Here is a 72,089-nt window from a genome sequence, read left to right on the forward strand (position 1 = left end):
GAAAAATTACTCCATCGGCGACAGGGAGCTGCTAGCCATGAAGTTGGCTTTTTCTGAATGGAGACATCTCCTGGAGGGAGCCCGGTTTCCCTTTCTGGTATATACGGACCATAAAAACCTGGTCTATCTACAGACGGCCCAACGCCTGAATTCCCGTCAGGCCAGGTGGTCGCTCTTCTTCTCACGATTCCGCTTCACCCTCCACTACCTCTCTGGAGAGAAGAACGTCCGTGCGGATGCTCTCTCACGTTCAGTGGTCTCAGCGGAGGAGGGAGAGGCTGAGCCTCGGTTAATTTTCCCGCCGGAGAGTTTTACGACCGTGGCTCCAGTTGCGCTCGAGTCGGTACCACCGGGCAAGACCTTGGTGCCTCCTCAGCTACGGCCGGAGGTCCTCGCCTGGGCACATGCCTCCAGAGTGGGTGGCCATTTTGGTAAAAAACGGACCACCGAACTCCTGGCAAGGTCATATTGGTGGCCACATATGGCTCGAGATGTCAAGGAGTACGTGCAGGCATGTGTTTCGTGTGCTCGGAACAGACCCTCTAGACAGAGGCCGGCGGGGCTGTTGTTTCCCCTGCCAGTGGCGGATAGACCATGGGAGATGGTTGGCATGGACTTCATAGTTGGCCTGCCCAAGTCTGGTGGCAGTACGGTCATCTGGGTGGTCACCGACCATTTTTCCAAAATGGTGCATCTGGTGCCACTCGCACGCCTGCCTTCCGCTCGAGGTCTGGCCACTTTGTTCATTAAACACGTATTCCGTCTACATGGCATGCCGGACAAAATCGTGAGTGACCGTGGTCCCCAGTTTGCGTCTCGGTTTTGGAGGGAGCTCTGCGGTTTACTCAGCATCGAGCTAAATCTATCCTCCGCTTACCATCCCGAGACGAATGGCTTGGTCGAGAGAGCCAATCAGACCTTGGTCACCTATTTACGACATTTTGTCTCTGCCAGGCAGGATGACTGGGCATCCTTGCTACCTTGGGCAGAATTTGCCCTAAACAATGCGGTGGCTGATTCCACTGGTCAGACGCCCTTTCTCCTAAACTATGGCCAACATCCACGTGTCCCTGTCCCGATGCCAGTGTCCTCCACTGACTCCAGGGTGGCAGACTGGGCAGTGGAGGCCCGGGACATTTGGGATCGCACTCAGGATGCTATCCGGGCATCTAAAGAAAGGATGAGGGCGTCCGCCGACATGCATCGGCGGCCTGCGCCAAGCTTCTCCCCTGGCGACATGGTATGGCTCTCCACCCGAAACATTAAACTGCGGGTTGAGTCTCCCAAGTTCGCACCGCGATACATTGGACCATTCAAGGTCCTCGAGCGACTTAGCTCGGTGGTCTACCGCCTGGCTCTACCTCCACATTTGGCCATTTCGGACGTGTTCCATGTGTCCCTCCTCAAACCAGTTCACATGGTCCGGTTTTCTGAGTCATCTGCCGGGTCATCAGACTTATCGTCTGATGAGTTTGAGGTTAACGCCATCGTGGGGCGCAGGTTTGTCCGTGGCAAAAAATTTTATTTGGTGGACTGGAAGGGTCATGGGCCCGAGGCTCGGACCTGGGAGCCGGTGGAAAATATTCACGCACAGCTCCTGATCGCGGCCTTTGAGCGCAGTGAGGCTCAGAGAGGGGGGGCCTTGGGAGGGGGGGTAATGTTAGGCGTCGGATTCCTGGCACTGCACAGCGGGAATCCAGAGCCAGACATCCTGCGGTCTCCCATTCTCCTCCGACCGCTCGGACTCCTGCTCAGCAATCTCGGCGAACCAGGCATTCCCCGCAGACTCGTTCTGTGAGCCTGGATGTTGCTGCCACCTCTGGTGCAGCAATGATAACGCAACCTGCTTTGCAGGGAACTGCTCTAGAGGCTAAGTCCTCGCGCCGTGCGACTGGGCATGCCCGTAACTTGTCCTCTCAGTGGAGAGCAGGGGTCACATGTGAAGGTCCTATGTCGGATCTGATTGGTCCTTCCTATAGTACTGGAAGGTCCCGGAAGCGCATGGCTATAAAAAGCCTGCATGGCGGCTCGGCCATGCGCTAGTGTAGCATATTATGCTGTGTGTGTATGGTGATGGATGCATGGACTGGTGTCTGACTTATTATGAAACCCCTTCCCTCGGATATTACGAATGGTGACAGTATGTTGGGTTAGTCAGCTCCAGATTGTGGCAGGCTACACGCCACTGAGCCTTCCTCACCTACACTAGCGTCCGTCGGTGCCCGGCTCCTCCGGCATCGTCGCTTAGCGGCTTCAGTTACGGCCGCGCTGCAGTAGTAGCAGCTTTTGGTGTTCGCGGCTGCGACGCCACACGCCGGCTGACCTGTGCAGCTAACAGGTTCAGCCTTTACGTCTAAGTTCATACTTTGGCGTCTCTGTGACTAAACAGAGTCCGCTCTCAGGCTCTCGGGTGACGTTAACCCGAGCGCTGTATCGCACTTCTAGCGTATCTGCCATTGTCCAGCAGCGGTCTTGTCATCTACCGCACGGTGGACCCCGGGCGGCGAACGCGCCTTCCATTATTTATATCTGGTGCGTTCCGCCGACCCTAACATTCCCTTTATATGCCTTATAGAATCATCACTTAAAGGACTAAGGGATGAGGTTTCTCAGGAGGAGGAGTATGATGAGACACTTGCACCAACCAGGCAATCTTCATCGGCCCGGTTGGTACAAAGCTCTGTGGGTGCCTCACAAAGGTCCAGGCAGGACACAGCAAGCGAGGAGGATGAGGAGGACTATGAGGATGAGCCAGAGGAGGAAAGTACACAGCGCTCTACTAGTAGTCACCAGATAGAGCGTGGATGGGGTGATGCAGAGCAGCCAGAGCACATTCCTCCAGCTGGTGACAGCGATGCATGGCCAGTTGGTAGCCTTCAGCACATGAGTGACTTCATGCTGCAGTGACTGAGAAACGACCCACGCGTGGCTCGTATTCTCCACACAAATGACTACTGGGTGGCCACCCTCTTAGATCCACGTTACCAGGACAGCCTTCAAAGCCTAATTACACCGTTGAACCGGGCGCGTAAAATGCATGAGTACCAAGACGCACTGGTTAATTCACTCATGTACTCTTTTCCACCGCATAGCAGTGATGCGCATGCACTAGCAGGCACCTCAGTGCGTCCTGGGCCCAGCGGAATCCGTTCAGAAGCCTGTAGCAGAAGCAGTACATCTGCTACTGACAGGTTCAGTATACCCAACCTGTTCCAATGGTTTCTGAACCCACAAACAGTTCGGGCACCATCAGCACAGACAGTGCAACGCACTAGGAGGCAACGTTACCGTGACATGGTGGCACAATACCTCTCCACCCCTGTCAGTGTGCTTCAGGATGGATCTGCCCCCTTCAAGTTTTGGGTCTCCAAGTTGGATACAAGGCCCGAGCTTAGCCAGTATGCCTTGGAGGTCCTGGCTTGTCCTGGTGCCAGTGTGATTTCTGAACGCGTCTTTAGTGCAGCTGGCAATATACTAACAGAGCAAGGTACCAGACTATCCACTGCAAATGTGGACCGGCTTACATTCGTAAAAATGAACCAGGCCTGGATTTCTGGTGACTTTTGCTGCCCTGGGCCAGAGTAGACAGGTTACATGCATGGTTGGTAGCAGTATGCATGCTCTGTCATGTGCCTATGTTGCACACAGCGTCATCTGTTATGCCCGTTCTCTGGCCTCTTCTACCAACATCGAGCACCTGGTTCTGTGACTGACTCTTTCACCTCATACTACTTTCCATGGGCTCTAGTACCGCCAGCTAGTGCCCATTTCCGTGACTGCTGATTTCACAGCATGTCGTGTTTCTGGGCTCTAGTACCGCCAGCTAGTGCCCATTTCTGTGACTGCCACTTTCACAGCATGCCGTGTTTCTGGGCTCTAGTACCGCCAGCAAGTGCCTATTTCCGTGACTGCTGATTTCACAGCATGCCATGTTTCTGGGCTCTAGTACCGCCAGCTAGTGCCCATTTCTGTGACTGCCACTTTCACAGCATGCCGTGTTTCTGGGCTCTAGTACCGCCAGCTAGTGCCCATTTCCGTGACTGCTGATTTCACAGCATGTCGTGTTTCTGGGCTCTAGTACTGCCAGCTAGTGCCCATTTCTGTGACTGCCACTTTCACAGCATGCCGTGTTTCTGGGCTCTAGTACCGCCAGCAAGTGCCTATTTCCGTGACTGCTGATTTCACAGCATGCCATGTTTCTGGGCTCTAGTACCGCCAGCTAGTGCCCATTTCTGTGACTGCCACTTTCACAGCATGCCGTGTTTCTGGGCTCTAGTACCGCCAGCAAGTGCCTATTTCCGTGACTGCTGATTTCACAGCATGCCATGTTTCTGGGCTCTAGTACCGCCAGCTAGTGCCCATTTCTGTGACTGCCACTTTCACAGCATGCCGTGTTTCTGGGCTCTAGTACCACCAGCAAGTGCCCATTTCCGTGACTGCTTATTTCACAGCATGCCGTGTTTCTGGGCTCTAGTACCGCCAGCTAGTGCCCATTTCCGTGACTGCCACTTTCACAGCATGCCATGTTTCTTGGCTCTAGTACCGGCAGCTAGTGCCCATTTCCGTGACTGCCACTTTCACAGCATGCTATGTTTCTGGGCAACAGTACCGCCAGCTGTACCTCGTTAGACCAAAGTGGAAAAAAAGGACGACAGATGCCAAACACCTATAGGCAGAAGCACAAGAGGCGGGATACAGCCATGCCGGCTGTTTCCTGGCAGTGAAGTGCGGACACAGGTACCTCCCCCGAGGGGTAAACTGAGTTCCAGCATCGCCAGCTGGTTCTCGGGAGTGCCCAAGGGCACAGGTACCTCCTGCTCCAAACCGTGTTTCGACAACGCTCGCCGTTACACGGTTGTGTCCACCACACTGTTCCATGCCCTTGCCGTACATCATTCCAGCTCAGTTTGCTGTTATCCGTGGTGTCGGCAGTGTAGGAGCCCCCTACGTGGACTCCGGGACCTTGCGCTCAAGGCTGGTCTCGACAGTGCCAGTAGGCCCTGCTCCTCCCCTGCTGTCACTGCGGAGTAAAGAAAACTGTGTCCGGGTTGCGGGGGCAAATGTGGCTCTTGCACCTTCTGCCGAGAAGACATTGCTCCGGTAGAAGACCCAAGACAGGAAGACAGATGCAGAAGACCCAAGACAGGAAGACAGATGCAGAAGACTCAAGACAAGAAGACAGATGGAGATGTCCCCGGACTCCTGTCTTTTTGCTCTTGAACTTGCGTCTTTGTGGGGGGGTTTTGGGCTTCTCGGCAGTGCTTTTGGCTTATGTCACTACTACATTGTGGTATCTGGGCTACAGTAATGTCAGCTGTTGCCCAGTACAGCCACTGGCACTTTTACCTTCTGCTGCTTATCTGGGTTTCAGTAACGTCAGCTGGTTCTCAGTAGAGTCAATGGCTTAGGTCCCTCCTTTGTGGTATCCGAATTCCAGTAACGTCTGCTGGTCCTTGGTAGTGCATTCTGGCACAGGTACCTCCTGCTTAGTTAACAGGCTCCGGTAACGTCAGCTGGTGCCCGTTAGTTCCATTGGCTCTTATGCTGATTTCTGCTGCCTATACGGTTCCAGACTCACCAGCTGGTTCTCTCAAGTTCCTGTGCCTACTGTTACTTCTGTGTATTTCCTCTGGGTTTGGGACATTCTGCGACCAGCCAATAGCAGAATAACTATAGACAGAGGTTTAGGAAGCAGTAGGAGCAGATGTACATGAACCAAAAGCAGAATATCAATATGCAGAATTACTGAATAACAGTCATATAATCAGCAGAAGAAGACTAAGCATGGTTTAAAGGGAGTGTATCCGTTCCTCCACGTGGTGCTCCTGGAAACTCCCTGCAAAGCAAGGTGAGCTGAACGCGGACACATGTCAGTCAAAGGGCATATTGACACCACCACCGACAGTTTTAATTTAATAATGTAAAATCACTAACCCTAACTATCCCTAACCCCTAACCCTTAACCCTTACCACTAACCCTACTAACCCTAAACCTAACCCTGCTAACCATAAGCGTAACCATAACCCTAACCCTACTAACAATAACCCCTAACCCTAAACCTACTAACCATAAGCATAACCCTAAACCCTAACCCTACTAACCCTAACCCCTAACCCTACTAACTATAAGCATAACCTTAACCGTAAACCCTGACTCTACTAACCCTAACTAACCCTAACTTCTTACCCTAACCCTACTAACCCTAAACCCTAACCCCTAACCATAACCCTACTAATCCTAACCCCTAACCCTACTAACCATTACCATAACCCCTAACCCTAACCCTAATAACCCTAACCCTACTAACATAAGCATAACCCTAACTAACCCTAACCCCTAACCCTTACCCTACTAACCCTAACCCTTACCCTACTAACCATAACCCTAACTAACCCTAACCCCTAACCCTACTAACCCTAACCCTACTAACCCTAACCCTTACCCTACTAACCATAAACCCTAACCCTACCCCAACTAATCCTAACCCAAAGAAAAAACATTGCTGTTAAGAAGATGGCGACCAGCTTTCCTGCTACAGCTTTCGCTCTGTGCATTTTTCTAGCGATTTTTTTTGCTCCTCTGCCTCTGCAAACTCCTTCTCTATTATCCTGAGGTGTTTCCCCTCCATTTTATCCATTATATAGCACTGTAGTGGTCATTTTGTAATTCCGATTTTTTTCTCCCATTGACTTGCATTGATATTGGAAATCGGAAATTCCAATATCCGATATTTTCCAATATCGGAAATCGGAATTCCGATACGATATTGGGCAATATCGCTCATCCCTAATCATAATACATTGAGCTTAATTGCTTATAAAGTGGCATGTGCATATATTTATAATTATGTCTCATCCCACCAACATCCATGATTAACAATTATTCGCTCTGTAAACAGCGTCTCAGATGTATAAATGCACATGTCAATATTAGACTAAACATAGAGAGAATACTCCCAACTGTGCATACGCCCACCCAAGTTGAAGCTTAGTGCGCCATATAGTTGTGCATACACAGAGTGCGCATGTCCGCACCTGCGCAATTGAGATATTGAAGAGAGCAAACACCATTTTACTGTAGTATAGCACTTCCTTACCCATAAGTTCGTATTTACAGTAAAGTTATAAATATATCCATAATTATGGGAGCATTGTTCAATGCCTAAAATCATAGTTATTTAAGTATATAATATGGAATTAATAAGGCATAGTCCCCCATAAGACAGGCATGGATCCCATAGGACTTGTCCATACCAGCCGCACCAAGCCATTGTTGTACTCCACCCCAGTGTATTCTTCTTTTTGCCATTCCCAATGTTTTGAGGCCTCCCCAAATAAAAAAAAAAAACCCTTTAAGTCATTTGCCTATCCACATTCTTTGCATCCTAAAAAAGTGCAGAGTATTACACAGCCTGTGTGCAGAGTGCCCCCACAGAACCTATTTTCAGAGTACCCCCTAAAAAAACCACAACAACAGTATTAGCTACCTCCTCTGTCTACACCACCAGGTCCACTTTGACCTCTGCCTCCTTAGTTCAAGACTATATATTTTTTCATTCTATTAAGTCATTTCCCTATCCACATTTGTTTTCAGGGCAATTGTCCTGCTCTTACCCCCGTTTAGCTTCCTTTTTCAGCCCTCTAGCCCTTACTATGACCATTTTACAGCACTGAAGTTTGGGTCCCTAATGGCTTCTGTTGGGTTCGGGGTCATGTTCAGATTCCGAACCAAACTTTAAACTACAGTTCTCGTAACCCAACCATCCACAGGTGCACTCATCCCTACTCACAATCTAAACTGCCTATCAGTATGTCTTTGGAGTCTAGGAAGAAACTAACGCAAACACAGGGCGAAGTTACAAATTTATTGCAGATGTTGTCTTCGGTGGAATTTGAACCCAAGACCCCAGTGTTGCAAGGTTACAGTGCTGAGCACTGAGCCACTGTGAACCTTCACTTTGTCGATTAGTGGTAACCCTCTTTCAGCCTCCCCCCTCCACACCCCCCATATTATTTATCTTCATACTTATCTTAAGTTCTTATCTTTATCTACTGTAACTTGGTTCTGCTTTTTTTTTAAGTTCTGCTTTTTTGTTGTTGAAACCTATTGGTGATTTTATTGCTCTTAGCCTGATAAGTAAGGGCTCTTAAGCCAAATTAATGCTTAATTTTTTTGCATTTTCCTTGATACATCATTGTACAACAAATGTATTATTGTTTGCGTGTATATACAAACGCTTTGTAACAATATTGACAGCGTGTGATATCACCAGTAGAGGCTACTAATAAGTTCTTGCAGAATTTCTGACAACTTTTGACAGTGTTAAAGGGGCTGTTCGGGACCTAACAATTGATGTCCTATCCACAGCTTAGGTCATCCATATGAGATTGGTGGGGGGTAAACAGCAGTACTCGATAGTCGTCAATAAGCAACGTATGAGGCTGCTTGTTTCCGTACAGAACATTGGTTGGTCCCTACTGCTGTCAGAGCAGTTTTCAGCTGATCTGTGGGGGTGATGGGTGTCAGTCCCTTATCAATCTCATATTGATAACTTACCCCTGAATAGGTAATCATAGGTCCTGGACAATCCCTTTAAGCACCTCACAAGCTGCAATTGTTGGTTCTGTGAAACGACACGTCGGGAATGCTGCATTCAATTTTTTTTTATGTTTTTAATTTTCAGAAATCATAAAACAGAATAAGTAAAGAGTCTGACATAAGATTTAATGGTATCATCAACAAACATTTAAAAAATGTTTTGCTACATACAATATAGAAACTTTGTACTGAAGCCACAGACAGTTACAAGTTACAAGTTGGAGCTGATAGTTTTCCAGTTTGCCTTCAGGTCAATACATTGCGTGTTTGGCTGCAGCTATATGATAAGATTGTCTTCATAAAAATGCTTCTTGGTGTCCGTTATCTCATTAAAATCGGCGTAACTTTCACTGGCAGATCCCGGCTCTTCTCCAGAAGAAACGTCGTTCCCTGATCCAGCATCTTCTTCGGAAGATGAAACGGATGCAATGTAAGACTCGACCTTCTTAGATCTAAAATAAAACATGGAACAATCACATGACTTTCATCTTTGGCTTACTTGTAACCAATGTAGCTGAAAAATAATGAAAAGGTAATTGCAAAAGTTGTTTTGAAGGGGAAGTGAAGCTTAGGAAAGTATTTGTTTTTGTGTGGCACATACAGAGCTATAACTGTCAGGATTCTCTGGTATTGCTGGCGAGAGCGGGCAGTCATGTGATCACAAGTATGTGATTTGCATATTTCCAGCCATATTCCATTCACATGTATTGAGCAAGGTCAAGACCGTCTACTCACACTGTGGCAGGTTGTGTGCAAACCGCATATTTGCATCACATGACTACACGCTCTTACCGACAATACCGTAGAATCCTAACAGTATGCGGTGTGCACGCTGTAAGGATTCAGAAGTCTACAGTCACACAGAGTGACTGCAGACTTTTATCAGAAGGCCCGACAACCCCTTTAGTGTTTCATTCATTCCACATATTTATTATTAAAGGTATTCCATCAATAAGGCGTGACATAATACTAAGACATGCCCTAACCTTATGATCAGTTGGACCTCTGCTGATCATATGCAAAAACAGATAAAAGCAACTACAGCTCTTCTCCTGTATGGCAGCATTTCCATTCACTCACTGTGCACTTACTAAGGTTGACATCTAGTTTAAAAAGTAAACCTAATGGGCAAAGAGGGGTGTAAGAAATAAAAAAAATATATATACACTTGCCTTTAAGATCAGCTCAGCTTCTTCGTACCACATTCCTCGCCATTCCCCTGACATTAATATCTGACGGGAGCACATGACCACTGCAGGCAGCTTTTACATTTGGTCCGAACAGGAAGAGAGAGGGAAAGCAGTAGCCCATCGGTAGGCGCTAATTACCTGGAGCAGTCACGTGATCCCCTCACCTATCCGTCCCCCGAATGTTGATGCAAGGAGACAAGTGAGTATAGTATTGAGTGCAGAGGAGCGGCTCCAGTCTAGGCTATTAGAGGGTTTTTTATTTTCTTATGCTACGGTGGGCCCATAAATTTATACTTTTAAAGTAGTTGTCAATGTGTTTAACTGAAACACAACCACATTGACAGAACATAGCAAGAGAATAAGTATATAAAACACTTGTACACAGTTATCCAACATTTTCTGAACTGCATTAGTGCCTCATATTAACATAAAACCCCTATACTTACCTCTTGGACTGGGGTTGCTCCTGTGATTTCAGCCCTGCGACTACCTGCGCTCACGTGATCCTGTTATGTCATGTGACTGTTGCAGACAATCAGCAGACAGTTTTCGACCTCAACCTTCATACTTCTATCTGATGGAACTGTTCCATCTGATGGAATTGTGAGAGCTGCAGCCAATCAGCGGCCACTGAGAGAGCTGCAGTGGTCTTGTGACATAATTTCACATGGCTGCTGGAAATTGCAGCGCCAACATTGCATTAGCAGGTAGGTACTGTATGTATATTTATTTTTTAGGTTATTTGCGGCACCTGTCATCAGGTTTTCACTACACCATCAGAGAACAGCATAATGTAAGGGAAGAATCCCTGATTTCAGCAATGTGTCTTTTGCTCGGCTCCTTGCTGACATTTTTATTAAATCAATTTAGATTTAGCAGTTCTCTGAATACTGAGCTCTGTATAACCCCACCCACACCACTGATTGGCAGCTGTTTGCCTAAGCACAGTGTACACAGGAAGCTGCCAATCAGGGGTGGAGGCGGGGTTATAATGAGCTCATGAATATAAACGACTACCTGGATACTTTACATTTCCTTCAGATTACTCTTCTCCGATATTCATCTTGATATCCATCATAATCCTCCGTTCGCTTTTACACAACTGTCTTTGTACATTTTCCAACCTCAGTAGTTTTTTTTATCATGAGTCACTTATCTCCATCATCTAACTGTCCTCTGTCACATATTACCCTTATCTCCTAACACAGTTACTTTACATAACTGTTTTTCTGTCTGTCTGTTACCACTGAGCAGGCATACGTGGCGGGGTATACAACTACAAACAGGTGCGTCTCACAAAATTAGAATATCATCAAAAAGTTCATTTATTTCAGTTCTTCAATACAAAAAGTGAAACTCCTATATTATATAGAGTCATTACAGAGTGATCTATTTCAAAACTGAATATGAGTCAACAGTGTGATGCAGCAGCAAAAAAGGAAAATGCAATTCTAGGATGTATTAACAGAAGCATACAGTCTAGATCACGTGAAGTCATAACACTGTGTCCAGTTTTGGGTGCCACATTTTAAAAAAGACATCAACAAACTGGAGCAAGTTCAGAAAAGAGCGACCAGAATGGTGACTGCTGTGCAAACCCTGTCTTTTAGGGTTTGTGCACACGCTGCGGATTCTGCTGCGGATCCGCAGCGGTTTTGGTCCTGTGAATCAGCAGCAGTTTCTGCTGCATTGTACAGTACCATTAAAATCAATGGAAAATGAAAACCGCAGTGCAGACGGTGCAGATTTTTTCCGCGCGGATTTGCTGCGGTTTCAAAACCGCAGGATGTCAATTCTTTGTGCGGATTCTGCTGCGGTTTGGCACCTGCTCCATGGCAGGTGTCAAACTGCAGGGGAACCCGCAGGCTAAACCGCAGAAAAACTGCAGATAAACCGCAGGTCTCTTGACCTGCGGATTTACCTGCGTTTTTTTACAAATCCGCAGGACAATCCGCAGCGTGTGCACACACCCTTATGAGGAAAGGTTGCAGGATTTGGGAATGTTTAACTTGCAGAAGAGGAGATTGAGAGGAGACTTAATAGCTGTCTACGAATATCTCAAGGGCTGTCACATTGTGGAAGGATCATCTTTATTCTCATTTGCACAAGGAAAGACTAGAAGCAATGGGATGAAACTGAATGGGAGGAGACACAGATTAGATATTAGAAAAAACTTTTTGACAGTTAGAGTGATCAATGAGTGGAACAGGCTGCCAGAGAGATGGTGAGTTCTCCTTCAATAGAAGTCTTCAAACAGAGGCTGGACAGACATCTGTCTGGGATGATTTAGCGAATCCTGCTTTGAGCAGGGGGTTGGACCAGATGGCCCAGGAGGTCCATTCTAACTCTACCATTCTATGATTCTATGATTCTAAGTGTTTATTTCTGTTAATGTTGATGATTATGACTTACAACCAATGAAAACCCAAAGTTATTATCTCAGTAAATTAGAATACTTTATAACACCAGCTTGAAAAAATGATTTTAATATCTGAAATGTTGGCCTACTGAAAAGTATATTCAGTAAATGCACTCAATACTTAGTTGGAGCTCCTTTGGCATCAATTACTACATCAATGTGGCGTGGCATGGAGGCGATCAGCCTGGGACACTGCTGAGGTGTTATGCAAGCCCAGGTTGCTTTGATAGCAGCCTTCAGCTCGTCTGCATTGTTGGGTCTGATGTCTCTCATCTTCCTCTTGACAATACCCCATAGATTCTCTATGGGGTTAGGGTCAGGCGAGTTTGCTGGCCAATCAAGCACAGTCATACTGTTGTTTTTAAACCAGATATTGGTACCTTTGGCAGTGTGGACAGGAGCCAAGTCCTGCTGGAGAATGAAATTTCCATCTTCAAAAAGCTTGTCGGGAAGCATGAAATGCTCTAAAATTTCCTGGTAGATGGCTGCACTGACTTTGGTCTTGATAAAACACAGTGGACCTACACCAGCAGATGACATGGCTCCCCAAGCATCACTGATTGTGGAAACTTACTGAACATATGTAAGGATTCCGGACTTTCCTTTGTGCCTGTTTGCCTTTATTCAAGATGGAGTCTGGTATCTCGCCCTGTCATGGAACTTCCTGTCTGTTTTGTGATTTATTTCTGGGTCGTGTGTTCCTCTTTGCCTGAGTATTTTGCTGCTGTTGGCTCCTGAGCCCCTACCTGTCTTCTGGTGGACTCCCTGCTGCTGCTTGTTACACAGAGCTCTGCCTCTCCACATTATGCTGCCTACAGTCCTCTGTGCATCTCCCTGATGCTGTCTGTGCTTAACTACTCAAAATGAGGAAATGGTTGCACTCAATCGCATTAAGGAATGTCAATGTGAAATACATGAAGTGTGAATAGAGTATTGGCTTTTGAAATTTAGGAAAAATACATGAGATACTTAGCACAAAATTTGGCCAAAAAATATTAGCCCATTCACCAACGTTTTCTGTTATTTGTATGCTAGCTTTCTGACTTAGCACTCCGCCCTTCACCATGCTGTGGTTTTAATTCCATCCAATCACATTTGGTTCCAACCTTCCTATAAATATAGGCTTTACCAAGTTATTAGCCAGAGTTAAGTGTTCACACTGGGCAGTTAGGTCAGGGACCCATTCGATCCATGAGATTACCTTGACGTTGACGAATGGGCTCACATTTTTTGGCCAAATTTTGTGCTAAGCATCTCATGTGTTTTTCCTAAATTTCAAAAGCCATTTTGCTATTCACACTTCATGTATTTCACAATGACATGCCTTAATGCAATTGAGTGCAACAATTTCCTCATTTTGAAATGTAAGCTGTTTTTTGGTATGCACTTGTTCAGACTAGTTATTGATGTGCTGACACTTTTCTGTTATTTGTGTGCTTAACTTCTGTCTGGACTTCTAGTGTGGAACTATTCACCTCTGGATCTGCTGTGGCCTGTAAAGAATCCTGACATCACCATCTCCTCTAGGCCTGCGTTTGCTGGACTTGTGAGGGACTTTCAGCCCAAAAAGGTACATATAGTGACCTTCTCCTGTTAATGCCACTCCTGTATAATGCTGGTCTTCTGCGTTTAAGTGCTGTGTGCATTTCCACCCATATGATTGCTGGACTTCTACACTTTAGTGCTGTGTGTGCGCTCATTCATAATATAGCTGGACTTCGTTATGAAACGCGGTGTGCATACTCTCATACTTCTGCTGGACTCCCACGTTTAGGCCTTGTGCCCACCTGCATCATATTACTGTTGGACTGGTTCATATTAGCGATCGCTCCCCGCTCTTCAGTTACACTGGACATTTCCATATTGTGCTGTGCATTCGTTACTGTTGCAGGAAGTGCTCTGTTAGTTTTTCTTTACTTGCATCATTCTATTTGTGCTATGTTTTTGTTACTATTGCAGGAAGTGCTCTGTTAGTTTTGCTTTACTTGCATCATTCTATTTGTGCTGTGTTTTCGTTACTATTGCAGGAAGTGCTCTGTAAGTTTTGCTTTACTTGCATCATTCTATTTGTGCTGTGTTTTCATTACTATTGCAGGAAATGCTCTGTTAGTTTTGTTTCTCTTGTTTATATACTCATTTGCATCAACATTGGTCTCAGTTTCGTATTATCCCATGCAATCAGATTCCGTAGTACCCATATAATTGTTAGAACATACATTTTAGTAGGCCAACATTTCGGATTTTAAAATCATTTTTCAAGCTGGTGTTATAAAGTATTCTAATTTTCTAAAATAATGACTTTTGGGTTTTCACTGGCTGCATCAATATTAACAGAAATAAACACTTGAAATAGATCATGTTACGGGTCTGCAACACAGGACTAGGGTAGAAGGGGGAAAACTGACCCTGCACTATGATTAGGCTGATACCCTACGATGGAGTGGGCGACCCATTTCTTGTGAATAGACCCACCGACGATCCTAGGTTAATCTCAAGCAAAGACCTATAGATGGGGGAAGGGGGTCCCTGAAAGATCTAAGGACTGGGCACAAAAATGGGTGACCTCCTAATAGATAGCACAGAGAAGGCTGCAGAAACCAACGGAATACAGAAACAAAGACTAGTGGAACCAGAGGTCCCAGCACTGAACACTGTTGTCCAGCAATACTAGGGGGCAGGTGTTGGGTAATAAAGAGTGCTACAATCACCTGACCCAAGACAAACCCAGCACCAGAGGAAAAAGACCAGTAGCCAGAACACCACAAGAAAATGGCGGATAGTTGCAAACTAAACAGATTCTAACAGATCACTCTGTAATGACTCTATATAATATATAAAATAAATTAACTTTTTGATGATATTCTAATTTTGTAAGAAGCACCTGTATATTCTTGAGAGTTCCAGTATTGAAACACAAGAGGTGAATTTTTTTAAAATATAAGAAAACAAAAAGGGAGCTAAGTGGTTAGGGGCATACGTGACCAGAAGCTTACTATCTGTGCCCTATGATACCCAGCACACTTACTTTCTTATATAACCAGGGTGTAGACCAGGATCAGTGCAAAGCATAATGCGGTCAGCAGAGTGTGACTATGGATGGTGCAGAGGTTCCAATTACATCTAAACTAATGCCTCCTTCACGTGTCCGTATTTCCGGTACGTGTGGCAACTGTTTTTCGCTGATACCTCATGTACCCGTTGTAATCTACGGTGCTGCATTCATGTCCACATGTTTGCACTGACCACATGTCCATGCAAACTACATGGAGACATATCCGTTTGTTACCAGCAGCACGGATGGGAAGGGCCAAGTCTGTGGGTCTGTATAAAACACATACAGCACATGGATGGCGTCCGTGTGCCATCTGTGTACAGTGCTATATGTGTTTAACCCCTTAAGGACCGGGGGTATTTTCATTTTTGCGTTTTCGTTTTTTGCTCCCCTTCTTACCAGAGCCATAACTTTTTTTATTTTTCTGTCAATATGGCCGTGTGAGGGCTTGTTTTTTTGTGGGACGAATTGTACTTTTGAACGACACTATTGGTTTTACCATGTCATGTACTACAAAACGGGAAAAAAATTCCAAAGTGCTGTGAAATTGCAAAAACAGTGCAATCCCACACTTGTTTTTTGCTTGGCTTTTTTGCGAGGTTCATTAAATGCTAAAACTGACCTGCCATTATGATTCTCCAGGTCATTACAAGTTCATAGACACCAAACATGTCTAGGTTCTTTTTTTATCTTAGTGGTGAAAAAAATTCCAAAATTTGTTACAAAAAAAGCCATTTTCCGAGATTCGTAGCGTCTCCATTTTTCGGGACCTGGCGTTGGGTGAGGGCTTATTTTTTGCGCACCGAGCTGACACTTTTAATGATACCACTTTTATGAAGATACGTTCTTTTGATCGCCTGTTATTGCATTTTAATGCAATGTCACAGCGACCAAAAAAACGTTTTTTTTTTCTCACTACGCCGTTTAGCGATCAAGTTAATCCTTTTTTTTATGGATAGATCGGGCGATTCTGAACGCGATGATATCTAATATGTGTATGTGCGACTTTTATTTAACTATGTAATTTTTAATGGGGCGAAAGGGGGGGTGATTTGAACTTTTATTTTTATTTTTTCCATATTTTTTAAAACTTTTTTTTACTTTTGGCATGCTTCAATAGCCTCCATAGGAGGCTAGAAGCTGCCATACTTGATTGGCTCTGCTACTTATAGGCAATGAGCAGATCGCCTATATGCAGCAGAATTACTGCATTGCTTTGAGCGCCGACCACCGGGTGGCGCTCATAGCAATGTGGCATCAACAACCAAAGAAGTCTCCAGGAGACCTCTGGTTGTTATGCCAACGCATCGCTGACCCCCGATCACATGACGGGGGTCGGCAATGCGCTCATTTCCGACCCGGCGGCCGGAAGGGCAGGTTAAACGTTGCTGTCAGCGTTTGGTAGTGGTGTTTAACGGGTTAATAGGCGCAGGTGGATCGCGATTCCACCTGCGCCTATTGCGGGCTCATGTCAGCTGTACAAAACAGCTGACATGTCCCGGTTTTGATGCGGGCTCAGCGCCGGAGCCCTCATCAAAGCAGGGGTGACGTCCAATGACGGCAGTGAGTATGAGCCCTTACCAATAGTTCTGTGTGCATGGATGGATGGTCAGCTTGTCTAAACGGGCTATTAAATGATCCATCGGCTCACATGTAGGCCATCAGCGGTCATTAAATGGTGGAAACTTACCCTTAGAGACTGGGGAGGTGAAACGGCTTAAATGATTGTATCTACTAAATGACATCATGACATAACCTTGTATTAGGACAGTGTGCTTATTTTCTCTGTGCTGTGATGTCACTGTAGTCCTTATCCATTGCCCCACTCCTGTGACTTCACTGGGAGCATTATCGCCATACTCTAACATCATTGTGTGCGTCATCCCTGCCCTGTGACTTCAGTGTGATAGTTATTCCTTTGCAGTTACTTCTCATTACCTATTAGCCCTGTGCTGTGACATCACTGCCTTTAGTATACCAGTGTTCATTTACACCATGTTTTGATATCACTGTGTCGATTATACCTGTCCTGCCACTTTACTGTGTCTAGTTTACAAGTACTGTGACTTTTCTCTGCGTGATATCCCCGTGGTGTGTGTGCATTATCCATATTCCATCTTCCTATTCTGACTTGGCTGACTCCTTAAGGAGATCACAAGATCACAATAAATGTTTCCTCCCAAACCTCCATCAAAGGCTTCTCATGCAGCCAATCAGTCTCCTACTTTGCACTGATAAGGGGAAATAACCCCGAAACATCTAAATAGCCAAAAGGAATCCTGAGGCGCCAGAAAATAATCCTTAAAAAGTTAAAATTCTATTCCATAGTATTAAAAAATCACAGCAAAAGGAAGCCAAGGCAGCATTTTGGCCATATCTGATTTTTCTCAAGCCTCAAATCATAGCTATATTTTGAAGCTTGAGGAAGGCCAAACATTGCCTTGTCTTTGTTTTGCTGTGATGTTTAACACTATGGAATGAATATCTAAGTCTTTAAGGTTTATCCTCAGTTGCCTCAGGATTTTTGGATATTCTACTGATTTGGGGCCCAGTGAGAAGTCCTGCCAAGTAAGCACAGAATTTATCAATGGGGCATGGGACTTAGACACGGATTAACTCCAAAACAGCTGTCTGCAAATGGAGTTCTTTCTCTTTGGCAGAAGATTCTGATTTGGCTTTATATCCCTGGCATGTGCCAAGATTCTTTAAAAGGGCAAATATTGACCTCTAGAACAGTTACCTCTAATAGGTGACAATGGAGACCCTGTACTTTCTCTTCGGAGATGTTATTTGTGTACAGGACGTACCATATTCATGGCCTTTAATTCTCTATGCAGACTTGGTGCTCTCCTCTAGGAGAAACTTTACTACCAATTGTCTGTGGTCTGTGACATTTCTGTGCAGTGTGTATGTAAATCGCCATGCAGATTTTCAGGACTGTAAGTATGAGGTGCAGAGAGAACTGAGCTAGGGTCTGATATGGCCCAATAGTTCCCTGCCACATAAGCGGATACCACTACTATAGATGGCATGTTAGGTCGGACGGCCCTGTTAGAGATTTTGTATTGGGGTTCCAAAATGCCAAGTCATTTATATGACTTGGTAAATAGATGTTTCCCACTCTTCACCTTTGACCGCCTAAAGCGCATGCCCACAATGTGTAAATGAGATACAAAGATACTTACATTATACCACGATCAATTACATTACTTTGTTGGGCTTGATCCAAAATATCATTTTCTTGAGCACAAGCAATGTCGTTGTCTCCTGGTATGCAGAGAATTTTTTGGTTTGTTTCTTTCTTCATAGGGAAACCTACAGATAATTTAACAATAGTGTCTGGTTAATACAAGAAAATTCATTTTTTAATGTTTGAAGCAAAGGAAATAATAAGCACACAGTCAGGATCACATCATGAGGAGTTTGTGATTATTGCATGAAAAAAGGATTGCTTTATTTATACACACCAGCTATAATTTTTTTTTATAACAGCATCAAACGTCCTAGAGTATATGCTGACGATCAGGAAGTGGCAGCGCTTCAGACGCAGCGCATGTCCGCTGTGTCCAAGGCGCTGCCGGCTATTGAACGCAGGTGAATCCGCATGTGTTCACTGAACCGTGTGGAATCACCGTGTCCAATACATTGTACGGGTGAAATTTAGCTGGCGGAGGCTCGCATCTCCGATAAATAGACATGCTGCGGTCTGGAGAGACGCGTCGCATATCCGTCTCCGCGGGTAAGCCGCGGGCGCCTATGGATGCATAGTGGGCATGGGATTTCTTTGAATCCCATTCACTATTCTGTAACATCTGGATGCTGTGGGTTGGACGATGCACAAGTAGCCAGCGTCCAACCGGCAGCGTTTACTGACCGTGGAAACATACAAATGTAGTTCAGTGAGCAAAACGACACAATAGCTGGACAACATATAATACAAACAGGTTTATCATGCGCACAATTGGGACTCTTGTTTTGTCTGAGACATTTTTATGTTGTTTTCACAAAACCATAATCTTTATATAGCGCTAACATATTCCGCAGCGCTTTACAGTTTGCACACATTATCATCACTGTCCTCAATGGGGCTCACAATCTAGATTCCCTATCAGTATGTTTTTTGGAGAGTGGGAGGAAACCGAGTACCCGGAGGAAACCCACGCAAACACAGGGAGAACATACAAACTCCTTGCAGATGTTGTCCTTGGTGGTATTTGAACCCAGGACCCCAGCGCTGCAATGCTATCCACTGAGCCACCGTGCCGCCCTAATTAAGAAACATGCGTAATACATATTGTCACATTTTCAGCAGTTTTGTGTCCCAAGGGATGTCCAAGGTTGCCAAGCTTTCGTAAATTCACAGACTGTAAAAATAATTGATTTTTGCCCAGTGTCCATGGTGTTTTGACATGTCCATGATTTTTTTTAAAACACATGGTCCATGTTCTGTTCTTCAATGATTGCAGATTCATGGAGGTTTTGACAACCTGAACAATGTTGTCAGTCCTATTCATGAAAGAGAGCTGGAAGAGAGGGTGCTAAGTAATGAAAGATACTGTGTGCATTCAGATTGCATTCAGATGTAGACCACTTCCCTCATTATAATGTGTGTCATGCAGAGTGGTTGTGGGCACCTTCCAGAGTATACCAGATACGGTAGGCAGAGCAGGGGTAACATCAATCCTACTAGGCAAGAGTGACCATAGAAACATTGACTCCTGCCTATAGTAAGCCCAGTGCTGCCTATTTGGGCCAGTAAGTTGGGCATTTGTATATCATAGACTGTAACCGCTAAGCAGTGTGCCCGCTGGAGAGTGGAAACACCAAGCTAAGTGGTTTGTTTGTAAACATCATGTCTGTTGTCTCCTGTGAAGCTCAGTTACATTTGATTGAACTCTTCTATGTCTGCAATACCCTGAAAATTTTCCCTGGCCTACGCATTCTCCCCGATAACAATGATTCCCATTGAAGTCTGGAAAATCAGAGAAGATCAAGCGAGAGTAATTCTCATAGCTCCGTTTTGGCCGAGGAGGCCATGGTCCTCCTTTCTGAGGCTCATGTCACTTACAGATCCATGGATCTTACCAGAGGTTCTAGACCTGCTCACCCAGGGACCAGTGGTCCACTCTCAGGTTAAGGGATTCCATCTGGCAGCCTGGAATTTGAGAGGGCGCTACTGAGTCGCCAGGGTTTCTCACCAGGGTTAGTGTCCACCCTCTTGAAGTGTAGGAAACCTATCACATCCAGAATCTATGGTAGAGCGTGGAAAAAGTTCCTAGACTTCTTGGGGGAACCTTTAGGACATGTAGCGCCGGTTGGGCCTATCCTATAGTTTCTACAGGCGGGGCTGCAACTCGAGTTAGCAACTAGCACCCTCAAAGTCCAAGTTTCTGCTCTGGGGGCCTTATATAATTGCAACCTAGCATCCAATAGGTGGGTGTCCCGGTTCATAAAGTCCTGTAGTAGGTCTAGGCCGGTCATTATCCCGAAGATCTGAACTGGGATCTGAATTTAGTCTTAGAGGCTTTAACAAGAGACCCCTCTGAGCCATTACGGGAGTTGTCACCAAAATTACTCACACTTAAAGGGAATCTGTCACCCCTTTTTTGAGATATCCTATAATGATATCATTCAATTGTGTGTCACATAAGGATTCTCTTAGTACTTTTGCTTCCCCCTGACCCCGCACCTTTCATGCATAAATACCTTTTTTATATCGGTTCAGATGTATGTATACTGCCGCTGTCCGGTCCGCTGGGCGGGGCTTATTCAACTGCTCCCCCCCTCCCTGTCTTGCTCTACACAAGAAGAAATACGTAGAGCAAGACAGGGAGGGGGGGGAGCAGGTGAATAAGCCCTGCCCAGCGGACCGGACAGCGGCAGTTTATATACATCTGAACCGATATAAAAAAAGGTATTTATGCATGAAAGGTACGGGGTCACGGGGAAGCAAAAGTACGAAGAGAATCCTTATGTGACACACAATTGAATGATATCATTATATGATATCTCAAAAAAAGGGTGACAGATTCCCTTTAAGACAGTATTACTGGTAGCCTTAACATCAGCCCATAGAGTAAGCGACCTACAGGCTCTATCTGTAGGCCCTCCATATACTCAAATCTTTGATGACAGTGTGGTTCTAAGACCACATCCGGCCTATCTCCCCAAGGTAGTCCTTAAGTTCCATAGGACTCAAAAGATCACCTTACCATCATTCTGCGATAATCCTAGGAACCTTGGGGAGCAAAAGTTCCACACATTAGATGTAAGGAGGGCCATACTACAATACATATCCGTGACAAGTCAGTGGAGGAAAGATCAGTCCCTGTTTGTAGCCTTTCAGGGTAGTGGAAAAGGGTACGGGGTAGCCAAGAATACCATTGTCAGATGGATCAGGGAGGCCATTATGTTATCCTACTCTGCGAGTGGCGCTCCGGTTCCAGAAGGCATCAAAGCTCACACCAACAGAGCTGTAGCTACCTCCTGGGCAAAGAAGGCTGAGATATCGATTGAGCAGATTTGTAAAGCCGCTACTTGGTCCTCACCTTCGACCTTTTTCAAGCACTACCGACTAGATCTATCTTCCTCTACTGACCTAACCTTTGGAAGAAGGGTGCTACAAGTGGTGGTCCCTCCCTAAGGTGTCTTATTCTACAAAAGTCTCTCATGTGTGCCGTCATGGGAGACGGGAAAACACCAAGGTTACTTACCGGTTGCCGGTTTTCCGGAGCCCATGATGGCACCTGTATATTCCTCCCCCTATCACTCCTTTGGTGTGCACTACAGTTTGAGTGCTTTTTTAGTTAAATATAATGTGGTGATAGTTTTACCATGTGTACTAACCCGGGGGGCCTCTCATGCTCTGTAAACCAACTGAAGCGAGGGAGAGGTACCATCCTTTTATCTTCAGTAGGGTTCCTGTCCTGAATGGGTGGATCCCCTCTCTCATGTGTGCCGTCATGGACTCTGGAAAAACCGGCTACTGGTAAGTAACCTTGGTGTTTTTCTGTTTTCTTGCAGTGGCTAGTGGCAAGCTGCTCCTGGCAAATGTACCAGCAGGGGGCACCATCTGCTGTACCACCACATATCCTTCACATATTTAGAGTAGATCTTTCAAAGGTCTACGTCTATCCCTTCTTAAATCCAATTTTGTATAAAGTGCACAAAGTTTATGCTTCACCATCTTACATAAGGTGTCCGTGACTCTAAAATGTGGCTTTATCTCATGTAGGGGTATAGAGTTTTGTAATTTGTTACAAGTCTTTGTGCCTCTCTAAAAACTTAGAAAAAAAAATCTACTGACAGAACGGACAGAGTGACTCAAAATTTCTTAAGAATAGGTATAAATATGGTCTGAATTGCATCATGACATGAATCAGCCTTCATCTCAGTATTTCACAATAACCTATTTAGCAATATTATACTAAAGATAAAACGTGTGCGTATGTGTCCACAATGTGTTGCATACAAGAAGTTGTATCTAATTGTGTAGTAATGTGCCCTTTTAGGATATATTTAAAGTGTAAAAGTTGTTTTAATTTCTGTTTCATAAATCAGTAGTAAACACGAAAAGTGGAAACCTTGTAATGTATCTTATTAGTGAAATCTGCTTCTTTCTCCACCCAAACTGATCATTCTCAAAATTCTCAATTCTCAGGTAAAATCTGTATTCAATGAAAACATATTTTCCATTACTGAGATAGGAGATGGCAATTCCTACTAATAAGATTCAATGTTGACTTGATGGGGGAGGAGCGCTGCCTCTAGCTCCTCCCTTTTACATAGAATCTTATCAGTACTAACTGTCGTTTCCCATCAGTGATGTAATTAATAATCTGTCTTCACTGAATACAGGTTTTACCTGTGACTTGAGAATTTGAGAATGAAAGGTGAAGAAGAAAGATGATTTCTCCGATAAGATGTATTATAAATAGTGATGAGCGAATGTGCTTGGATAAGGTGATATCAGGGCATGCTCGTGTGCTAACTGGGTGACTTCGGCGTGCTCGAAAAATATGTTCGAGTCCCAGTGGCTGCATGTCTCGCAGCTGTTAGACAGCTTCAACACATGTAGGGATTGTCTGTTAATCAATAAAAATGCCATCTTGTCCCATAAAAAAATAAGTTCCATCGAAGTCTTCGAAAACGACAACACAGTAAAAAAAACATTTTTTTTTCAAAATTCTGATTTTTTTTCACCACTAAAATAATTTAAAAAAACTGGACAAGTTTGATATCGCTGTAATTGTACTGATGAGGAGAATCATACTGGCAGGTCATTTTTACCATGCAATATACGCCAAAAAAACAATTCCCAAAAGACAATGTCAGGAATTGTGGAGATTTTTGTGCAATTTCACCACACTGGAAATTTGTCTCCCATTTTCCAGTACACTGACAAATGCCCCGCCAAAATGGCACTACTCAATGAAGCTTATTAGCAAGTCCAAGTTGGAGGCAGAAACGTATAGTAATAGAGGCGCTAAGTGGAACTAGGAGTCGCAGAATAAGGCCGGGGTCACACTTGCGAGTATGATGCGACAAACTCGCGCGAGTCTCTTGCATCAATACCCGGGACCGCTGCATGTATTTGCGTGTTTCTCGCATCACACTTGCAAGTGTTACCCCGGCCTAATGGAAAAAGAAAGATGATCAATTGCACTAACTACATACTACAATGGCAGACATTAACTTATACAAGGCGGTTGTGAATGTTACTAACTCCAACTAGTTATGATGCAGACACTCTTTGCTGGGCTGCACAGTGCTCCTCTCCGCCGTCAGCCTGTCCGTCAGTATGTATGTGGTCTGTACTGGTGGGAAACAGGACATTTTCATGGACTTATGTGGGCACGAACTCTACTGCTGACCTCACTGATTCTGCAGTAACACTGTTAATTCAGTGCATTAACGCTTTAAGGGACAAGACGTAAACCTTGCTCCTTAAGTGTAGCATTTCAGGCTGAAAACCCCATATCAGTGGATCCCATGAATTTCTATTTTAATGTCCTCTGGACATTAGTAGGTTACCAATTTTTTTAAATGTGCGAAAAATGGCATGAGAAATGTCTCTTAAAAACTCATTTGAGCTAGAGTTAAAGGGAATCTGTCACCCATTTTCCATTTTCCATTTTACATATCATGTAAAGATATCACCCAATTGTGCGTCCCATAAGGACTCTATTAGGACTTTTGATTCCCCCCGACCCCACACCTTTGAGGCATAAATACGTTTTTTTATCTTGTTGGGGATGTATACAAATCGCCGCAGTCCGGTCCGGTCTTCATCTGTGAATATCACAGATAATGTTGGTTTCCGCGCTTGCACATTATAAAGGCCTCCGGCGCCTGCGCAGATGCTTTGCCCAACTGTGGGCGAAGCATATAATCGCTACTGCGCATGCGCCAGTATTTTCCAGTGCGGTCTATTCCCCGGAAGTCTTCACATGCAGGACAAACTTCCGGGGGCATAGACTGCGCTTAAAAATACCAGCGCATGCGCAGTAGCGATTATATGCTTAGCCCACAGTTGGGCAAAGCATACTGCGCAGGCGCCGGAGGCCTTTACAATGCGCAAGTGCGGAAAGCAACGTTATTTATGATATTCACAGATGAAGATTACGTTCAGCAAGCTGAGGAGGGGAGGGGGAGAAGGTGACTAAGCCACACCCATCGGACCAGACCGCTGCGATTTTTATACATCCCCAACAAGATAAAAAAGGTATTTATGCATCAAAGGTGTGGGGTCAGGGGGAATAAAAAATCCTAATAGAATCCTTATGGGACGCATAATTGGGTGATATCTTTACGTGATATCACTAAATATGGGTGATAGATTCCCTTTAAATTTAAGTTATTCCAATTAATTGTATACAGCGTCCATATTGCTGGTGTGAAGAAGGAGTGGAATGGCCTTACCTTGTACAAGGCTTCCAGCAACGACAAGAATACCGAGTAAGAGGAACATTTTCTTGCTGTTAAAAAGCAGAAGTTTCATCAACTGTAGAGCGATTCCTCACAGCTTCAAGGCCAGATATCGAAATAGGGGCAGCAAGTTCCTCAGCTACTAAATATTTCCGACAAAAAACCACTATGACCAACCCCTATATTTGTCATAGCTTCCTGCCCAAATGTTAGAACACGAGTATAGTGAACTAAAGGTGACAAATTCTGCGGAAACAGGTTGTGAGACCCGAAACACGAGACATCGTGTTCTCATGGAGTTTTTAGAAATGTTGATATTTTTCTTTGATAGTTTCTTTAGTGTTTTTTTTTAGATTTTAAATAAAATAAAAACAAAACTGAAGCAAAACAGACCACAAAAGTCTAATCTGATGGGGAGAATTAAAATGAAATACTTTCTTTTTTATAAAACAGGTTATAAAATGTTTCAGAAAAATGTAGAAGGAGGAATGCTTTCAGCAAACAGGTCCACTTGGATAAAAAGAAGATTTTGATTGCGTATACTTAAAATCGCAAGTACACATCATCAATAAAAACTGCAGACATATTTCGGATGTCTGTTCTTAGTCATTGCAATTATTGTTATTTCAGTGGTTAAAAGGAATCTGTCACCATATTTGACCTTTCCGAAATATTAATATGGCCATACAGGTTATAGACTGCGCTGATAAGTCCTCCCCGTGTGTCTCATATCAGATGCCTTGTTGTGGGTAAATCATCTTTTATCACTTTATATAAATGACCTCTTCTAGTCTATGGGGAGGTCGCTGTCATCGATCAGAAATGTGGGTTGATGTCCAGGCATATACATTTACTCGAGGCTATCAAAATAATGTGAACAGTGTCATAAAATCCATTTTTGTGAAAGTGGGACACCTGATAATCTGCTAGAATTTGGGTGAGATTTCTCTGCAGCACCACCATGAGGAAGGTAGAGTATTCAAAAATTTACAGTTCACTTCAACAGACAGTCCTTATACTGCCTGGACGTGCTGGGTTTCCCCCACAATTAGAGGAGGACTGAAATAATGGAGATTTTGAAAGTGAGACTCCTCTATTTGATCACATTATTTAGAAATAGTTTTTAAAGGGGTGTTTCACTACTATTTAATTGATGACCTATCCTTAAAATAGGTAATCAATATCATATCATTGGGGTTCAACACCCAAAAAACCCACCATTCACCATTTCTCAGCTTTGGAACAGCTGGATATACTATACACAGAGGCGGAGCTGAAATGTGGAGCTGATCTGCAGTACCTGGCAGCTGCCACTACACAGTTGGTAGAGTTGTGCTGTTCAGTTCCAGAGCTCTTTATATCTGTCTGGCAGCTGGTAGCAGTTGATCGGTGAGCAATGCCAGTAGTTGGACCTCCAACTGATCTGTAGAAAAACAGCTCTTTAAACCCTTAAAGTATTTTAAAAATTAACTGTGCAAAACTAAGAACGTAACTACACCTAAGGCCACGTTCACACGCTCAGTATTTGGTCAGTATTTTACATCAGTATTTATAAGCCTAAATCAGGAGTGGAACAATTAGAGGAAAAGTATAATAGAAATTCATCACCATATCTGCATTTTTCACCCACTCCTGGTTTTGGCTTACAAAAACTGATGTAAAATACTGACCAAATACTGAACGTGTGAACTTGGCCTTATACGTAAAGGGAATCTGTCACCCCATTTTTGGCCTATTAGCTGCGGCCACAGCCATCAGGGGCTTATCTACAGCATTCTGTAATGCTGTAGATAAGCCCTCGATGAAACCTGAAAGATAAGAAAAAAGAGTTAGATTATACTCACCCCAGCGTTCGGTCCGGTCCGATGGGTGTAGCGGTCCGGGGCCTCCCATCTTCATATGATGATGTCCTCTTCCTTGCTTCTCCCTCAACTCCTGTGCAGGCGTACTTTATCTGCCCTGTTGAGGGCAGAGTAAAATACTGCAGTGCGCAGGCGCCGGGAAAGGTCAGAGAGGTCTGGCGCCTGCACCCTGCAGTACTTTACTCTTCCCTCAACAGGGCAGATATAGTACGCCTGCGCAGGAGCTGAGGGAGAAGCAAGGAAGAGGACATCATTGTATGAAGATGGGATGCGCCGGACCGGACCGCGACACCCACCGCACCCGCCCCCGCCCCCCGGTGAGTATAATCTAATGTGTTTTTCTTATCTTTCAGGTTTCATCGGGGGCTTATCTACAGCATTACAGAATGCTGTAGATAAGCCCCTGAAGGCGGTGGCCGCAGTTTATAGGCCAAAAATGATGTGACAGATCCCCTTTAAAACAGATATACAAGAGAAGATAGACTGATGCATCTGGTCCTCCGTGTCCTGTATTACATTCTTAATTCATCTCAAGAACACAAATAAATGCTTAAATCTTTAGAAACAAAATCAGTGTTTGCCAAGTCATGTTTAATGCTATTTAACACTGTATCTTTGATTTGTTATATACTAGTGCATCTGCAATAGATTAGTTCCTGCTGTCTCTGTTTTATTTCTTTGCAAATTCACCTTTTTTTTCAGAACTTTCTTATTTTGCTTATTCGTTATGGTTTGCTACTTGTCTACCGGTGGTTACCGGCTGCGGCTGCCGTCTTGCAGCAGTGGCAGAGCATGCTCAGTGCTTACAAGTTCTATAGAAAAGCACTTGTAAGCACTGTTCTGAAGTTGTCAGGGATCCTAGAGCGTACTGTCAGCTCCCTATCCGGTAAGCTTCAGTGCCACTGCGTTGTTATGTTGCAGAGGCAAATTTGCCTCATATAGCAGCATCAGGGAGAGCACAGATCTGTCGAACAGCAAAATGATGGTACTGGTCTGCACTGAAAATCAAGCAGAAGTCCTGGAAGCTATGAGGCAGGGCAGCGGTGCACTCCCGCCAAAGAGGATGGGAATAACACATTAAATTTGAGACAAGAATTCGCAGGAATTCGACAGCCATTGATGAACCCATTGAACGTTCTTCAAGCTCAAAAGGTATGTGCACACGTTGCGGATTCGTCTGCGGATCCCCAGTGTATTTGGCCCTACGGATCCGCAGCAGTTTTCCAAGTGATGTACAGTACTATGTTATCCTATGGAAAACAAAAACCGCTGTGCACATGCTGCGGAAAAATGCGCGCGGAAATGCAGCGATTTATTTTCCGTAGCATGTCAATTCTTTGTGCGGATTCCGCAGCGTTTTTACACCTATTCCATTTTAGGAATCCACAGGTGTAAAAACGCATGCCAAATCCGCAGGAGATCCGCCGTAAATCCGCAGGTAAAACACTGACATTTTTTTAATATATTTTCTTATTTTTATTTCTCTTTAAATATTTTTATTGATTTTATAATTAAACAGGGGAAGGTAAACAGTAGGGAGGGAGGGTAAGGCAAAATAACTTAAATAGGTAAAGGGAACAATAAAAACTAGAGAACCCTCAAACCCTCCCTGAAGAATAGACAGAAGTTACTGTAAAACATATAAAACAATAGTGTTATCGTACTTGCTCATCAGATATTCCACGGAAAGAGATACAACACATTAGAGCTCTATCAGCCAGAGGCAGGAGTTATCATAGTGACAGGTGTCAGCAAGCTTGTTTGGTGTGAAATTTACTGTTCCAGATCTTCCATTTTTTAATATATTTATATATGTTGTTATTAGCAACCTCGAATCTCCATTCCAGGTTACTATGTTGGCTTATCCTATCCAGAATATCTGAAAATTTAGGTACCTCAATTTTTTTCCCACCATTGCACCAAGGCAGTCCTAACCATCAAGAAGATATGTATAATGATAAATCTGACCGAACAATCAAAATGCTCCATGTCCAGGGACAGAAGCGCTCTCCCAGGTGTAATTTGAAAATCTTATGAGAAAAGATTAATGTGTTGGGAGACCTGAAACCAAAGGCCCTTAATTTTTGGGCAGCTCCAAAACAGATGGTAAAGGTTTCCCTTTTGGCCACAGTTCCACCAACACAAAGGAGAGTGCTCTGAGTTGATATGCGACAGCCTAATTGGGGTGTAGTAAAATCTTGTCATTAACTTAAAATGGCACTCATGGAGAGCCATTAATATTAGATCTGTATGTGTTTTTAATAGCACCATCCCATTGTTCAGTCTGGATGTCCGTCCCTAAATCAGACTCCCACCTTATCATGTATATGTTTTTAGTACCACCAAGATCCCTGATGATAATCCCACACAAGTTGCTCAGGCTCCAGATATTTTTATTTTTAGCATTGCACAACAGTAAAGATAGTTTCATAGTTCCAGGATTTACCAGTTATGAGTTTTGTAATGTTATCTTTCAACATAGTAAAGAAAATCAGTTCGGAGGGTGGCAAATTATATTTCATTTTAATCTCACTGAATGTCAGAAATTTGCCCCATTAATGATGTCCCCCATTTTTTTCATTCCTGACTTGATCCATATCTCAGGTATAGAAACATCTGTTATTAGGGCCAATAGAGAAAGGGGAAGTTTCAGAATTTGTTCTATTTTTTTGAGATTTTTGTGTGGTTTAATGAGCGTCCTCCATGCAAAGATTAAAGACTGGAAAATAGGATGCGATGAGTTTTTACGCGTTTTTTGAAAAAAGAAATAAAAAAAAGGTTCCGAATCGAATCAATCCCACTTGCGTCCCTCTAGGCGTAGCCAGGCTGGATGCAACTCGTTATCAGTAAACCAATACCAGCTCTGTTTCACTAGGGAAGCCAGGTAGTAAGCATGAATATTTGGCAGACCTGCGACCCCAATGGTATTTATGTTTGTAAAGAATATCCGCTGAAACTCTAGCTCTCTTGCCGTTCCACACGAAAGAGTGTATCATTCCTTGAATTTTGTTGATAATCTGGTATGGAAGAATTACCGGCAAGGTCCTAAAGAAATATAAGATCTTAGGTAGAACAAATGACTTGACAGGCAGTATTCTCCCGAAGATTGAAAGATCAAGTTGCTTAAAGAAGGAAAAATCGCCCACAATCGTTTTAATGATATTCTCCAAGTTAGCCCTAACCGTAGCTTGAATTGTTCCTGCTATTTTAATCCCCAGATAGACTAGTTCTTTCTCTTCCCAAGTGAACTCGATGTGTCTTCTCAACTCATTGGCTTCAGTATTTCCCATATTAAAAGTAATACATTTAGATTTATGAGAATTTATCTTAAAGTATGAAGCTCTAGAAAATTCATCTAGTACTTTTGTGAGGGCCCTGATAGACTTTATGGGGTCAGTCAGCATAAGGAACAAATCGCCAGCAAATAGACCTACTTTATACAGATGAGATGAGGGCATAAAACCCTTAATTTCTTGATTCAATCTGATTTTTTCGGCCAGGGGCTCGATGGCAAGAGCAAACAGTAGGGGAAAAAGAGGACACCCCTGCGTCGTTCCATTGGTAATACGAAATGGGTCAGACAGAAAATTGTTTGCATATATTCCAGCACTAGGACCTGAGTAAAGTGCAAATACTGTTGACAGGTATTTATCATAGAAACCAAATTTAGTGAGGGTTGTTTTCAAGTATGGTCAATTTAGCCTGCTGAAGGCCTTCTCGGCGTCCAGTGCCAGAAAGGCCGAATGAGATCCTGAAGTCTTAGCCAGGTTCAACAAGTTTATTACCCTTCTTGTTCCATCCGATGCCTGTCTGCTTGCTGTAAAGCCAATCTGGTCGTCTTTCAACATATGTGGAAGAATGCTTTTTAAGCGATCCACAAGTATCTTAGAAAAGATTTTGATGTCGCTGTTGATGAGCGAAATTGGCATGGAGCTCTGTATCCTCTCGGAGTACCTCCGCCTTTGGAATCATAACAATTGTAGCCTCCAACATCTATTTTGGGAAAGAACCCCGAGAGCATGCCAGATCATAAACAGAGGCCAAGTGTGGAGCTAGCAGTTTTGAAAAAGACTTGTAATATTCGCCAGAAAAGCCGTCCGGCCCAGGTGCCTTTTGTTTTTGCAGTTTGCTGATTGTCCCAATTATCTCCTACTCTGAAAAGGGGACATTGATGTAACTCAGGTCTGACACACTAATCCTTGGAGGGTTAATACCTTGTAAAAAGGAGTCTATCAAGTCCAAATGTTCCATGGGAGTTAGAGGGTCATCCTCCAGATTATATAGATTCCTGAAGAATTCCGAAAATGAGTTAACTATATCTCTAGGGTGGGTCCTAGCTTCACCAGAGAGGGAAACAATCTTAGATATGCTTCTATTAATTCTCTCTCTCTCTTAAGTTTCTTCATCATGTATTTAACGGGTTTGTTCAAGGAGGTATATACCTTAAACTTTGATGCTTTAATGACCGCATCATATTCCTTAAAAATTTCCGATCTTAAACTCTGTCGGAGTTTTAGAATCTCTGACTGGATGGACGAAGATGGAAATCTTAAATTAGTTTGTTGTTTTTTCTTTTTACATATTTGGGTTTGTAAATTAACAATTCTTTCCCTATTTCTTTTTTTGTATCTTGCAAAAATTTGTATAAGACCCCACCTAAGTACAGCCTTGTGGGCGCTCCACAAAGTAAATGAGTCCACCTCGTCCGATAGATTTTCTCTAAAATAGCTTAAAATAAGATTTTCTATCTCTTGTTTAAATTCTGGAATTACGTATAAGGCTGGATTATTTTTCCACCGAAAAGGATTTTCAGAAGGGGGACCCAATAGGAATTCCGCAAGGACAGGATTATGATCCGAGATAGTGCTTTTTTTATAGAAATTTTATGTTTTTGAATTTGGCCAGAGTGAATACGTTAGTGAGCATTAAATCAATTCGGGAGGCTGTCTTGTGTACATCAGAGAAATGAGAGTATTCGCGGGACGAAGTATTCAGACAGTGGAAGACATCGTAGAATTCATTTTGGATTAACCAATTTTTCAGAACTTGGGCTTTGTGTCGGACCAAGGAGGAAGAGTCTAGGTTGCTATCTGGAACTATATTAAAATCACCCAACAATATGAGGTTGCCCGTCTTGACCTTGTCTATTTTCTTTTGCAGTTTATTTAAAATTGGATATGTCTCTTATTTGGGGCGTAGATGTTTACTATCGTGCAAGGCTTATTCTGGAGCAAGTATACAAGTATGTGGTATCTACCCAGGTAATCTGTCATTTCTTTAACAATCTTGAATTGGACGGTGTTACTCGCCAATGTGATGACCCGACTCTCTTCCTTGTGTTCAGTGACTTGAAGACATGAGGGAAATTACTGTGATAGAAGAATGGTTGGCGGTCAATGGCAAATTTAACCTCCTACAGGCACACAAGCTCGGCATGAGTACGGTTGATCTCCTTCCACAGAGCGAACCTCTTGTTTGGGCTGTTGAGGCCTCTAACGTTGTACGACAAGATTTTCATTAGTAGTGAGGGATGGTAATATAGAAAAAAAGGAAAACAACAAATAGGTATAAATCAATTTCAAAGGACAAAAACAAACAACCTAATACCGGACAATTTATTTAAACACTAAGGAGTTCTCCTGGAGGTCTCCAGACCAAGTGGTATCTCACCTAAACTTGGGGGAAAAAGAAAAGATTTGCGGCAAAGAGCCCACAAAGACATCATATTCCAATAGGGTTATGGTAGCTAGTAGCCTTCAAAGAACCAGAAATATTGAAAATTTAAAACAGCAACCTATAATTTGCAATTTCCCTCAATCCCTCTCTCTGAAAGCGGGTTCCTCCATAAGGAATTTGATGAACCTCTGGCCCTCTTGGGGTGAGCTGATAGGGTAATTTTTGCTGTTATACCATATCAGGAGCTTAGTAGGAAAGCCCCATCTATACGGCACCTTCAGCTCCCTGAGTTTAAAGGTGACGTCTCTAAAGGACCTTATGGCCTCCATTGTTTCTTTAGCAAAATCTGAAAAGCTTTTTATGTCTTTATACGGTTCAGGAGGGGAACCTCTCTCTTTCGGACTTTTCAATATTCTTTCCTTAGTTTTAAAAAAATGGACTCACATAATGGTGTCTCTGGGTCTTTCTTGAGCGATTCCATTAGGGCGTGGAAGGCGATCGATGCGGTCGATGTTTAGCTCTAAGTCTGACAGGCTGGGGGACAGTTTCTTAAACAGATTTTTGGTGTAGTCTGAAAGGTCATTTTGAGTAATTGATTCTGGGATACCCCTAATTTTTAGGTTGTTCCTTCTACTACGATCCTCCAAATCTGTAAGTTTGCTTTTTAGGGGCGTAACCTCTGCTTTAAGGAGTGAGTTCTCTTTAGAAAGATAACCGGCATGTCTCTCAACCTGCACCATCCTTTTTTCATACTTTTCAACTTTTTGAGTGAGACTGGTGCACGTTTCTTGTAGGGCTTTAGCCTGAGACTCAAACCGGCATCACTGAATAATTAGAAGAGGTTCGCCAGGAATCCCTCAGTAGCTTGTTTATTAGACCCCTTGTATTCCTCAAGATTAATTGACGGGGGTGGGACCGCAAATGATGGGAAGGTAACCTTAGTGTCCTTTTTCATCCTCTGCCTGTCTGGGCTGGTATTTAGCGTGTAGTCATCTGAAAGACTGTCAGAGTCTTCCGTATGGGGACCTTCTGTGTTCCCTTGTTCGTTAAGGCTCTTCCTTTTAAATGATTTAGAAGTATCCATCTCTTCCATGGGTGGTTCTTTTAAGGGAAGAGACTTAGTAGTACTCCCAGGATTGTTTTCCTTGGGTGGTGTTTTGGGTTGTGATTTAGATGTTGGATTTTTAACGCTAGCCCCCCCTATTACAACTTTACTATGTGTTGGGGTGTGCGTTTGCTTTAAATAAGAGGGCTTTGGCTCAACCCTTTTTAAAGGTGATCTGGACTTTATGGGACTGAGCAAACTAGAAAAGTCTTCGTAGGATCTTGAATAGTTTCCGAGAGGACATGCCAGTCCTGTATGGGCTATTACTGGCTCTACCCCTACCTGAATGCAACTTAATCCAATAATCCCAGGGATCTACAGCTGAGCATTTCACACACAGACTAAATAGGAATATGGACTACCCTGAATAGCAGTAGTAATCAGACTTTTCCCAAGACCGACACCCAGATCAAGATTCTATTTTGGCTAATATTCCACACTGTAGCCCAACAATGTCCCCACCCAGACTGCAAACTTCAGATAGCAATAGTGAGTTATATACGCTTATAACAAGCTGTGCTTAATAAAGTGGAAACCCCAAACTCACAACCAATCAGATCAACCAATCAGCTGTTATAAATAGGTTGGGACTGTAAAGGCGAGTCAAGTGAGTAACTCTCAGGTGATACGGCTAGAGAAGGAAAAAAAAACTGGATTAACACATAGATTATCACAGTTCTCCAGTAATGAATTTAGTCTAACTTTGGGAGTAAGAAACAGTGAAAATCGAATAAGGCATGTATGAAAAAAGAATAATGTCTTTGAGTGACGGGCTCTAGGGTTCTTGAAGGCGGAATATAGCACTATTGCTCTGACATGTAGTATATAGCTTTCTTTATAGTGCTGCCCTTGTGAGTAGGGGATTGTTGCAAAATTTTTCATCACATATACTACACTATGGCCTATAAATGCTCACAACCAGGCCTTAGGAATAAGTTATATGTCCTTGTAACTAGCAATATCTATTTATATATAAAATAAAAACTCCAAGCCCATGAACCCAGAGCCCAATCAGATTGGCCAAATAATTGCTGTATATAGATTGACCTGAAAATGTAACTGCAAAAAGTGAGTCAACTGAGTAACTCTCTGAACAAGAAGGCTAAAAGGGAAAAACAAGGTTAACACACCATATATCACAGTATTCCGGTAGCAAAGTAGATCTAGCCGTGGGAATAGAAAACAGAGAATATTGAATTAGGATAAGAGAACATAATCTTTAAATGATAGATTCGAGAGTTCTTGGTTGCAGAGTTCAACAAGTTACTCCAGTAGATGTTATATGGTCTTCTTTATAGAGCTGTCCTTGTGAATAAAAGAAAGATCCGGAGAAACCCAGGAAATCAAGCCAGTGTGGAAAAATGTCCCCTTTTTCTCTGAGAAATAACGTAAGGCTGTCCTTGTGAAACTGTCCATGTAAATAAAAGCAAGCTCAGGGAGACACTTCAATAGGAAACAATGTCCCGATGTGTAGGCGCACCCTTAAGGCCTTGCTATAGGTCTGTAAGGGAGCCCCTCTATTTCTTGATAGACCTAATAGTATAATGATGAGAGTAATCACTCCCCAAAACGCAGGCATTTTGACCTGCGGATTCTGCAGATTCCATGCGGAAAAATCCGCAACGTGTGCACATACCCAAACATCTCAACTTTCCCTCCTGCAGATTGTAAGTTATATGCAGAAAATATTTTCCACATCAACCAGCTGGCACCTTTAATCTAAATAGACTTGCTAGCAATAGAGGAAGCAAAATGCTTAACTACAGAGGAACAGCCACGTAAGACATCAGATTAACGTATGAACTGACCACTTCCTCTATATCTTTGCAGAAAGATGTTATATCAGTGCCAAGATCTTTGCCTACGTGATGATAACGCTAGATACTCAGATCTAAATGTAACACTTTATGTAAGGTTTAAAATAGAATCTGCCATCGGTTCTCTGTTTAGTAAATACTTGTATTCATTATGATATAAGGACTCTGCATTGTGCTCTTCCTGTCATCCCTCCTGAAAATGGTCAAATAAATTGACAACTGGTGTTCCAAATCCTTGTTAATAAGGTGTTTCCGTGAACAGTCTGAGGCCGGAGTCAGACCCAACGTATAAAAATACTGACCGTATTTTATGGTCGTAATATGCAGAAATGTTCCCTGAACAGTGATCCATATGTCATCCGTTGGCAAGGCGTTGCCACGTTTTTTGCGCATGTAAGCATCTGCATGACATCCGTATGGCATCTGTATAGCGTTTTTTTCTCGCAACTTTGCAAAATGAACATTTAATGGTTTTGTGGTCTGAAAATAATTTAAATCATCATCAGCAACCCTATTTATTGCCCCTACAACAGGTGGCAGCCTCCAATCTGGTCATTTTGGTGCTGTGCTTGTGTTGGTGTATTTGTGGTTTGTGTTCAAAATGTCAGACAGACTAAGTTTCACCCCAACTAAGCGGGTGCTATTCAACTGGGTTTTGTTCCGCCACTTTGGACAGCCATACCCAGTGATTGTGGATCCAAGGAGGAGGAGACGAATGTGGGTCCATCCGCTTTTGAGGCAACGCCTCAATAAAGGCCATTTCCACCGTCTCTATGCATCTCTGTGGATCCATCCCGACAAGTTTTGCCAATATTGTCGCATGAGCCTTGCCACCTTTGATGTTTTGTTGGAGATAGTGCGCCCTGGGATCACCCTTCAGGACACCAGGATGCGCAAATGTATCTCTGCTGAGGAGCGACTTCTCCTCTGTTATGGTATGTATTCCTCCTCCTCATACTCTAGGTTGATGATGTTTTGAAATGTAGTATATAGTTATGGTTACAAATTTAGGTTGTTTCAGTCTTAATATATATCCAAAATCTAAACTCGCATCATTACTAAATGTACCATATTTGTTTGTAAAATCACATAACCATTGGAACTCTTTTAATGTTGTTATTGCATGGTTTGTTAGTTAGACACTGTAACTTTGATGAATGTGATTTGTTTTTAAACTTGAACATGTTAGCTAATTTTAGTTTATATTTTCTTTTCTTTTAGTTTCCTCACAACTGGTCTGTCATATGCTGCCCTACATCATGAATTTTTGATAGGGAAATCCACAATATCAGGCATAGTCCGGTCTACCTGTTCCAAAATCTGGTCACAACTTCATCAAGTAGTCGTGCCTGAGCCAAATATTTTTCTGTAGCTTTGTTGGCTCTGGTTGACAGTCACTACAGGTATATAATTGTAGATATTGGGGCCTATGGAAGAACTGGAGACTCTAGAGTCTTCAATTCTTCCATTATGGGTTGACGGATGCGCAATAACCAGTTGGACCTACAACCACCAAGTCAGCTTCCAGGCTCCAATATTGAGCCTGTGCCTTATGTCCTTGTTGCAGAAGAGGTCTTTCAATTGACCCATCATGTAATGAAGCCATATCCCCGTAGAAACCTGGACCATGGTGCAGAATCTTTAACTTGTGCCTATCACGCTCACGACGACTGGTGGCGTGTGCCTTTGGCATTCTTTGTGCCAAATGGCGGGCCCTCCAGTCAGCCATTCAGCGGAGTGAAGCTAACGTTAATGAGGTCATTAAAGCATGTGTGATCCTACATAACTTCACCCAAATACATGATTGCTCCTCATCTGATGGTGCTGAAATTGTGTTTGGCAATGTGGATAGGCCTAGTCCACATTTGATCCCTCCCCGTCGTCCGCTCTCTGGACTCAAAGTACATGATGCGTTCACTAATTTTTTTGTAACACCTCAGGGTGCTACTCCCTGGCAAGAGAATGCTATATCTATGTTGTAATGATCATTTGTTTATATAAAAGCCTGTTTGTTCTTGAAGTTTGTGTGTGCTTTCATTTACATTGTGTCAAATGTGGAAAAATTTTAATGTACAAGTTATGAATTAAATAAGACACCCAACTCATAAATTTCTAACTTTTTATAAAGCCAAAATATAACTTTGGAAATAAAAACATATTTAACTCAAGGCTTTTGTGCCCATACAAATTTGGGCAAACATTTTTTGCATATTTGTGAAAACAAAACTTTAGCAAAATACAGAAATTTACGTTAGCAAAAGAACACAAAACCACAATTTATAAATTCTGGTAGCTTGGTATTGGGGATGGAGGGAGTCCAGCTTCAGTTTGGTGCTGGGTTTGATGCCCAACTTGGCCGACACCCTGTGTGGGTACATATTCTGGACCAGGATGGGTCATGTGGCCAGGATCCTGGTGCTGACTATAGAAGTGGCCAGAGGGATATTGGAGATGATACTCCTGTGGATTTTGGTAGCCACGTGATTCATACCCCCCAATATGGCCATGTCGACCAAAGCCAGGATGGGACCAACCTCGAACACTGGGTCTGATCAAGTGGCCATATTGTGCAGGTGGATTATAGGCTGCCATTTGTGCCTGTGGAGGCCAATGTTGGGTTGGGGGTGGATTTGGATGTGGTGTAGGCACCCGTGGAGGAGGTGGCTCAGATCCTGATTGAGCCTGCATTTCTAGGTTTGGGGAAATTCTAAGCTGGTTACGGGGTGACAGCTGTCACTGCTCCAAAAACTAAAAAAACTCATAGGGGTTATTGGGGGGTGTGCAGGCATCAATCAGGATTTGAATGGATCCTCGCACACGCAGTGTACGGAGGTACCAGGCCAGGCTGCGGGCATAGGCCTCCTCACCATCATCCTGGGCAGTCCTGGACAGATAATTTAACACCCCTGTATCAACATACCTCCTTGTGTCAGAGGCAGGGATGTCTCGCTTTCGTCGGCCACGGCGGGGTTTGATGGCAGGCTGGGGTGAGGCCTCAAGAGGCACAGTAGGGCTGCTGCTATTTCCCTGGTCCTCCAGGCTGCATGATGCCACTGCTGGTGCTGGAGGAGGTTGTGGGATGCAGCTGGAAGGTTCAGAAGATGGGCCAGCCACCTCTTCACCTCCCCGACTAGATCAATAATGGCCTACGAATCAGACCCTGTCTCCCTCTCTGTGAAGTTGGACTGAGTTCTGTTTTTAAATGTGAAAAAAAAAAATTGTAGATATTACCCTAAACAGCATATGTGAAATGTGGTGTGATGTATGTATGGAGCGCCCAGCAGGGCCGGGGGTACTCGGTATCGGGCCTTTCAGGCTCTTTGAATGGGAAATGTGTCACGGTGGTGATGGTGACCCAGTCTGTGGCCCTGGGGGTCCAATGTAAATGATGGAAGTTCAGATGAAGGGGGAAGATGGTAGGATAATTAATAGGGGAAAAGGGGATTTGTGACGCCACCTGTGGTATTCGGCAATACGGGTGTTAAGCCGACGCTCCTCTGCAGATCCTCTGGGACGGTGTTACGGCAGCGGGGATGGTAAAGCTCTCCACAGGTAGAGCTGTGTCCCAGGACATTTGAGCTGGTGACGTGATGGTGTTTGCAGTTTGAGGCAGGCAGTTGTAAAATAACTCAAAGGACACGGTTGGGTGCAGTTTCTGGGTTTTTACTCACAAGTTTCGTGTACACGTTGGTCCACTTAGTGCTGCATCCTCTGAGGGAGGGGTCCGGCAAACTCCCAGGCAGATTGGGTACACCTTTCAGGACTCCTTCTTGTGTCTCTCTCAAGGCCATGTCTCTGCGCTGAATTCTCCTTACTTTCCCTGCCCTGCGCCGTCACAAGTAGTGCCCCCAGCTGGCAGCCACAGATCTCCTCAGGCGACGTGGGTCAGGCCCCGAGGTCTATTACTCATACCACTGCCTTTTGGAGGGTGCTTGTGGCTGAGGCACTTAAAGTTACCTCAGCCTCCAGCTTCCTAGCTGAGTCCTATAATCCTCCACTAGTTTCAGGGGCCGGCTCCCCCACTTCGGCCAGATCCTTCCCTTCCAGGATGCGGGCTCCACGGGTGGCCAGTCGCACTATCCGTGCTCCTAGGACCCCTTCTTCCCAGTTCAGGAGCTTGGACAAGATGTTTCTCTCTTTTCCACCCACAGTCCTCTACAGCAATCCTGCTCTCTCGCTGGTCCTGTCACCGACTGACTAGTTTCTGGAAGGATCTCTTTACCTCAGAACTAGCTCCTCCCACCAACTGTCACCTTTCTCAATCTGATTGGATGCCTAACTATCACTCCACTACCTAAGCTCCTCCCACTCTACCTACCATCCACACTAATTCCCCAACACCCTTTCCTAGCCAGTCTGGGATGAGGCCATCCTCCCAAAGGGTACGCCCAGGTGCCCCGACTAGCTAGTGTGTGTGTGGAGTGCAGTGTTAGGAGTCCTGGGTGGTGATCCCTCCTTACCTGAGGGTGGGATACCACACCTCTGTATGAGGTGCAGTACCTCTGTGGCGACCGGACCCTCAGGGGCGACACATGAACTTACGGTCTGAGATCCAGAATGAGAGCCAGAAATGACAACCGGTCATAATAAATATATTTTCTCTTGGTCGGTGCTGCATCTCCTCTCCAGGCCCGCTGCTGACGTTCCCACCTATATTGGTCGCGGATGTTGTGCCAGCATCTCATGACATCTTCCACTGCAATGTCACACAATAATTTATTAGCACAGTGCCCAATTTTCAGAACACTTTAACATATATTTTACAGTGTCATGTGGCCGAGTAAGGTGTCATTTAAACATAAGATATATTACACAGAATGGGCATAACCTACACATATTATTATTTTAGGGTCTAATGGGAAAACGTGTTATTTTGCGCATTAATATGATTTTTAATAAAGGATAGAACTTATGAATTTGTTGCTGGCTCTCACTAGGATTGTCCTCATAATCATTAAACATTTGGACACAGATCCTCCTCCATGCCGCCTCTTTTTGGGCACGGCCTGAATAATGTTCATCCCTCTGGTCCCACAGTTCTGGCCTCACTTGGACCAGAACAATAAGCATTTCCACGTTGATGTATGTGGACTAGGGTTGAGCGATACCATCTGATATTCAAAAGTATCGGATCGGAATGGATCGGCCCGATACACAAAAAAGTATCGGGTATCGCCGATTCCGATTCCGATACCAGAAGTCCCATTAAAGTCAATGGGACAGAAATATTGGAATAAAAAAAAACCCTTTCGGGAGGGGGGAAGAGTGTGGGCGGTGCGTGGGCGGACACTGTGCGTGTCTGTGTGTGCGGGCGGGGTCTGTGTGGACTGTGGGTGGTCTGTATGGGCCTGCCGGGGCCTGTGCCGGCTGCCGGTGGTCTGTACGGGCCTCTCGGTGGCCTGTGCCGGCTGTCGGTCTGTGCCGGCTGCCGGGGGCCTGTGCCGGCTGCCGGTGGTCTGTACGGGCCTCGCGGGGGCCTGTGCCGGCTGCCGGTGGTCTGTGCCGGCTGCCGGTGGTCTGTGCGGGCCTGCTGAGGGTCTTGTGTGTGTGTAGGCATCGTCCGATGGAACTACAAGTCACTGACAGTGATTGACACATTTGCCAATGATGGGACAGTAGTAGTCCCATCATCCGGCTAATGTGTTGAATGTAAAAAAATATATATATATATACATACTACATACATACTACATATATACAACATACATACTACATACATTCTACATATATACAACATTCATACAACATACATGCATACTACATACATACTACATATATACTACATTCATACAACATACATACATACTACATACATGCTACATATATACTACATTCATACAACATACATATATACTACATACATGCTACATATATACTACATTCCTACAACATACATATATACTACATACTACATACATGCTACATATATACTACATTCATACAACATATATACTACATACATGCTACATATATACTACATTCATACAACATACATATATACTATATACATGCTACATATATACTACATTCATACAACATACATATATACTACATACTACATACATGCTACATATATACTACATTCATACAACATACATATATACTACATACATGCTACATATATACTACATTCATACAACATACATATATAAAACATATATACTAAATTCATACAACATATATATACTATATACATGCTACATATATACTACATTCATACAACATACATATATACTACATACTACATACATGCTACATATATACTACATTCATACAACATATATACTACATACTACATATATGCTACATATATACTACATTCATACAACATACATATATACTACACACTACATTGATACAACATACATATATACTACATACATGCTACATATATACTACATTCATACAACATACATATATACTACATATATACTACATTCATACAACATATATATACTACATACATGCTACATATATACTACATTCATACAACATACATATATACTACATACTACATACATGCTACATATATACTACATTCATATAACATACATATATACTACATACTACATACATACTACATACATACTGCATACAATACATTCATACAATACATACATATAGACATACAGTACATATAACATAGAGTACATACTCACCATTACTTGTCGCTTTGATCCCCGAAGCCAGTGTCATATATGAAAGAAATTAGAAAATAACAAACAAGCGATATACTCCCTGATCCGCAGAAATCCACGAGGGTCCCACACCGATTTTAGCTGATGCGACCGATCTCTAGGGGATTCAATAATCCAATGACGGAAGGTAGGTATCCTTCCGCACTGTATTCCTCTGCCACTGTAAAAAAAATAGTCCCTAGTCTCACTTTATGGCAAAAGCAGTGTGAGAAAGTTCCCACGCAGCTTTTGCCATAAAGTGAGACTAGGGACTATTTTTTGACAGTGGTGGAGGAATACAGTGCGGAAGGATACCTACCTTCCGTCATTGGATTCCTGGGGCCCCCTAGAGAGCGGTCGCATCAGCTGATGCTGCTGTTCTTCACGGGAAATCGGCGTGGGACACTCGTGGATTTCTGCGGATCAGGGAGTATATTGCTTGTTTGTTGTTTTCTAATTTCTTTCATAGATGACACTGGCTTCGGGGATCAAAGTGACAAGTAATGGTATGTACTCTATGTTATATGTACTGTATGTCTATATGTATGTATTGTATGAATGTATGAATGTATTGTATGCAGTATGTATGTAGTATGTAGTATATATGTATGTTGTATGAATGTAGTATATATGTAGCATGTATGTAGTATATATGTATGTTGTATGAATGTAGTATATATGTAGTATGTATGTAGTATATACACTGTGTTCCAAATTATTATGCAAATTATATTTTTCTATGATTTTCCTAAATAGGCGGTGCAAATGACAGTCAGTCTAATAAAAGTCATCACCGGTTAGAGTATACATCAAATTTTATTGAAGAAACCTCCCAATGATAACAGTATGATCTCCAAAATGAATAAAAACTCAAATTGCACTGTTCCAAATTATTAGGCACAGTAGAATTTCTAAACATTTGATTTGTTTTAAAGAACTGAAAATGCTCATTTGTGGAATTTGCAGCATTAGGAGGTCACATTCACTGAACAAAAAAGCTGTTTAACTCCAAAACATCCTAACAGGCCAAGTTACATGTTAACATAGGAACCCTTCTTTGATATCACCTTCACAATTCTTGCATCCATTGAACTTGTGAGTTTTTGGAGAGATTCTGCTTGTATTTCTTTGCATGAAGTCAGAATAGCCTCCCAGAGCTGCTGTTTTGATGTGAACAGCCTCCCACCCTCATAGATCTTTTGCTTGATGATACTCCAAAGGTTCTCTATAGGGTTGAGGTCAGGGGAGGATGGTGGCCACCCCATGAGTTTATCTCCTTTTATGCCTATAGCAGTCAAGGTATTCTTTGCAGCATGAGATGGTGCATTGTCATGCATGGAGATGATTTTGCTCCAGAAGGCACGTTTCTGTTTTTTATACCATGGAAGACAGCTGTCAGTCAGAAACTCTATATACTTTGCAGAGGTCATTTTCACACCTTCAGGAAACTTAAAGAGCCCTACCAGCTGTTTCTCCATGATTCCGGCCCAAAACATGACTCCTCCACCTCCTTGCTGATGTCGCAGCCTTGTTGGGACATGGTGGCCATCCACCAACCATCCACTACTCCATCCATCTGGACCATCCAGGGTTGCTCGACACTCATCAGTAAACAAGACTGTATGAAAATTAGTCTTCTTGTATGTCTGGGCCCACTGCTACCATTTCTGCTTGTGAACACTATTTAGGGGTGGCTGGATAGTAGGTTTATGCACCACAGCAAGCCTTTGAAGGATCCTACACCTTGAGGTTTGAGGGACTCCAGAGGCACCAGCAGCTTTAAATATCTGTTTGCTGGCTTGTAATGGCTTTTTAGCAGCCGCTCTCTTCATCCGATGAACTTGCCTGGCAGAAACCTTCCTCATTCTGCCTTTATCAGCACAAACATGTCTGTGCTCAGAATCAACCACAATCTCTTAACAGTACGATGATCACGTTTCAATTTTTGGGAAATATCTAATGTTTTCATCCCTTGACCAAGGCATTGCACTATTTGATGCTTTTCAGCAGCAGAGAGATCCTTTTTCTTTCCTAAATTCTTTGAAACCTGTGCCCTGCTTAATAATGTGGAACATCATTCTTAAGTAGTTTTCCTTTAATTGGGCTCACCTGGTAAACTAATTATCACAGGCATTTGAGATTGATTTCAGTGATCCAAAGAGCACTGATACACAATACCATCTATGAGTTTATTTGAAAAACAAAAAATTACATCTTTATGACACTTAAATCCAATTTGCATAATAATTTGGAACACAGTGTATGTATGTTGTATGAATGTAGTATGTAGTATGTATGTAGTATATATGTATGTTGTATGAATGTAGTATATATGTAGCATGTATGTAGTATATATGTATGTTGTATGAATGTAGTATATTTGTATGTTGTATGAATGTAGTATATATGTAGCATGTATGTAGTATGTAGTATGTATGTATGTTGTATGAATATAGTATGTATGTAGTATGTAGTATATATGTATGTTGTATGAATGTAGTATATTTGTATGTTGTATGAATGTAGTATATATGTAGCATGTATGTAGTATATATGTATGTTGTATGAATGTAGTATATATGTAGCATGTATGTAGCATATATGTATGTTGTATGAATGTAGTATATATGTAGCATGTATGTATTATATATGTATGTTGTATGAATGTAGTATATATGTAGCATGTATGTAGTATATATGTATGTTGTATGAATGTAGTATATATGTAGTATATATGTATGTTGTATGAATGTAGAATATATATGTAGCATGTATGTAGTATGTAGTATATATCTATGTTGTATGAATGTAGTATATATGTAGCATGTATGTAGTATGTATGTATGTTGTTTGAATGTAGTATTTTTTTTGTTTTTTTTACATTCAACACATTAGCCGGATGATGGGACTACTACTGTCCCATCATTGGCTAATGTGTCAATCACTGTCATTGTAGCAGGCATCGCCGGATGGGACTTGTAGTCCCATCAGACGATGCCTGCACACACACAAGACCCCCGGCAGGCCCGCACAGACCACCGGCAGCCGGCACAGGCCCCCGGCAGCCGACACAGACCACCGACAGCCGGCACAGGCCCCCGAGAGGCCCGTACAGACCACCGGCAGCCGACACAGGCCCCCGGCAGCCGGCACAGACCACCGACAGCCAGCACAGGCCCCCGAGAGGCCCGTACAGACCCCCCCAGTCGGCACAGACCGTGCATCATGATGACATCATTTCAGCAGCCAATCACAGCCACAACAGTGGCTCATTGCATTATGGGGACTTCTGATACTGGCATCCGATATTGAAAATATATCGGTACTCGGTATCGGAATTCCGATACAGCAAATATCGGCCGATACCCGATATTTGCAGTATCGGAATGGTCAACACTAATGTGGACATGATGGTGGACTCCACGGAGGCGTTCTTCCGTGATGTCTGGAGCGCTTTGTAAGCTAATTAGCATGTCAAAGCTTCATGATAATGGCTGAGTCCATTTCCTGTCATCTGGAGAAGTCTTGCATATTTCTCGCAAGTCACATGTCTGGTCCATGTGTAATTCGTAGTTTTCTCACCCCTATAGACTTGCATTTTCGTATTATGGGCATAATACGCTGACAATCGCAGCATGCTGCGATTTTCTCTGTCCGTATAATACGGCTGAGAAAAAATCGGCCGATGGGAGCTGCCCCATAGATTAATATTGATCAGAGTGCAATGCGTTGTTTTTGCGCTTTGCACTCGTCCGTATTTCTCGCTAGTGTGACGCTGGCGTAACACTGTCAGCATTAATTGATCAGTGTTAATATGGTTTCACATGGACCATCCTCCCATCAGAAAACAAAGACCGTGTTTCATGCATGTATGAAACTGGCCTTAGAGTATGTTAGGATATCGCATCAACTAAATACACTGGGTTGTCAATTTATTTATGCATTTACCAGTGGAATAACTGAGGAACGGCATAATGCAGAGTTTCAAGAAAAAATACTGTAGCGTAGTTATTTCATGAGGAATTCAAGTGTTTTAAAAAGGAAACAAGTCAAAAGAGCTCTATAAGATTGATTTTTATCTCTTTTCTTAATAGACAAGAGTGCGTAAAAGTAAAAGAAAAACCAAACATTGCAGTCAGTCATTGGTCACCAGTAGAGTCAGTTACTGCCCATTTGTAGGTCACTTCCAATCAATAGATGCCTGCAGCTGGAGGTCCAAACACTTTGTTCATTCTCCTTTGACATGCATAGTGGGGCCCGTACTGCAAGCCACAGGCTGTATAGAGGTGGGCCTCATGACCAGGATGTATGCCAAACCCTAATACGAGTTAAGCAGATGTAAACTGAAATGTATTTTTAGGAGGGGGGGAGAGTTAGGATTTAAAATGGTGGACAGGAGGGGTTTTGGTTCAAATTATGGTGGGAGTTAGTAAAAGAGGGTGTGAATGGGGCCATTTGGTCGCAGCCTCCTGAGACCGCGAGCCCTGAACTGCCGTCCAGGGAGCGGAGAAAGGTGGGTAGCCCATCCAGGGACCATCTGAGTCATGATGTGAGCAGCCGGGAGACGCATGAGGCCTTGAATCAGGGCTGGATGGAGAAACAGTGAAGTGGCTGGAGTATCTGGGGAGCAAGGATCTGAGGAGGCAGTCCAGTGCTCTTGCCTCCTTGGGAGGATGGAGCGTGGGGACTGGCCATGGGAATGGAGGAAAGACCGATAGGGCACATGCTGCACCACGCAGGGCCAAGAAAGGAACAAGAAGCAGATGAGCTGTAGGTCCATGGGACGACGAATCAGAAGGGGAGCATGAACTCATTCGGAGGATTGTGGGCTGCAGGCGTGCAGCTGAATTGCCTTCCACCACCGCAGGGAATACGGACATTCGCAACACTGACGCAACAAGGGCCGAGTGGTCCTTGGTTGCTGGGGTGTCGCCGGTGGAGTCTGAGGAGGGCCAAGCATCTACAGGAGAAGAATCGGAGGAGGACCAGCGGGGAAGATACGCAACAGCCATTCCAAGGGGGACTCGAAGTTGGCCCGGTAAGCATTGTGGTCACTGTAATGCAGCGAGCGGTTGTAATGTGGGTGACGTGCGTCAGGTTGTGTCTGAGGGGTCGACAGGTAGCGAGGTGTCGAGGTGAGAATGATGTGTGAATTGATGGGCATGGCTAGGTCTTCCCCAGCTGCGGTGTGACAAGTGGGCGGGGCACACATGATGCAAACGGCTGCGGTACATGAGTGGTAGTCAGTAAGGCTGTGCGGAGTCCCTGGCTGACCGGAGGTGAATTAATGAGCTTGGGAAAAAGTTCAGAAACTTTCCCACGCTTATTAGTTCATCTCCGGTCAGCCGGGGAGGCTGTGCAGAGATTAACTAATTCATTCGGCAGTGGTTTACAGCAGGGCCGGAAGCATTAGTACCGCTACCCATTGTAAACTAGTTAACCCCTTCTGATGGATTGCAGCGGGGGACCTGACTGAACAGCGGCGAGGTATGTATATTATTGATATTTATTTATTTATTTTTTACAGATCCATAGCTTTTTTTGGATTAGCAGATGAATAAATGTGGTCAAAAACTTGGTGTGTTTATTTCATTAAAATAATTTTTAATGTCTGTGTGTGTTTTTTTAACCCATTAATATTCTAGGGTTAACAATGGATAGGTGTCTTATTGACACCTCTCCATTATTAATCCGGCTTAATGTCACCTTTCAATAGTAAGGTGACATTAACCCATTATTAACTCATTAGCCACCGCTACAGGGCAATGAGAATAGAGAGGCTAAGTGCCAGAAAAGGCGCATCTTATAGATGCGCCTTTTCTGGGGTGGCTGGGGGCAGATTTTTTTTAGCCAGGGAGGGGCAAAAACAATGGTCCCTCTCTAGGCTATTAATATCTGCCCTTCCTCACTGACTTTCCCTCTCTGGTGGAGAAATTACCGTGGGAGCCCACACAATTTTTTTCAACGAATTAACCCCTTAATTTAACACCTACATGTCCCAAATTTTACACACATACCCTAATCTAATTATTAGTCAAAGACATATAAAAAACTAAATGAAATGAGATGGTTCACTGTATGTAAACCATGTGTCATTTCATGTCGGGTTTTGTATTGATTTTACAGAAGCCGGCAATTGATTTAGCGGCTATTCTGCTATGTAGAACTCTATGAATATAAATATAATTATATATATGTGTGCCTCAATGACATGTATATGTATATGTGTATATATATATATATATATATATACACATATATTATAGAATATATATATAGAATATATATATATGTATTCTATGTGTATATATCTATTCTTTCGTTTCTTTATCAAACATGACAGTGTGATTTTACTGTATTGCAAAATGAATTGCCGGCTTTTGTTAAAGGACACTGGTGCGTATTTCTCGCAAGTCACACGTCTGGTCCGTGTGTAATCGGTATTTTTCTCGCCCCCATTGACTTGCATTGGCGTATTTTTGGAGGAATACGCTGACAATCGCAGCATGCTGCAATTTTCTCAGCCCGTAAAATACGGCCGAGAAATATATGGCTGATGGGAGCTGCCCCATAGAGAAACATTGGTACGAGTGCAATGCGTAGTTTTTGCGCCTCTCACTAGTCCGTATTTCTCTCTAGTGTGACGCCGGCCTAATGCCCAATCTCTACAGTTTTAAGTGTGTCCTAAGAACACATTTGTTTAGACAGTCACAGGCCTAGTACATCACCTCACTTGTCTTAACTGTTCTCAGTTCCCTCTTCCTACACTTCCCTCAGAATCTTGTCCTTTCTTTCATCTGCTACAATATACTTCAAGCCTTCAATAGCACTTTGTATCTGGACATATAAAGGTTCTTTACCTTTTCTGCAGATTTACATGAATACACTTATTTATTATAACGACGGCTGTACCATACACTCACTGGCCACTTTATTAGGTACACCTGTCCAACTGTGTGTTAAGACTTAATTTCTAATCAGCCAATCACATGGCGGCAACTCAGTGCATTTAGGCATGTAGACATGGTCAAGACAATCTCCTGCAGTTCAAACCGAGCATCAGTATGGGGAAGAAAGGTGATTTGAGTGCCTTTGAACGTGGCATGATTGTTGGTGCCAGAAGGGCTGGTCTGAGTATTTCAGAAACTGCTGATCTACTGGGATTTTCACGCACAACCATCTCTAGGGTTTACAGAGAATGGTCCGAAAAAGAAAAAAAATCCAGTGAGCGGCAGTTCTGTGGCCGGAAATGCCTTGTTGATGCCAGAGGTCAGAGGAGAATGGGCATACTGGTTCGAGCTGATAGAAAGGCAACAGTGACTCAAATTGCCACCCGTTACAACCAAGGTAGGCAGAAGAGCATCTCTGAACGCACAGTGCGTCGAACTTTGAGGCAGATGGGCTACAGCAGCAGAAGACCACACTGGGTACCACTCCTCTCAGCTAAGAACAGGCATCTGATGGCTACTTTCAGCAGGATAATGCGCCATGTCATAAAGCTCGAATCATCTCAGATTGGTTTCTTGAACATGACAATGAGTTCACTGTACTCAAATGGCCTCCTCAGTCACCAGATCTCAATCCAATAGAGCATCTTTGGGATGTGGTGGAACGGGAGATTCGCATCAGGGATGTGCAGCCGACAAATCTGCGCCAACTGTGTGATGCCATCATGTCAATATGGTCCAAAATCTCTGAGGAATGCTTCCAGCACCTTGTTGAATCTCTGCCACGAAGAATTGAGGCAGTTCTGAAGGCAAAAGGGGGTCCAACCCGTTACTAGCATGGTGTACCTAATAAAGTGGCCAGTGAGTGTACATTACAAGTATTTTTTACCTTTTTTGTCACTCGTATTTCCTCGCATATTGTAAGCTCTTGCGAGCAGTGCCCTCTCTCTTCTTGTATGAATTTTTGAAGTATGTGTCACTATTGGAATTTCTGATTGTTTGTAAACTTACCCTCTGATTTGTAAAGTGCTGTGCAGGGCCGGTTTTAGACAAAGTAGGCCCTAGGCAAAAGTTTAAAGTGGAGCCCCAAATGCTAACATTGTAAAATCACCCAAACATTTAGGTTACATTACATGAGCAGGATGCGGATACAGTTGGCGGTGGGGCCTGGAGCCAGTGCTCACACTGTGGACCCATATTCAGGGGCCTTATATAGGCCAATGGGTCTGCCACTATTAGCAGTATGTAGGGGCGCTGCTAGGGTCAGAAAAGATTGGGGGCCCAAGCTAGTGGTTAGAAAAGATAGGGGGCCCAAGCCCCAAGACAAAGATTTGCCCCCCAACCCCCTCTTAATTTTTTTTTTTAACACTGCAGATAACACAGTGATAATTCTCTGAGTACAGATAATGTAGTAGATGTCACCTGCAGTCCTATGTAACACCACAGATAACACAGTGATAACTCTGAGTACAGATAATATAGATGTCACCTGCAGTCCTATGTAACACCACAGATAACAGTGATAACTCTGAGTACAGATAATATAGTAGATGTCACCTGCAGTCCTATGTAACACCACAGATAATACAGTGATAACTCTGAGTACAGATAATGTAGTAGATGTCACCTGCAGTCCTATGTAACACCACAGATAACACAGTGATAACTCTGAGTACAGATAATGTAGTAGATGTAGAAGACTATGTTCACATGCAGCATTGTTTCAGTAGCCAAAACCTGTTCTATTGGCGGTAAAAATGTTGTGTTCAAAACACCTGTTTTTCAGCTTGTTTTGTGGTGTTCTTTACACTTTTTTCAGCTTTTTTTTTGGAGTGAGGATGATTGCTTTGTCTATAGTATATTTAAAGTATTTGGTCAGTATTTCACATCAGTATGTGTAAGCCAAAACCAGCAGGGTGAGAAATCCAGAAGTGGTGCCGTGTTACAGATTTAAAAAGCGCTGCAGTTCTGAAATTAAGTCATAAAAAAAACAAGCGCATGCAGGAGATTTCAGAAATCTCATATATTTTGCTGGCACTTTAAAAAGCAGCTTTTGGCCACGTTCATATGCAGAATTTTTGCAGCTTTTTCTTCTGCAAATAAGAAGTTTACAGCATTTTACAGCACAAGCAAAAACTGAGATTTTCAGAGATCTCCCGCACACCCTTTTATTTTCTCCTGACTGAATTTCACAACTGCAGTGTTTTTCAAACCTGCAGCGTGTCACTTCTTTCAGCAATTTTTTTCACCCGTAGAAAGCAATGAAAAAGTTTAAAAAAAGCTGCAAATGTCGCAAAGTTGTTTTTTGCTGCGTTTTTGGTGAATAAAACTAACTTTATTAGACATGTACTGTAGACAAAATGCATACTGTAAAAAAAAAAACCAGCAAAAGCTCTGTGTCCACAGTCAGTAAACGCTGCGGGTCGGCTGCTGTAAACTTGTACAGCGTCCAACCCGCAGTGACCAGATGTTACAGCAGAGTCGATGGGATTTCAAGAAATTCCATCTCCACTATGTGTCCACAGATGCCCGCAGATCACCCGCAGAGATGGACATGCAGCGCGTCTCTCCAGACCGCAGCATGTCAATTTATCTTGCATAGATGCGAGTCTCCGCGAGAGAAATCTCACCCGTACAATGTATTGGATGCGGTGATTCCGCACGGTTCAGTGAACACATGCGGAATCACATCCGTTCAAAAGATGGCAGCACTTTAGACAGGGCACATTTCCACTGCGTCCAAAGTGCTGCCATTTCCGGATCGTCTGCACATACTCTAAAAAATGGGTGCTTTGAAAGCAGTGTTTTTACTGCCAAGAGAGCAGGCTTTGGCTGCAAAAAAAAAAAAATACACCAAAAACGCTGATTCATATGCACACCTGTCCTATACGTGTATGGTTTACCCTTATTATTTCACATTATTATTATTATTATTATTATTATTTATATAGCACCATTGATTCCATGGTGCTGTACATGAGAAGGGGTTACATGCAAATTACAGATATCACTTAGAGTAAACAAGCTGACAATGACGGTCTGATACAAAGGGGAGAGGACCCTGCCCTTTCAGGCTTAAATTCTACAGGATGGTGGGGAAGGAGACAGTAGGTTGGTGGGTTGCAGCGTTTCAGGTGTTGGTTGAGGCATTATCTCTGGCAGTGGTGAGGCGGTAGCGGGGTCATTGCAGGCTGTAAGCTTTCTTGAAGAGGTGGGTTTTCAGGTTCTGTCTGAAGGATCCGAATGTGGTTGATAGTCGGACATGTTGGGGCAAAGAATTCCAGAGGATGGGGGATATTCGGGAGACGTCTTGGAGGCGATTGGATGAGGAGCGAATAAGTGTGGAGGAGAGAAGTAGGTCTTGTGAGGACCGGAGATTACGTGAGGAAAAGTTCAGAGACATATGGGGGAGACAGGTTATAGATGGCCTTGAGGTCAGTGTTAATAATTTGATCTGGATACGCTGAGGGAATGGGAGCCAGTGAAGAGATTTGCAGAGGGGAGAAGCGGAGGAGTAGCGAGGAGAGAGATTAATTAGTCGGGCAGCAGACATAAGGATGGACTGGAGAGGTGCGAGGGTGTTAGCAGGGAGGCCACAGAAAAGGATGTTGCAGTAGTCGAGGCGGGAGATGATGAGGGCATGCACAAGCATTTTAGCAGATTGAGGCTTGAGGAAAGGAAGGATTCTGGAAATATTTTTAAGGTGGAGGCGACAGGAGGTAGAAAGAGCTTGGATGTGCGGTTTGAAGGACAGGGCAGAGTCAAAGGTTACTCCGAGGCAGCGGACTTCCAGTATGGGGGAAAGCGTGATGTCATTAATTGTGATAGATAGGTCAGGTAAGGAAGATCTGTGAGATGGAGGAAAGATTATGAGTTCAGATTTGTCAACATTAAGCTTGAGAAAGCGAGAGGAGAAGGAGGATATGGCTGATAGACACTCCGGGATTCTGGACAGCAGAGAGTTGACATCTGGGCCAGAGAGGTAGATCTGAGTGTCATCAGCATAAAGGTGGTACTGGAATCCGTGGGACTAAATGAGTTGCCCCAGGCCAAGTGTATAGATTGAGAAGAGTAGGGGTCCTAGAACAGAGCCTTGGGGGACTCCAACAGAGAGAGAGAGGGTGGGATGAGGAGGTAGCGTGGTGGGTCGCCCCCGTCCCAGGGCTGTGGGGTACTCGGTACCGGGCCGGTGTCAGGGGAAGTGTGTCACAGCAGCGGTGACCCGTTCCGTGGCCCTGGGCGCCCAATATAAATGGTGGAAGTTTATTTTACAGTTTATAAGAATAGTTCGTGACGCCACCTGTGTAGCTCGGCAAGTGTGATGTTAGGCCGACGCTGCGGGCAGATCCTCTGGGACTGATGGTGTGAGCAGCGTAGATGGTAAAGCTCCCCACAGGCGGAGCTGTAGTCCCAGGGCAGTGTAGATGAATTTATGGCGGGGAGGCGCAGATGGTGTAGGTGTAGATACCCAGGTGTAGCGGTGCTGGAATAACTGGAGGACACCAGAGTATGCGGTTCCAAAGCTTTACTCACTGTTTCCAGTTCACACAATTGCCTGCCTCCGCACTGCGTTCTTCGGGTCAGGGCCTCAGCCAACCTCCAGATAAGACAGGGTTCTCCCCTCCAACATGTACCTTTCTGAACGTCTCCTCTAATGCGCCTTTAAGTGTGAAGCACCCCAGTACCGTGGTTCCCTGGAGTACCTCTTGTCTCGGGTTCCTATGACCCTTACTTGTATGACAGACAGCTGTAGCCTCTATCGGGGACTCCTCACGCAGGAGTCCTGGCTCACTATACAGGTGCTGTTGTGTCCTAAGTCTATGATGGGAGTAAGGCGTTAGTGGCTCACTACTCCACCGGTGTCTGCTGTCGGATATGAAAGTTCCAATCAACCTTGGGGACCGGGCCCCGGCCTTTGCGCTCTGGACTGGAAGGGTTATCTCTCTTTCTCAACCTGCTTCCCACCGTCCTTCTGTTCTACTTCGTTCCGATCTGTTCTATCTCTCTTATGGAATCTGTAGTCTTAAGTCTATGTCTCTGTTGTGAGTTCATTTTCCCCTTCGTCACTGAGGTCTGGTGAACTCCCTATTCTGGTAAAGGAAGGTAATGAGCCTGATTATCAGGCACCTGAGGCTAATGAGGATGACTGGCTGAGTGGAGTCACGGACTGGATATAAGGCTGCTGACGCCCTTCTGCCCTGCGGGTGATTTCTCTGTGGACTTCTAGGACACCAGTCTGATTCCTGCTCCTCTAAAGCTAAGTTTTCTGCTTTGCCTGTTAGCATTTGTGTTTTGTTTTTGTTTTCCTTGCTTTTCTGGATTCTGCCATTCCCTGCTGGGGTGAGCTGAATCTCCTTTTGCCTGTTGCTCTGTCTTCAGAATATTCCTGAGTACTGACATAGTTTTTTTGAAGCCTAGCGTCTTCAGGGCCTTTTTCACTGTCAGTCTGTTGGCTCTTATTTTCATAGGGTTTTTCACGGATTGCAGACAGCGGCCTTCCTGTCCTTTCCTATCTAGTTAGCTTGGGCCCCGTCTTTGCTCAGTCTATCTTTCTGTCTGCGTTAGTGTTTTCATCTTGCTTCACCGTCATTATATGTTGGGGGCTGCCTATTGCTTTGGGGTCTGATCTGGGGCAGTTTAGATTTCCCATATCTTTCTTTAGGCCAATTTAATTCTCCGGCTGTGATCGAGGGGTTTAGGGCATCGTAGGAACCCCCCACGGCTACTGTTAGTTGTTGTGGATAGGATCAGGGGTCTGCAATCCGATAGCTGCCAACCTCTCTGGTTTTGTGGACTTAGCTAGCATTTCTGTTTTTGCCTCCTACAGTGACTCAATCATAACATGTCTCTTTCTCCTCTTCCTTCCCCGTGCCAGCAGCCCAGATCACTGGGACCTGCTGCAGCACGTCCTTCAAACATCCATCTTCACTCACTGTCCTCAGACTCAACTGAGACTGACCTGAAATCCTACACTTTCCCTCTCTTTTATACAAACTCCACCCGCCTCCCCAGCACCTCTCGTGTTACGAAACCAGGGACCACAAAGGGCACCCTATGACCTTTCCAGCATAAAGCATGGATGGGTCCCTGCTGAACTATCCCGTGTGTGGGGTGCAGGTGTTGGAGTGTGGAAGGGAGCTCCCACCTTACCTGGATGGTGGAGCACCACACCTTAGGAGAAGGTGCAGAACCTCTGTGGCGACTGAAGCCTCAGGGGCGCCACCCCCCCGTTAAACACAGCACGTCCGCGGACTGCAAGACAACAAAAGAAACAGTACAGGAACTCACAAAAATTTTTGAATGCTGGTTAACAATTCTTATCTAATCTTCTTAATGTAGGAGGCACTGTTATGAATGAGTCACCGAAGGAGGAAAAAACAAAAATACAAGCTAAGTCCAGAAAACCGGAGAGGTTGGTAGCTATCAGATTGCAGACCCCTGATCCTATCCACAACAACTAACAGTAACCGTGGGGGGTTCCTACGATGCCCTAGACCCCTCGATCACAGCCGGAGAACTAAATAGGCCTAAAGAAAGAAAGGGGAAATCTAAACTGCCCCAGAGCAGACCCCAAAGCAATAGGCAGCCCCCAACATATAATGACGGTGAAGCAAGATGAAAACACTAACACAGATAGAAAGATAGGTTGAGCAAACGATGGGGCCCAAGCTAACTAAAAAGGACAGGATAGAAAAGCTGCTGTCTGCAATCCGTAAAAAACCCTACCAAAAAATGTCTCAACCGTCTGATAGGAAAAACAGGCCCTGAAGTCGCTAGGACTTCAAAAAGACTATATCAGCACTCAGGTAAATTCTGAAGACAGAGCAGAGAGACAAACTGATCAGAGACAAAAATGGAACTCAGCACACCCCCGACTGGGGATGGCTGAACTCCAAAAAGCAAGGAAAACAAAACAAAACTAATAAGTTCAATAGCAGAGCAAAAACTTATCTTTGGGAAGCAGGAATCAGACTGGTCTCCAAGAATCCAGCAGAGAAATCACCAGCGACTCAGAAAGGCGTCGGCTGCCTTTTTTCCAGTCAGAATTTCCTGTTACCCAGTCATCATCTTCCAGATCAGGTGTTTGGTAATCAGCCTCACTACCTTCCTTCACCAGAAGAGGGAGTTCATCAGACATCGACAGTGAAGGGGAAAATGAACTCACAACAAGGCACATTTCTTAAACATTACAAACAGGCTAACTTCCTATCTTAGTATCAAAAATTTTCTTTAAGTGCAATTCTCAATTCAAAGTGCTATTCTCTCTGTAACACATATTTTCTTTATTATATTCCTATCAATTTTTCTCTTTCTGTTATTCTCTTTCTCCTGGACGCAAGACACTGACCATATGGACTTGGCCTGTCACCTGTCACTTTCAATTCTTTATTCTTTCTTCAATTTTCACATTCTATCTCTAAACTTTCTTAATTCTCTGTATCAAAACATTCTATAAAAGACATTTACTTTTCATAAGACACAATATTATCAAATACTTTATCATCAAACATTTAAAGATTCTTGCAAAGTGCTGAACACTGCTCCCAGCCGGGATCTCTTGCAGTGTCCCTTGAGGTAGACATCATTCTTCAAAAAGTGTCTCTTATGTAAATCATTATCTTCGCAAAGAGTTCATTATGTAAAACCATTATCTTCGCAAAGGGTTCCTTATGTAAAACCAAGAGAGAGCACCCAAAGGGGCGCAAACTATGTACAATAAAGTTTTGGACCAATCAGCGTCTATGATCTCCACAGTTCCATTTCAAAACAACGCTGCCAATCAAAAACTAGGCAACATGATAACAAAAATAACAAATGGCACAACTGGTGCAAATAACCCTCCTGGGTAACGAGATTTGTAGAAACTTTCTTTTTCTTTTTACTGGTGATCCCCTCCTGGGGTTCTGGTACTGGAACCATCATCAACATCAATCTTTATCGGTGGTTCCTCAGGGATGGATGGTACGACCGATCTGGTACGCGGCCTGGCGCCGAGAGCGGTGGTGTCCTGTTGGCGCTGATGAGCAACCACATGAGAGGTTGCCAGCGAAGTGACCCTGAAATCACCATCCCAGAACGTCCCCGACGCCCCCACGCCCTGAAGATGTTGAATCGGGCGCGCCTGCTCCAACCGCACCCTCCGCAGCAGAGACCTCCTCCACCTCCCCAGATCGGATTCAGAGGGTATCCCATTAGGAGGGCCGGGGTGCATACCTGGTACTTCCCGGTGACGGGTCCACTGCTCCGGCGCAGGCATAGTGGTGAAGGGCACCACTGGGTGGGGTACCGGAGACGGCGGTGGAGTCACTGATGGTTCGGGACCCGCAGGGACATCTGTAGGGACCTGCGCAGCCGCGTCAGGTCCAAGCGGGAATTCCCCTTCCTCCGCTCCAGCTCCCTGTGCCGGGTACAACTCTTCCAATAGCGGCGGCAGTGAGGGAGCACGGTATGCTGCCGGTGACAAGGCAGCGGTAGTAAGCCCCCTCAGGTCTGCCCAGAAAAACTCCGGTGTAACAGCGACGGGTGCCGGTGGAGAGGTCACCGCGGGTGTGGGCCCCTCCGAGGTGCGCGGCCGCCCCAGCTGCTCCAAGGTCTTCTGCTTCAGCTGCAGACGGGTAGTCAATTCTGCGATCTCTTCTAGCTGCTGGCAACTCATGCCGGACTCAGGGTTGGAGCCGTCAGCCATGGCGCCGGGGGTTTGCACTTCCCCGCGCTCCGCAGGCCTCCTTCCCTTGCTTCCCAAAATGGCATTCTGGCGTTCTTCTCCTTGCTCCGCCCTTCTGCTCGCCACTGGCTTCCTCTGCCCCTCCTTCCGGGGGCGGCGTCTTCTTCCAGCGCCTCCATACCAAGCCAGTATACGAACCCCTCGGGGGGTAGGCCATGCATCCCTCACATAGTAATTCAGGCAGGGAAGGCCCAATACTCTTCGCGGTCTTTTCTTAGGACCTTCCACCTCTTCACGCCCTTCTTCTCCGCGCCAGCGGCCATTTTTAAGATTCATGTCACAGTCTATTAAGTTCGGTCTCTTGCACATTCTCAAAAGTTGTAAATCCAAGGCACAGAGAACCCGAAGGCATTGGGTCTCGTCATCCTGTTTGTTACGCCAAAATCGGGTCGCCCCCATCCCAGGGCTGTGGGGTACTCGGTACCGGGCCGGTGTCAGGGGAAGTGTGTCACAGCAGCGGTGACCCGGTCCGTGGCCCTGGGCGCCCAATGCAAATGGTGGAAGTTTATATTACAGTTTATAAGAATAGTTCGTGACGCCACCTGTGTTGCTCGGCAAGTGTGATGTTAGGCCGATGCTGCGGGCAGATCCTCTGGGACTGATGGTGTGAGCAGCATAGATGGTAAAGCTCCCCACAGGCGGAGCTGTAGTCCCAGGGCAGTGTAGATGAATTTATGGCGGGGAGGCGCAGATGGTGTAGGTGTAGATACCCAGGTGTAGCGGTGCTGGAATAACTGGAGGACACCAGAGTATGCGGTTCCAAAGCTTTACTCACTGTTTCCATTTCACACAATTGCCTGCCTCCACACTGCGTTCTTCGGGTCAGGGCCTCAGCCAACCTCCAGATAAGACAGGGTTCTCCCCTCCAACACTCCGCCAACATGTACCTTTCTGAACGTCTCCTCTAATGCGCCTTTAAGTGTGAAGCACCCCAGTACCGTGGTTCCCTGGACTACCTCTTGTCTCGGGTTCATATGACCCTTACTTGTATGACAGACAGCTGTAGCCTCTATCGGGGACTCCTCACGCAGGAGTCCTGGCTCACTATACAGGTGCTGTTGTGTCCCAAGTCTATGATGGGAGTAAGGCGTTAGCGGCTCACTACTCCACCGGTGTCTGCTGTCGGATATGAAAGCTCCAATCAACCTCGGGGACCGGGCCTCGGCCTTTGCGCTCTGGACTGGAAGGGTTATCTCTTTCTCAACCTGCTTCCCACCGTCCTTCTGTTCTCCTTCGTTCCGATCTGTTCTATCTCTCTTAAGGAATCTGTAGTCTTAAGTCTATGTCTCTTTCTCCTTCTCTTCCTTCCCCGTGCCAGCAGCCCAGATCACTGGGACCTGCTGCAGCACGTCATTCAAACATCCATCTTCACTCACTGTCCTCAGACTCAACTGAGACTGACCTGAAATCCTACACTTTCCCTCTCTTTTATACTAACTCCACCCGCCTCCCCAGCTCCTCTCGTGTTACGAAGCCAGGGACCACAAAAGGCACCCTATGACCTTTCCAGCATAAAGCATGGATGGGTCCCTGCTGAACTATCCCATGTGTGGGGTGCAGGTGTTGGAGTGTGAAAGGGAGCTCCCACCTTACCTGGATGGTGGAGCACCACACCTTAGGAGAAGGTGCAGTACCTCTGTGGCGACTGAAGCCTCAGGGGCGCCACAGTGGGAGTGGGAGACGCTGATTGTGCAGTTGGAAAGGTATGAGGAGATACAGGATAGGGCGATGTCTTTGATGCCAAAGGAGGAGAGGATCTGTAGTAGGAGGCAGTAGTCAACTGTTTCAAAAGCAGAGGACAGGTCTAGAAGCTGGAGTATAGAGTATTGTCCGTTTGCTTTGGCTGTGAGTAGGTCGTTAGTAATTTTGGTCAGGGCTGTCTCAGTGGAGTGATGGGGGCGGAAACCAGATTTTAGATTGTCAAAGAGCAAGTTAGATTAGAGGTGGGAGGAAAGTTCAGCGTGGACATGCAGCTCCAGGAGTTTGGAAGCGAAAGGGAGCAGTGGTATTGGGCGATAGCTGGACATAGCAGTTGGGTCAAGAGTTGGCTTTTTAAAGCTAGGCGTGATTGTGGCATGTTTGAAAGCAGAAGGGAAGGTACCAGAAGTTAGTGATAGGTTGAAAAGGTGGGTTAGGGATGGGATAAATGTGGTGGTGAGGTTGGGGAGGAGGTGGGATGGGATGGGGTAGAGTGTACAAGTTGTGAGGTGCGATTTGGAGAGGAGACAATTAAGCTCCCCTTCAGTGATGTTGGAGAGGGAGGTTATGCTGTTTGGGCATTGGTCTGGTATACAAAGGGGTTGTGGTGGTTGAAGAATGAAGACTTGCCTTGTTTGGTCGATCTTATATTTGAAGTGTGTGGCAAAGTCCTCAGCAGAGATGAGGGAGGTTGGAGGGGGCAGTGGTGGGTGGAGCAGGGAGTAAAAAGTTTTGAATAATTGTTTGGGGTTCTAAGATAGGGAAGATACGAGGGTTGTGAAGTAGGCCTGTTTAGCAGAGGTGAGGGCAGATTTGAAAGCGAGTGTTGCCTGTTTGAATGCAGTGAAGTCGTCTTGCGAATTTGATTTCTTCCAACGCCGCTCTGCAATCCTGGACACTTGCCTTAGCTTTTTAGTGGTGTTATTGTGCCAGGGTTGTCTGTTGGTATGTCACATTCTGCCATGAACGAGAGGTGCAATCGTGTCAATAGCTGATGCGAGAGTGGCATTGTAGAAAGCAGTGGCACTGTCTGTGTCGTCGAGTGAGGATATGGATACCAGTGGTAGAATAGAGTTAGAGTCAGAGAGTGTGTGGGTGTCTAGATGTGCAAGGTTTCTGCAGGGTGCTCATGTTGCTCGACATGGGTGACAGGAGAGGAGGACAGGGATGAGAAAGTGAGTAGATGGTGGTCGGATAGAGAAAGGGGAGGTGGTGAAGTTAGAAAGAGAGCAGAGGTGGGTGTAGACCAGGTCTAATGTATGCTCATCTGTGTGGGTGGCTGAGGAGGACCACTGACTGAGTCGAAAGGATGAAGTAAGGGACAGGAGTTTGGAGGCTGCTGACTGAAGGGTATCAGTGGGGATGTTGAAGTCACCCATGATGATAGTGGGGATGTCAGTTGAAAGAAAGTGAAGAAACCAGGTAGAGAATTGGTCAATGAAGGCAGTGGTCGGGCCTGGAGGTTGGTATATGACGGCCACTTGGAGGTTGCAGGGAGAGTAGATGCGGACAGAGTGGGCTTCAAAAGAGGTCAGGATTAGGGAGGGAAGAGGTGGGATTGGGTTGAAGGTGCAGTTGGAAGAAAGGAGAAGACCCACTCCTCCACCATGTCTGTTGCCAGGGCGAGGAGTGTGGGTGAAGTGGAGGCTGCCTTAACAATGCACAGCAGGGGAGGCGGTGTCAGAGGGTGTCAGCCAGGTTTCTGTGAGGCCGAGGAAGGCCAGATTGCGAAAGAGAAAGAGGTCATGAATCACATGAAGCTAATTGCAGATGGAGAGGGCATTCCAAAGTGCTCCAGAGAGAGGGAGCAGGGGGGTGGGTGTCAATGGCATGGGTTTTACGTTGGAAACATTGCGGTACTTCTTATTCGATAGGGAGCTGTAGGAAGGGGTAGTAATGGGGGGTATGAGCTGTGGGGGTCGAGGATTGGGAGATATGTCGCCAGCGGTGAGAAGCAGAGAAAGGGAGAGCAGATGGGAGGAGAGTGGGCAGCTTGTTTTATGTTTAATTAGGACAGATTTGAGGTTGAGGAGCAGGTCAGCAGAGGAGGTCAGGTGGGGAGGAGAGAAGGGGAGATGATTATTTGGTTAGAGGGTGCTGGGGTTTGGGATAGCGAAGGAGAGTGAGGATTAATGGAGAAAACACTGTGAGGGCAAATGTAAACATGGTGAAGAAGTAAGAGGGTTAATAAAAAAGCTAGATCCAAGTAATAAGAAGTGCTTACTCAGCAGACATACCCAAAAGAGACAGGTACATAATGTGGGGTCCTGACTCCTGCCGTGACTAACTGCCATTGAAATAACTGCAGCTTCAAGATACTTTTGCTGCAGGGAGACGCGTGCCAGACCCCACACGCATGCCCCCCTTAGGATGCTACTAAATATATAGTCATACTGTGTGTTTTTTCTGTGTCTTAGTTCTTGGGTGGTGTGAACAGGGTCTTACTGACCTGTTCATTTTTTGTGCATGTGTCATGTGTTCTGAATCTATTGATTTCTTGCTTATGCAAGCTTTGGGAGATCCCCGCCTCTCTCTTTTGGGACATGCACATAAAAAGCCATTTTGCCCTGCGAGCCCATACCGGGCAGCACCTTTCTGAACCCTGCTCATGAAGGTATTGTTCACATGATCAGGTTTTAAATATATTAGATAGGACTGCTCCGAGAAGGGTATACCGTGATGTGGTGGAGTGGCTTAGCGTACATTTTTTTGCAAAATAATTTATCAACTAAATACCCTGGTTTTGTTAACATCTTTTACTAGCACTTGATGCTTACTGTTACATATATTTTACAACAGAGTATGTATGCACGTTTGTCATACTGTGTGTTTTTTCTGTGTCTTAGTTCTTGGGTTCTGTGAACAGGGTCTTACTGACCTGTTCTTTTTTTGTGCATGTGTCATGTGTTCTAAATATATAGGTCTGAGTAGAGGATCATCTGAGAGGGATTGTGAGAACTAATTTGGGATAAATTAGCAATTGGCTAGCACATCAGGGGAGGTTAGACAATCAAATCCACAGGACCTGGATACATCCATATGCTAGTAACACCTTGCACCAGATAACATCTCTACTGGCCCCAACATGGATATACAACAGTAAGTATTGAGTTCAAAGCAACAAATGAATTTAGCAAACATTCAGCAGGGACTGTTATATACCATTAAAGGAAATGTTGCTGCAGATGACAGCAAGCAGGGATTGTAGCAGAGAATGTACCATGGGAATTCATTTATTTCTATATAATAAATTCCCTGATTCAGCAGACAATATTCCTGTCTTGTGGGATCCAGACAGTATTGACAGGAGGTCGCCCTGTCAGATTACCAGCAGTGATTAGTGATTGTGGTCAGCGGCCATGCTGATCTCTGCTTTATTTGACTGTGAAACCTGATCCTACAACAATCAGCACAGAGCTTTGAGACCACAGTCAAGAGGGGTTTGCGAGAGACACTCCGGGACTACAGAGCAATGCACAGCATTATTCACTACTGTACACCCTCTGGGCACTTCATAAAGAGGCCGCAGACGCAGGGACCCCCTTTGTAGGTGGTGGCCCCAGGCGTCTGCCTGGTCTGCCTGCCCAAAACGCCGGCCCTGATGGGGTAGAATATGTTGGTGTTATATAAGTAAAATTAGTATTAGTTATTAGTAATTTTCAATATCTACATTTACTAGTGCTTAGAAATAAAATAGGGTAATTATTAAACACTGTTTTTGATTTAAAAAAAAGGGTAAAAGCCATCCCACCAGCGACAAGGTGTACCCAATCGGGACATTCCTAACCTCTAATATTAAAAGCTTACCATGTGTCAAAAATGACATCAATGTGAATAAGGGCAGAGCAGGACTGGGATGCAACTATGGGCACCCAGCCATGAGAAGTTATATAAAGGTAATGCCCAGTTCAAAGTAAAGGAGGCCATGCCCTTGTGTGCAGAGTGCAAGAAACTAGAGCAAGAATGAAAGAAATGAACTGTAGTATAAGTTATTATACATGCTACGTGTAGGAGCATGTTCACGCTGGCCATTAAGCAGACAAAACCGAAGATAGAAACAAAATGAACATATACCCTGCTGTATGTAAGTGAAAAGCAATAGTCCATATAAATAACATAGGGGACTTAGCAACAAGATGTACTCATTTGAGATGGTCCAGGTAATTTATTTAGGTTTTTGCTACAGATTCTTGCACTCAGTGCAAACAAGGGGGTGGCCTCCCTTTCTTTGAGCTGTTATTCATATTGGGATCATTTTTAACACATGGCAAGGTTTTAATACTAGAGGTTAGGAGTCGGACAGTCCCTTGTCACTGGTGAGATGGCTTTTACGCTTCTTTGTTAAAAAAATACAAAAAAAAAACGGTGCTTATTAAATAGTACCAATGTTTTTATATGCATGTGTAAATACCGTATGTCTTTGGGAGTACTCCACTATTTATTTGATTGACTTTGGGGGGGACATGCATTATTGATCCTCGCCCCATATTGAATGTGTTTTTTGAACATTCTGACACTGATATTTTTTAAAATACTGTATGGCACGTGAGAAGATAAAAGCAAACCCAGTTCTGTGCAAACGGAAATCCTTTAGATTGATTTGATCCTTTAGATCTTTGTTGATATAACAGAAAACTGACTTTACTAAATGTCTTTCTTCATGATTTCCAATATATAATGAAACCAAGCTAAGCTATTTAATTTTGATTGCATTAATACATGAGAACTGCATTGACAGTTCATTCAATCAAACCTATGTGACTGTTGTGTGCCAAAAACATGATTGAATGTCCTCAGAAGAACAGGAAAAAGGTTTCTCTGTTTTCCTACGATGCAATCTGAACAAGTTTTTGGCACAGCAGAAATATTCCATTCACAGGTTGCTTTATGCGGAAGTTTGAACGGAACCTGTCATCTTAGATAATTTTTCAAACACTTTGGGGGTGATTCACCAAAACCGGCTATAAATCAGGAGAGCAGCATAATGGTCTCACCATAAATCTTAAGATTGTAGCTGAGTAAATGCCATGATTTTGATGACCGGGGGTTGCTCCGCTCTGTCACAACCCCATCCTGCCCCAGCACCAAGCACGTTGTCGGAGCTAGTGTAAAATCGCCAGAAGTCACATTTTTTGGGCAAACTTTACGTTTTCCCAAAAAATACTCCTATTACCTCACAAAAATGTTGCCGATCTATACTTTTAAAGTGTATTCTGCAGTTATACATGGCAGTTGCACAGGGTAGGCGACAGATAAGCTGCGCCAGGTATTCTAATAAACATGCTTCTTGGTCACTTGTACGGCATTATGTATTGGTCACATCACTCTGCTTCATAAATGTTTTAACTTTTGCTTTCTCTCAGCTCTCCCGCTCTCCTATACATTCTGTGCACTTTTTCCACAGCAGTCCTTCTTTTTTCCTCTTTCCCATGTATAACTCTGAGGCTTTACTAACATTTCTCACCCACTCCAAACTATCCACTACCACCATACAGCACTCAAAACGTTTATACAAATCATCACATCACCTACGTTTTCTCTTTTTTCTCCTTCTTCTAGTCGCTGAGGACATCTCCCCAAACCCTGGACCTCCCTCCACGAGTATACATTCCTCTCTTCTAGCTGTATATAGAAACCCTGCTAATCTTATTAATATTCGGTGCATGCCTTCTCCTATCTCTCTTAATTGTGCCCTCTGGAACACACTACCAGCATATAACAAACTAACTTACTTTCATGATTTTTTTTTCTTTCTAATTCCTTTAATCTTCTGACTCTTACAGAAACCTGTATCCAGCAGTTGGACAGGTGGCCTGAAATTTTCCCATACTGCCAGACCTGAGAACAGACAAGTGGAAGTGTTGGTCTGCTTCTTTCATCACAATGTACTTTCTAGGTCATCCCCCCAGTACCCTCACTTATGTTTCCTTCCTTTGAAGTCCACGCCATTAGACTCTCAAAACCCTTCTCCCTAAGAGTGACAGTTGTGTATCGCCCTCTGAGCTCTTCCCATCAGTTCTTGGATCACTTTGCCACCTGGCTTCCTCACTTTCAATCCTGTGACATTCCTACTCTCATCATGGGATCCTTTAATATCCCCATCAATGATCCCCTCTCCCAATCTGCCTCTAATCTACTTTTTCTAACCTCATTCGGACTCTCAGAGATTACTAACTCTCCTATGCATGAAGACAGGAATGCTCTGGACTTGCACTTCTCCCGGCTCTGCTCAGTGCACGACTTTACTAACTCCCCTCTCCAACTCTCTGACCACAACCTTATTTTCTTCTCTGTTAAGAACTGTCCCTTCTCCTGGGACACTCCCACTTACCACACTTATAGGAATACACGTACCATTAACACCTAGCAGCTTATAAACAATCTACACATCTTTAGCTAACATTTCTTCCCACTCCTGTCCAAACTTAGCTTTGTCCCACTACAATTATACATTGCAGAGCACCCTGGATGAAGCAGCACCTGCCATACGCACAAAGGCCCAACACAGGCGATGGCAACCCTGGCACACGATACAAGCATGCTTTCTTCAGCGTTGCTCAAGATGTGCTGAGCGTCAGTGGAGAAAATCACTTTTAGCAGAGGATTTCACCACCCTCATCACTTCACTAGCTAACAATCCAAAACGACTTTTTGAAACCCTAAACACCATCCTGAGCCCTAAAGGACAGACCCCAGTCACCAACCTCAGCAGTGAGGATCTGGCCACTCATTTCCTAGAAAAAAATCAACCATATCCATCAGCACATTTCTGCCCAATCTCCTCAGAGCCTGGATCCCCTTCCCTGCAGCACTTCAACCTCACTTCCAATCTTTGAGGCTTTTCCAGGAGAAAAAGTTACCTGGCTCCTCGCTTCTTCTCGGCCTACAGCCTGCAACATAGACCCTATTCCCTCACATCTCCTGCAGTCTCTCTCACCAATTGTCACCACTCACTTAACTAAAATATATAATCTCTCGCTTTCTTCTGGTAACTTTCCTTCCTTATTTAAACATTACATCATAACTAGTGTTGAGCATTCCGATACCGCAAGTATCGGGTATCGGCCGATACTTGCTGTATCGGAATCCGATACCGACTTCCGATATTTTTTCAATATCGGAAGTCGGCATCGGAATCGGAAGTTCAAAGTTGATTGACAGCCTGACGTCATCATGATGCACGGTGTGTGCGCATCATGATGCGCCGTCATTTCGGGCCTTCCGGGGGTCTCTGCCGGCCTGCCGGGGGGCTGTGTGGACTGCCCGGGGTCTGTACCGGCCTGCCGGGGGGCTGTGCCGGCCTGCCGGTGGTCTGTGCACCCTGTGGGGGTCTGTACCGGCCTGCCGGGGGGCTGTGCCGGCCTGCCGGTGGTCTGTGCACCCTGTGGGGGTCTGTACCGGCCTGCCGGGGGGCTGTGCCGGCCTGCCGGTGGTCTGTGCACCCTGTGGGGGTCTGTGCCGGCCTGCCGGGGGGCTGTGCCGGCCTGCCGGGGGGCTGTGCTGATGTCCGGGGGTCTGTGCAAGCATCGTCCGATGGGACTACAAGTCCCATCTGGCGATGCCTGCTACCATGACAGTGATTGACACATTAGCCAATGATGGGACAGTAGTAGTCCCATCATCCGGCTAATGTGTTAAATGTTAAAAAAAAAAAAATACTACATACATACTACATGCATGCTACATACATACTACATGCTACATACATACTACATACATACCACATACATACCACATACATACTACATACATACTACATACATACTACATACATAACATATACATACTACATACATACTACATACATACTACATACATACTACATATATACTACATGCATGCTACATACATACTACATGCTACATACATACTACATATATACTACATACATACTACATACATACTACATGCATGCTACATACATACTACATGCTACATACATACTACATATATACTACATGCATGCTACATACATACTACATGCTACATACATACTACATATATACTACATACATACTACATACATACTACATGCATGCTACATACATACTACATGTTACATACATACTACATATATACTACATGCATGCTACATACATACTACATGCTACATACATACTACATATATACTACATACATACTACATATATGCTACATACATACTACATATATACTACATGCATGCTACATACATACTGCATGCTACATACATACTACATGCTACATACATACTACATATATGCTACATACATACTACATATATACTACATGCATGCTACATACATACTGCATGCTACATACATACTACATGCTACATACATACCACATATATACTACATACATACTACATGCATGCTACATGCTACATACATACCACATACATACTACATACATACTACATGCTACATACATACTACATATATACTACATGCATGCTACATACATACTACATGCTACATACATACTACATATATACTACATGCATGCTACATACATACTGCATGCTACATGCATGCTACATACATACTACATACATACTACATGCTACATACATACCACATATATACTACATACATACTACATACAATACATTCATACAATACATACATAGACATACAGTACATATAACATAGAGTAACATACTTACCAATACTTGTCACATTGTTCCCCGAAGCCATTGTCTTTTACGGAATAAATATTAACATAACAAACCACAAAAATACTCACCCACGATCCGAAGCAGTCCACGAGTGTGTCCCACGACGATCTTGGGTAGAGAACTGCAGCATCAGCTGTTGCTGCCGTTCTCTACGGGCTGCAGGAATCCAATGACGGAAGGTAGGTATCCTTCCGCACTGTATTCCTCCGCCACTTAAAAAAAAAAAAGTCCCTAGTCTCACTTTATGCCATTGCTGCGTGGGAATTTCCCACACAGCAATGGCATAAAGTGAGACTAGGGACTTTTTTTTTTTTTAAGTGGCGGAGGAATACAGTGCGGAAGGATACCTACCTTCCGTCATTGGATTCCTGCAGCCCGTAGAGAACGGCAGCAACAGCTGATGCTGCAGTTCTCTACCCAAGATCGTCGTGGGACACACTCGTGGACTGCTTCGGATCGTGGGTGAGTATTTTTGTGGTTTGTTATGTTAATATTTATTCCGTAAAAGACAATGGCTTCGGGGAACAATGTGACAAGTATTGGTAAGTATGTTACTCTATGTTATATGTACTGTATGTCTATGTATGTATTGTATGAATGTATTGTATGTAGTATGTATGTAGTATATATGTGGTATGTAAGTAGCATGTAGTATGTATATAGTATGTATGTAGCATGCATGTAGCATGCAGTATGTATGTAGCATGCATGTAGTATATATGTAGTATGTATGTAGCATGTAGTATGTATGTAGCATGCATGTAGTATATATGTAGTATGTATGTAGCATGTAGTATGTATGTAGTATGTATGTAGTATGTATGTGGTATGTATGTAGCATGTAGCATGCATGTAGTATGTATGTAGTATATATGTGGTATGTATGTAGCATGTAGTATGTATGTAGCATGCAGTATGTATGTAGCATGCATGTAGTATATATGTAGTATGTATGTAGCATATATGTAGTATGTATGTAGCATGTAGTATGTATGTAGCATGCAGTATGTATGTAGCATGCATGTAGTATATATGTAGTATGTATGTAGCATATATGTAGTATGTATGTAGTATGTATGTAGCATGCATGTAGTATATATGTAGTATGTATGTAGCATATATGTAGTATGTATGTAGCATGTAGTATATATGTAGTATGCATGTTGCATGCATGTAGTATATATGTAGTATGCATGTTGCATGCATGTAGTATATATGTAGTATGTATGTTGCATGTAGTATATATGTAGTATGTATGTTGCATGTAGTATATATGTAGTATGCATGTTGCATGCATGTAGTATATATGTAGTATGCATGTTGCATGCATGTAGTATATATGTAGTATGTATGTTGCATGTAGTATATATGTAGTATGTATGTTGCATGTAGTATATATGTAGTATGCATGTTGCATGCATGTAGTATATATGTAGTATGTATGTTGCATGTAGTATATATGTAGTATGTATGTTGCATGTAGTATATATGTAGTATGAATGTAGCATGTATGTAGTATATATGTAGTATGCATGTTGCATGCATGTAGTATATATGTAGTATGTATGTTGCATGTAGTATATATGTAGTATGTATGTTGCATGTAGTATATCAACAGACAGCCCTGGCACACCAGCCTGACCAAAGAGCTGAGGCGAGCTTCCAGGGCTGCTGAGCGCAGATGGAAAAGATCCCACTCCAGCGAGCACTTCATCGCATTCAAACAGTCCCTCACTACTTTCAAGACCACACTCGCCACAGCTAAACAAACCTACTTCTCATCTCTCATATCCTCCCTGTCTCGCAACCCTAAACAGTTATTCAACACCTTCAATTCTCTCCTCCGCCCCCCAGCACCTCCTCCCTCCCCACTCATCTCAGCTGAAGACTTTGCCTCATTTTTCAAGCAGAAAATTGATAACATCAGGGACAGTTTTGGTCAACAACCCCCAGAGCCCTTCCTCCCGACTTCCCAGCCCTCCACCTTCAAAACCAACTTCTCCACCATTACAGAAGATCGACTCTCCACTCTACTCTCAAGATCACATCTCACCACCTGTGCACTCGACCCGATCCCATCCCACTTCATCCCAAACCTCACCACAGTCTTCATCCCAACCCTAACCCATCTCTTCAACCTATCACTAACAACTGGTGTTTTCCCCTCAAGCTTTAAACATGCCTCCATCACACCTATCCTCAAAAAGCCCTCTCTTGACCCATCCTCTGTATCTAGCTATCGCCCTATATCACTTCTCCCATACACCTCCAAGCTACTGGAACAACACGTCTACCTTGAACTGTCCTCCCATCTCTCTTCTTGCTCCCTCTTCGACCGCTTACAATCTGGCTTCCGGTCACACCACTCCACTGAAACAGCCCTTACTAAGGTCACCAATGACCTCTTAACTGCCAAAAGCAAGCGACACTACTCTGTCCTCCTCCTCCTGGACCTGTCGGCTGCCTTTGACACAGTGGACCATTCCCTATTATTACAGACCCTCTCATCCCTCGGCATCACAGACTTGGCCCTCTCCTGGATCTCATCATACCTAACAGACCGGACATTCAGCGTCTCCCACTCACACACCACCTCCTCACCTCGCCCCCTATCTGTCGGAGTCCCACAAGGTTCAGTCCTTGGGCCCCTGCTGTTCTCTATTTACACCTTTGGCCTGGGACAGCTCATAGAATCTCATGGCTTTCAGTATCATCTTTATGCTGATGACACACAGATCTACATCTCTGGACCAGATATCACCTCCCTACTAACCAGAATCCCTCAATGTCTGTCCACTATTTCATCCTTCTTCTCCACTAGATATCTGAAACTCAACATGGACAAAACAGAATTCATCATCTTTCCCCCATCTCACGCGACCCCCCCTACGAACCTATCAATTACAGTAAATGACTGCCCACTCTCCCCAGTCCCACAAGCTCGCTGCCTCGGAGTAATCCTTGACGCTGATCTCTCCTTCAAACCACATATCCAAACCCTTTCCACTTCATGCCGACTTCAACTCAAAAATATTTCACGCATCCGTTCATTCCTCACCCAAGAATCTGCAAAAACCCTAGTCCATGCCCTCATCATCTCTCGCCTTGACTACTGCAACCTCATGCTCTGTGGCCTCCCCTCAAACACTCTCGCACCCCTCCAATCTATTCTAAACTCTGCTGCCCGACTAATCCACCTGTCCCCCCGCTATTCCCCAGCTTCTCCCCTCTGTCAATCCCTTCACTGGCTCCCAATTGCCCAGAGACTCCATTACAAAACCCTAACCATGACATACAAAGCCATCCACAACTTGTCTCCTCCATACATCTGTGACCTCGTCTCCCGGTACTTTCCTGCACGCAACCTCCGATCCTCACAAGATCTCCTTCTCTACTCCCCTCTTATCTCCTCTTCCCACAATCGCATACAAGATTTCTCTCGCGCATCACCCCTACTCTGGAACTCTCTACCACATCATATCAGACTCTCACCTACCATCGAAACCTTCAAAAAGAGCCTGAAGACCCACCTCTTCCGACAAGCCTATAACCTGCAGTAACCACCGATCGACCAAACCGCTGCACGACCAGCTCTACCCTCGCCTACTGTATTACCACCCATCCCTTGAAGATTGTGAGCCCTCGCGGGCAGGGTCCTCTCTCCTCCTGTACCAGTTATGACTTGTATTGTTTAAGATTATTGTACTTGTTTTTATGTATACCCCTCCTCACATGT

The 72,089-nt window shown here is 44.2% G+C and overlaps 1 protein-coding gene across 1 annotated transcript; it reads right to left on the minus strand.

The window, feature by feature from the left end:
* Positions 1–8,704: 8,704 nt before the first annotated feature.
* SRGN (serglycin) lies at positions 8,705–25,337 on the minus strand. Its single transcript, XM_073585886.1, has 3 exons — positions 25,182–25,337; positions 18,446–18,575; positions 8,705–9,051 (listed from the first exon to the last, which is right to left on the minus strand). Exons 1-3 carry the CDS (start codon positions 25,258–25,260, stop codon positions 8,877–8,879), a joined length of 384 nt encoding a protein of 127 aa, XP_073441987.1. The 5' UTR covers positions 25,261–25,337; the 3' UTR covers positions 8,705–8,876.
* Between the last annotated feature and the right edge of the window lie 46,752 nt (positions 25,338–72,089).

The sequence above is a fragment of the Dendrobates tinctorius genome, unplaced genomic scaffold (assembly GCF_039654945.1).
Source record: "Dendrobates tinctorius isolate UK_male_01 unplaced genomic scaffold, ASM3965494v1 ptg000089l, whole genome shotgun sequence".
Classification (NCBI taxonomy): Eukaryota; Metazoa; Chordata; class Amphibia; order Anura; family Dendrobatidae; genus Dendrobates; species Dendrobates tinctorius.

What these genes read in the sequence shown, in the direction of transcription:
- SRGN (XM_073585886.1), bottom strand. Translation starts at nt 25,260, where the DNA reads ATGAAACTTCTGCTTTTTAACAGCAAGAAAATGTTCCTCTTACTCGGT. An exon ending in TGCTGGAAGCCTTGTACAAG is followed by an intron (nt 18,576 to 25,181) that starts GTAAGGCCATTC and finishes AATTATCTGTAG; the next exon opens with GTTTCCCTATGAAGAAAGAA. An exon ending in GTAATTGATCGTGGTATAAT is followed by an intron (nt 9,052 to 18,445) that starts GTAAGTATCTTT and finishes GTTTTATTTTAG; the next exon opens with ATCTAAGAAGGTCGAGTCTT.